This window comes from Podarcis erhardii (assembly GCF_964252035.2).
Source record: "Podarcis erhardii genome assembly, chromosome: 9".
In the NCBI taxonomy this organism is placed as follows: Eukaryota; Metazoa; Chordata; class Lepidosauria; order Squamata; family Lacertidae; genus Podarcis; species Podarcis erhardii.
In genome coordinates this window covers 35,321,127-35,393,215 of record NC_138512.1, presented here as the reverse complement: position 1 = coordinate 35,393,215, position 72,089 = coordinate 35,321,127, and the positions used below count along the sequence as shown (strand labels likewise).

General features: G+C 41.6%; 1 protein-coding gene across 1 annotated transcript; it reads left to right on the top strand.

The window, feature by feature from the left end:
- Window positions 1–44,394: 44,394 nt before the first annotated feature.
- Window positions 44,395–71,593, top strand: ANXA10 (annexin A10). The gene is made up of 12 exons (XM_081875469.1): window positions 44,395–44,551; window positions 49,815–49,896; window positions 51,804–51,898; window positions 57,116–57,229; window positions 59,560–59,650; window positions 61,577–61,656; window positions 62,565–62,618; window positions 62,702–62,795; window positions 64,260–64,355; window positions 65,155–65,213; window positions 69,384–69,506; window positions 71,252–71,593. Exons 1-12 carry the CDS (start codon window positions 44,534–44,536, stop codon window positions 71,318–71,320), a joined length of 975 nt encoding a protein of 324 aa, XP_081731595.1. The 5' UTR covers window positions 44,395–44,533; the 3' UTR covers window positions 71,321–71,593.
- The last annotated feature ends 496 nt before the right edge of the window (window positions 71,594–72,089 follow it).

Below are 72,089 nucleotides of genomic sequence, written 5' to 3'. Positions count from 1 at the left end.
TCGCATTTCGGGATGGTGACTGTATCCTTGAACTGAATAGAGAGCAAATACAGAAACACCTTTACATGCATATGTGCATTTGTGTACTGCATATTGTAAGCAAGTACAACACAGAATAATTCTGCTGAGGAGTCCAGCCTGGAAACTGCACATATGCAATTCTTTCTCTGTAAAAGACTGAAAACAGAGCTATTCACATGACAATATCCCAATATCCCGAGAGAAGATTCTCTCCATCGCAGAGATATGCTAGCATAAACACAATGTGATATGACAGCTGCCAGGACAAATTGTGGATATATATTAGTAAGCAATTCGAGTCTGTTTAAAAACAGTATCAAGTGCTATGGGTGCACCTTTCGTTTCACAAGGCATTTCATTAATTTCCATGTTCTTGTGCAATGGTTCACTTAAGACACACATCTCTTTTATGGTTCTCTGCCTTCTGTATAATAAAGAGAAACACAAAACATGGGCGCATGATGCATTTCAAACATAAATAAAGCTAATGTGACATAGAATCATGCAGATCAGCAAAACTTAAGGTGGATGGAAATGAATTCCCTCCCCAGCACTTCCTTTCTTATTCTTAAATAGTGGGCGAAGCTCCAGCAATTTATCGGCATTGGCCAGGGATGTAGCATCTGTATTTTATTCTCTGCTTTTTCAAAAGCAGAGAACAGAGTGGGTTGAGATTGACAAGTTGTAATTCTGAGATGAGAACAGGTTCACCTTTTCTACTGCGGTCCTAGGAGCCTCATGGCAAGCTCACCATCTTTTTGTTAGAAAGAATTCGTGGAGCATAGGGCATCAGTTGCAGCCAGTCATGATGGCTAGATGCAACCTGCAGGAGCAGAAGCAGTGTGCTTCTGAATACTAGTAGCAGGGAACACATGCAGGAAAGAGCTACTGCACTCAAATCCTGTTTATATGCTTCCCATAGGCATTTGATTAGTGAGGACAAGTTGCTCCAGCAGATGAGCCTTTAGCCTGAACTAGCTGTGTTCTTTAGATTCTTAGGTCAATCTCCAGTCAACAGGCAGCGCATGGCTAGAAGATCTTTGAAATCCCTGATAATGTTAACAAGAGGAAGGACAATGTGGCCTTAAAGATGAACAGCTGTAGTCACATAATGTTTCATGGACTATAGCTCATTTCATCAGGCACATGAAATGTGCCTTCTTATGGAAGAAACCAGAGCTCATTGATAGAGAACACACCTTGCATGCAGAACGTATCAGGTTCAAAGCACTGGCATCTTCCTTTTAAAGAAAGGATCAGGTAGTTGGTGAAAGGAAATACATTTACCAGAAAGCATCTAGCTAGGTTAGATGGAGCAATGATCTGATTCAGCAAAAGGCATTTATTCCTGTGCTTGCAGACTGTATATATTATAAATATGGTTATTATACTAACAGTAATACTTGATAATAGTATCGATTGTTGTTGTTGTTGTTGTTGGGGAGGGAGGACTTCTGGGTGCACATTTGCTTTGATTTTGACTGTTTTGAATATAGTGCTCCAACTGCTCTTTGTTACTTTGCTGGTTGGTCCTTTGGCAAGTCTTCCACCGTTGGAGGAATTGGGTTTCTTTGCTCCTGCTGCCCTGTTACTGTATGTTTTGAGATTATTACACATTTTACATACTATTGGCTGATTTTTAAAGCCTCCTTTCAATTACTCTTTTTGTCAAAATTTCTTGTGAGACATTTCACAGCAGCTTCCATTTTCAGTGCCATGTGTTTAGTTAGCTCGTAATTATAGGATGCTAACAGAAATGGGACCAACTGCATGTGAACCCAATGCAGAAGTCTAATGAATGAGATACAGAAATACCTCTATACATTTTGTGAGAGTGTTTGAAGCAAGTGTAAGATAATGTAGGGTATCATCCCATAGAACTTCATTAACCATCTTACCCCACTTTCTATTCTTTTATCCATATGAAGCATACTTGTCCTTATAGACAAATGAAGACCAGTACACTCATTTTCTGCCTTCCCTTGGTTTCTCCAGCCTTCTTTCATCTTTCAGGGATCTAGACCTCAAGTTCTTCCTGCCATACACCCAAAGCAACTCTGCCTATCTCCTCTCCCTTTCCTCTAACTTTCTCCTCCCTGCAACTTCTCTTTTTATCTTGCCTGGTTTGAGATTGACTTCACCCCCAAAGGTGCACTCCTCCATTGTCTCCCAAGACAGACGAATGCCAACAACACACATTCATCTGCCCCAGTAACTCCTTACACTGCCATTTACATGAATGGAGCCATTGTTTCTAAGCCTAATTTGCAGGGCAGCAGGAGTGCTTGGGGAGAGGAAGGTTAGCCCCCGCCCAATGCTTATGAATGGAATCTTTTTCTTCCAAAGCCTAATTGCTACACAGGGACAATATTCAGTGGGACGACAATATGCTGCTATCTCCTTGAAAATTGCCCCCCTGTTCACATGTGAATGAGATGTTTCTGCCTTAATCATCGAACTGAGGGGGACTGAGGAGGGGAGGCAGTTGGTCAGGTCCAAAGATACCATGGGCCAGTGGTTTCCCACTACACTCACCTAGAATTATGTCTCTGTGAAAACATGTATAACATTGTGCTCTGAAGCTTTTAAGAAAAGGTTTAAAAGGCTCACGTTTAATAGGAGGGAAGTGAATAAAAGGTGACAGGAAATCTGTGTGACCTGTGTGAAAATAATGACATATATTTCAACTCAGCCAAGCTTACCCACTGTCACTTAATAAGATTTGTCTGAACCCTGGAAAAATTGTTCCAAAGGGTTGCTTGTTTGAGGATGGGGTATTGTTTCTGTTTAGCACACCTGGTCTTTATCCTGGTCTTTTTGAGATGGAAAGAGAAAGGTTGATTGCTTCTCATTCTTATGTGGGGTAGAGAGGAGTGGGAAAGAAATTCTCTTTTAAGCTGGCCTTGTAAGTAAAGCTACAAGGGGGTGGCAGAAGATGAAATGAATGAACGAAAGTGTTTGTGTGACATTCTGTAGAACAAAGTGCCCCGTTCTGAAGAATTTGTCATAGCTGTGCAGTAAAGGCTTTAGTCTATTTCTGAAGAACATGTAGCATGACAAGGTCATGCAGTTTCCACAGCAAGAACTTGAAACACTTTTCAAGATGATTCATCTTTCTGCTGGTGATGGAAGGGACTCGAGTCATGAGTCCTTCATTCAAAAGGAGTGAAAGCAAATAGAAGGTGAGAAATCAGTATGGATTCAAGGAAAAAAATCAAACCACTATGTTGAGGAAACTATAAAACCTCAAAACACAAGCTATAAAAGTCTGAACTATTTTTCGTGTCGACTGAACTGGCAAGGAAGCATTCAGTGATTCATCTTCATTTGCTATACTGTTCAAGAACTTTCTGAAGGCTACATTTTTGCTCTCTCTGTTTATTTGACAAAGAGAGAAATAATGCTACACCAGAGCCTAGAAGATCCCTGGAAGTTATAACTTTATCTTTTTTAGACTGAAATCGTATGCAGGCTTACTTCTAAGTCCCATTGAACATAGTGGGGGGAGTTACTTCTGAGTACATATGCATGGTATTGCATTGTTACTTTCCAAAATGACTTAAGAAGGAAATTCCTTTTCAACAATTCCATGCCTCAAAATATACTTCCTTCACTCATTTTTCTTTAGCATGGTGAGCAAGGCTGAAATTGGTACTTGTCCATTTTCAAGGACAATAATGATCGTGTAGGAATCGTTCCCACTTTAGCTAATGCAAATTGCTACCATTCAGTGGAAAGCTATGCTTTCCCCACTTTAAACTATCACCATGCTTTGTTATGCTACTCCAGGAATGACACACCCACACTTGTCTAGCCTGGATGATGACTGATAGTGTCCTGAAATGAAATTCAAATGAAATTCATCATGACATGGATGATGACAATCTGTCTTCCCCATCCCATCTCTCGACTGTAGTAAAATTGACAACTACAGGGAAACAATGTCACTTTTTATCAATGGTGTATCTATCTAACTTCACACACACATGTGTGTGCTTTTGAAAAGAAGGGGAGACACCAGGGAAATTTATAAGGCTGTGCCCAACTTTGTTAGTTTTACGAAGATGGAGTTGTGGTTTGGTGAATCAAATGCCATACTATAGTTTCCCATGAACACTGAAAACAGGGAATGAATGATCTGCACATGTATAGGGCTAAGAAGTCAAAATGTGAAGAATGCTATTCCTAAATATTTATGAGGAACTCTATGAGGAGTTTTGGGTAGCACCTCCCTTTACCTCTGTGGAGTATTCCTGACTAACCACCCCCAAAATCACCTTTGTGGTGACTTCAACATATTTCTTTAAACTGACAGTGTGGATCAGATCCCATTGATATCATGTGAAATAATGCTGTCATTCTCTTCTTAACTGGCAACATATGACTTTTTATTGTTCTTATCATTGTCACATCTTGACAACTGGACAATGTAAATGCATTCTCTATGCCCTTACTATAGCCAAAAGACTGGTGCTGCATTGAAAAGATGAATGTGTGGCTCAATTTATTCAGTGAAGAACTGACTACACTTGCCACCGTTGAACAGAATGCTTATAGATGTAGACTTTGCATGGACAAGTATAGTGAAATTTGGAAGTCATTTATACAAAATACAGTAGGTTAAAAATTGTGATTGTTAACTGTTAACAATTGCTATAATGATATACTATACCCATTTTTCATTTATATTTTTAACCACATTTTATGTTTTGTATTTAAATTTAAAAAATAAATAAGAAAATATTGTTTCATCATGCATTATGTGACTTCTATAACCACAGAATTAGCAACTTAATTAACTGAATTTTATCTATTTTTAATACCACACTATAATTGTAACACTAGAACTGTTTACTTCTCAATAAGCTCATTCAAATTAACGGAACAGCTTGAAAGACTTCCAGCTAATTACATATACGTCAACTCAAAAAAGGACCTAGTTTCTGATTTAACACTAATTACCATAATAGTAATGCTAAGAACTGCAATAATAATATAAAACACTCTCACAGACTAAGAATTATAAACATCCCCAGGGAACATTTCCAATACAAGGCAGAGACACATTAGGTGTGATGATGGATTTGATGACCCAAAGATATACACAGGGTCATTCAGTGGAGAATAAAAGAATATTTATATAGGTGACTATTGTGAAATGAAATTTCTTTTACTCTTGATAAAAGCAAAAATTGTGATTTGAGGGAAATGAAACAATGAAAAAAAAATGTAGCTTGTTGATTGTTAATTTTATATGTTTGTAACATTTTTTTAAAGTGACATATTTGTTTGTTATATTGCCACCCCATTTTCCCACAAAATGGTGCACCAGAAAGATAGCTAACAGTATAAATACAAATAAAATTTAATAGATACCTCTGAAACATGTAGGGCTGTCTCTCATTATGAAATGTGCTATCTTTCAGATTGTGAGCCATGGTGGGCCTTGAACTCCTCAAAAGGGGAAATAGAGAAAGGAAATGCTATTTTCTGCATCAGGCCGAGAAGCCAAGGAGAACAACAGCCAGAGGCTGTATTAGCTGGATCAGATAACAAAGTGGCTGAGCCTGATGCCAAGTCACTCGCCATTCAAATAGCTTATCACTGTAACATTCCAAAATATATACATGCCTGTAGTAAACACCTCTCTTGTCTGATTAACCAGACCCTGTCTCTAAGATCTGTCCTGCCAGGTTGAGGAAAGTCATTACAGAAGAGCACAGTCGTTCTTCCATATTGACATAGCAATAGCTTTGTTTGATGTTGGCACCACAACTTCACAAGGTTGCAGGGACAATATTTAGGTTGTAATGCAGTATAGGGAACAATTTGTTGCAAGGTTCAGCAGCTGAGATTTAACCACAAGGATGCATTGTGTCTTAAGAGCAGCTACTGCTATCACTTTGTTTAAACAGTTCATAATAATGAGACAGACAGGAGCTCCTAAATAACTTCCATAGCTAAGCCTTCAAATGTAGGTTGACCTCAAATCAAATGAGCTTCCTTTGCTTGCTTTGACCTCACCCTCCCAGCAGCCCACTTAAAAGGAGGAAAGAGGAATCTACTGACAGACTGGTCAATATCTCATAGGAACATGGGTCCATTAGCTTAGTGTTGCATTCACTGACTGACAGTAGCTCTCTAAGCTTTCAGACAAGGGGCATTCTAAGCTCTACATGGGAATGCCAGGGACTGACCTTCGACCCTCTGGTCACAAACAGGTGCCTGTCCCCAATGGCTCCTGTTTCAAACTCCTTGACTGTGATCAAAACTGGTTGTCTGGTTGTTTGGCTTGCTGTGCCTTGATGTTCTCTGAATTCAGCTTCTACCCCATGCTTTGATTTGCCCCTGATTCTGCTCAGCAACAATGTCTGCTTGTCCCCCAAGAGTCTGAAAGAGGTTCCTGGAATAAGGTTCCTGCTTCACAGCAATGAGGGTTTTTACAAACTAAAGCTCTGGTGCAGATATGGGAATCCTCTGATCCATGGGACAAATCAGCATGGGTCCCAATTTCATCCATGAAGCCATTTCCCCCCACATCAGGGCCACTTACCCATCACTTGACGTGAGGCGAGATGCGGGGCAAATGGTAACATGGCTGCAAAGGAGCAAAAGGGAACCTTGAGAGCTCTCAGGTGTTCCTTGGCAAAGTAAGGCACGCTCTCAGTGCCAGTCAGCTGATCCGCAGTGAGAGCAAACCTGCTGGGCTCAGCCAGCAACATTCCTCTGCAGCTACAGCTCAAGGCCACACCCACCTGTCAAAATGTCCCACAGGGGTCAGGGAGGTCAGGATGGAGCCCACAGCCCCACACAGACATCTGCTTTGGATTATGGTTTACAGTAGTTGGCCTGTGCACATAGATTCTAAAACTTGTTGTGTGGTAAAATAAATAGGCATGAAGTTTCCTAAAAATAGTCATAGTAAATACAATCTGTTCAGTTATGTCATTAAAAGAATGAATGGAGATTCAGGAATCATGGGAACATCATAGACATTCACTACAAATCAAAAATCTAATACAGTACTACTATGGTGTGTTTTCCCTGAAAAAATGATGAGTTCAATGAGAAGGGCAATAATTTTATTTTCTCAGAAGAAATACATAGTAGTAGCAAATTCCATAGTGTGCTGTGTATGAATGACTTTTTTGTGTCCTGAATCTTCTAACTTTCCTTTCTTTGCATGGCAACTGTAAGCTTCACCTCAACAAGGCCTTGCAGTAGAAGTTGTAGCTCATGTTATCACTATCTTAATATCAAGATATTAATTATATCCTTCAGGACAGGAGCTCACTGCAAACAGTACAAGAATTCTCTTGTCCATATCAACATAAGAAAATATGATAAAGCTAAAAGCTTGAACCCAGCTTTCTTTGAATTCACACTGAAACTCATAATTAGTTTGATTTAACCTAGATAGTTACCTTAAATCATTTATTTTTTTCCCCTTGTGAGAATCTTCAACAGCTGAGGGGCACATAATTTGTTCAAAGCAATTAGGATGTCAAAATTCACTCTGTAGACCTGATTCATTAGCCTTCTTAATGCACCTTTTTTTTTACGGTAAGTATAGAAATGTGAGGGATCCAGGGAGCAGATTTATAATGTCAGATGCTTGGGATATATAAGCTATGAACATTCAGTAGCCCCTCTTAGCTATCTGTAGCATATAGAAATAATTGAATCCCTCACTTCTTAAGAAGACCTCAGTATTGGCTGGTGAAGATGTAGTGACTGGATGCATTGCGCACACTGCTTAAGCACATCTGTGCATTTTACTCATGCCTCTTTGACATGCCATCCTCCATGGGGTGAGTGATCACAGCTACCCACAATCCACTTCTGACATCATAGCTACCCAACAATGAGCTGCACAAACATTATCTCGGATTTTCTGGACAGGAAAATGCTTTAAGTGTAGGTATCTACAAATGGAACATATATACATGAACAGCAATGAAATATAAAAAATACAAAGTAAAATTAGACAGGATGAGTATTCACAATGTGATATGTGAAATTTTGAATTATATGAAACTAATTCAGTCTGCAGGTGGGATCTTTCTAAGAGAAGGCACCACAGTCAGCCCTCTGTGCAATTTGTTTTGGTCTTCATGTGACAGTAGAAAAATTATTGCAGACTAATTAAGCCATTTACATTTAGCTTGGCTTGCAACTGGATTTCTCCACTGAATTCTCGTGCATTTTCTTGTTGGTATTTTTCCTATATTGTGTTGCAGAAGTTCCTTGAGCCAATTGGACCACCCTTTCCCTTCCTCCATCTCTGCTACTTCTGAGGGCTAAATTTTCTTTTTTATTGTTTGTAACACGTTGCAAAGTGAATGATGATCTCTTCTGACTTATACCAAGGAACTGTTTAAACTACAGCATTGCAAGTACCGTAGTTAAAGAGAAATCAGTGTTAAGAAAGGATAGGTGGCAAGGAAGTGAAGGGAGGCTGGCTAGCATCACTGTACTCAGAAGGGTGGTTTAATTATATAATGCACATTTCCCTTTGTATAATTACTTTTTATGAAGAGAGCCAGTGTGATAAAATGCCTGGAGTCTTGGGGTGGTAAAGACCTTTTTTAATTTATGAGCAAAGATGCATGGAGGAGGGGAGCTCCATTCCACCTTCTCACTGCAGTCTAAAAGGTCTCAGGTTCAGTCTTTGACATCTTCAGGGAGGGCTGGGAAAGATTTGTTTCTATCTAAAACCCTAGAGGTACTGCCAGGCACCGTAGACTGGATCAATGATCTGACTCTGTATAAGGCAGGTTCTTTATGTTCCTGTGCAGTTGTCTCCCAGCCAAATTTACTTTCAATATTGGTGTTGGGATGGAAGAAACATGCTTGACAGCATAATCCTAAACATATCTACTCAGAAGTAAGCCATGGGACTTACTCCCAGACAAGTATTCATAGAATTGCAGCCTAGTAAGGGCAGTGGAGGCAGTAGATTCTTTGTTATGTGAACAGTTTGCCTTCCTGTTCTCCATTCTGCTTTATACATGACTGAAGCAGATGCATGGAAATCTACAATAACATGTCACTGGAATATGGGATGCTGCTTTATACCGAGTTAGACTATTGGGCCATCTAGCTCAGTATTGTCCACACTGATTGGCAGAAGCTCTCCAGTGTTTCAGGCAAAAGCTTTCCACAGCTCTACCTAGATACTGAATTTCTTACATTCTGCAAAGCAAATGCTCTAACACAGAGCTCCAGCTCTTCCCTGAAATGTCAGCTTATTTTATTTTAGGGCTTTGCATCCATCTTGCTCTTCAACAACTTATTGTGACTGGGCTGGGGAGGGAGAGGCACACTCAGTCTTTACCTACTTCGTGGTCGTGAGTTTCCCTCAAGGCACTCAACTGCATATAATCTTACCTTTTTGTAGTTGACTAATTTTACCATTATTATTATTATTATTAGATAAAAGCCATGGCATGTGCTGTGACAAACATTAAGGAATATTACTGCAGCTTTAAAGATGTAGCTCGGTGTTTATTATACAGACTGTTAGTCCAAGAACAAAAAAAGTGTCTACTTTCATGCAACATTGCACAGCATTTGGGAGTTGAGAGTTCATCAGTGCTCAGGGGCTGCTTATGTTCATTAAGCAGAGTCTGTTAGTCAACTAAACACATTTATATGAAATTAATTAATTTGAATAGTGAATCATAAAAAAACTCCCATAGCATTAGAAATAGTGAAGCACTACAGTGCCATTAAGGACCATATTCACTGTCCATATTCACTTTAGCCAATAAAGTTAATGGGGGAAACTGCCAAAGTGCAAAATCAGTATCTTACACAGATACAAGCAAACATGAGTATTAATTTACATATGCTATATTCATTTATGTAAGATTGTGACACACTTTGTTTTTCTAACAGTGCAGCTGATGTGGCGAGTGCTCTTTAATCAACTATGTAGTGGTAACAAGAATGAATTTAGGAAGCTATTTGTTGTTGATCTGGGAACAGAAAAGTTTTACTTTCCAAAGGAAGAGCACAAAAAAGATAATTAATCTGGCTCCAAGATCATTAAACTGGCTCCAAGATGAACTGAAGATGCTTCTCAGTTCTTGACTGTCATTTGATTCACCCACGACGAGACCTGCTGACACATCATCATCAAAAGATGACTGATTTAAATAAGCAAACATGGCAAAGATCTGTGGGAGGAAAACTTGGAGATGTGAAATAACAACCAGATAAAAGGGAGTTGAGTATTACAAAAATGTAATTGCATCTGTGAACCAGCTGCCAGTCTCTTTGTTGCGTTTGTCTGCGCCTTGAAAAGATTCACTGATTGAAAAGATTCCCCCCACTTTTCAACGTCTCACAGAAGCACACATAGAGAGCAGCCTTTAAAAAAAAGTGTTGTCATTTAACATTTATTTAGTGGCAACAATACGCCAGCAGAGCAGGTCCACAGTCTTGCCACTTCAAGCAGCTGTGCCGTAAGAGCCTAGAAATACACAACAGGACCCTTGCAATGTTGAACTGAATTGCAAGCACTGTGCCACGTTTCTAAGGAGGAGATGTGGTGTAGGAAGGCCAGCAAAGAAGCTGATGAAGTGGCTACTCCTTTCCTCTCTTCCTCAGCATGCCTTAATGTAATAAGAAATTGCAGTGCATATGGACTCAGAAGTAAGCCCTGTTGAGTTCTGTGCAGCACAGTCCCAGGTAAGTGTGCTTAGGACTGCAGTTAGTAGAAATGAATATTGTATCATTATTGTCTCATTGTGTTATTCACAGATATCTTATGTAAGTAGCTTTGAAGAGGTGCTTTGATAAAAAAGCTACTTACAAATGTTTTAAATAGCACAGTTCTTACAGTAAAATCCTATACATCCCCTCTGAATTAAGCCCTGTTACATTTGATGGGGCTTCCCACCAGGAAAGTGTACACAGGATTGCAGCTTTAATAATGCACCTGAGAGCTACTTAGACTGTGCTTAATCTTGAAAAAGAATTCCATCTTTGTGAAACACTCAGCGTGGCTTTTTAAGCGTCCACTTGATGCTCAGAGCACGTCATTCAGAGGATGTGCCCAATAAATTTCAACAAAAAATTAAATAAGTGGATGGATACTTGCTATTGGATAATCCATGCATCTGCCCTGCAGCCACAGAAGTGTGTGTGTGTGTGTGTGATCTGGATAAGGACTGCAGTGGAAAAGGAGTCAATTCTTTCCCCATTTTCCTGCTGAAAAACATTCCCCACCTCACAATGCTATTCACCATGTTAGGAAAAACCAAATTGTACACGGGATTTTACATGTAGTTTCCTCTAACAGCGCCAAGAGAAGCTCCAGGGGGGTCATTTTCCTGGAGAAAACAAGCTTTCCCATGTGCTAACTCCCCTTCCCCTGACCCCTGTGGCCGGCGTTTTGCTAAAGTGTAAAGAAATGAGACTTGATCACAGATCACTGTCTTCTCCTTTCATTTGTCACCTAGACAATATGGTACATGCAGGCTGCCCCCTTCCCTTATTCACCAGTCCCTTGTGTGTGTTGAATCCAAGCTATTATCAAATGTGCACTCCCACTGAGAGATGGTGCTGCCATGTATTTGGAGAAGAATCTCTTTAGGGGGCGTTTCATACATTTCTGTAGACTAGGGAACCATTGTCCTCACAGCTGCAGTTCTGTCCTCATAGACTGTACTCAGAAACCTTTTTTTGAAAGGATGCCTCACTGTTAGCTTGTTCCTTCTCCTTAAAAGTGCACATTTCCCATTTCTTGATGATTATTATTTGAACACTGCAGAAGTAGAAGCTTTAAATGACTGTTAGCACTCAGCATCCCCCTGGTACGTTACTTTCCTTCATACCCATGTTCTTGCTTCCCTCTCCAAAGCAATAGCCAATTGTCTGATGCATTTACCACATCTTAAGAGATTTGATGGATTTCATGAAAACATAGCATATCACATCAGTACCAAGGTTCAGCTCCTGTCAGTTCTTCACCATGGTGATGGAGATAATGAATGGCATCTCCTGTAAGAAATCAGAAAATGGGTAAATAAGAAAAGCTAAACTGTCCTTGACTTGGAACAGGGTGATCGCAAATACTTGTTTCCACTGAATACATCTTTCAAACTCCACAGTATTTCTGAAGTGTTCCTTAACGACACTCCAATTCTTATCACATTTAGGATGAAAGTGTGCATATCAAAATGGAGCCTCCATTATTTTTTATTACTGTGAGCAGTATGAAGATCAGGGGATTTACTTACCACTAGGGATAGGGGAATTTTTTGACTCAGTCCACATTTAATTCCCACTTTCCTAAACAATATGTGAACCAAAATATAGCCATCTTTCAAAATATACACTTCTTTGCTTTTTGCAATGCAGTTCTTGAGCAAAGTAATGTGTTTAAAATGCATATTTTAGGATAAAGGGTGCATAAAACTGTATATATTGCTGAAAATAACTTGAAAATGCATTGTGTTACACAAAATTTGTATATTAGGCAAAAATGTGTACAAACATGTATATGTTATTGAGCCCCCTAGGAAGAGTGTTCAATAATTGAGATACCAATACTGAGTAGGTCCTGCCACCTGTTGCATCTCAGAAAATAAATGAAGTAGTGCTATGTGACTGAAATGCTAGCAGTTACAAAACTGCATAGCTCTATACAAGTGTATGCTGAGGAGTGTAGAAATTACAAGCAGTGATTAACAGAGGCAAGGCAAAAGGAAGACATTTGGGTTTCCTTTCCTGACCCTCAGTCATACTGCCAGGCTTGGGAAACCAATTTTGGAAAAGGATGTTGTGCTTACAGAACTTCTGGACTAAACTCAGGGTGGCTTCAGCAAGTTTCCCCATACCCAGGAAGTGGAGTTTCCCCATACCCAGGAAGTGGTGGAACAGAGGGTAGGGAAATGTGTATTTTGATTTTGACATTGTGGTGAGTGTTGTCTCTTTCATATCCATGTTTTCACGTCATCACTGATCCTAGCATGACTCCCCTGGTTTTTCAAAGTGCCTCCCACAATATGAACATACCAGGATGCTTCAATCATTATCTGAGGCCTTTTTTTGGGTGCCACCTCCAAGGTTCAGAGGTTTGTGACAAGAGAGTTGTATTCCCTACTTGTGGAATGTTTTCCCTACATTATTCCCATGTCAGGTATCTCTTCTCACAGGCTTTTGGTGAATTATGACGATTTTGCTGTCTACTGATGGTGGGTTTTTTGCCGCTGCTTTGGGAGGGGGCTTTTTAAAATAGGTTACTGTATGCCTTTCATTGTAATATGCTGGGTTTTTACCCTTTTAAATTTTGTAAGCCACTTAGAAACTCCTTATGTGCCCAACGACTAATCAACTGAATATATAATTATAATGATGAAAATAATAATCAGACTCCACTCGAGAGGGAACTGTAGATTCCTTTTCTCCTTCAATTAATAGCATTTTCCAAATAGAAAATTCCTCATCCTCTGTTTTTAAAAAAGTACAAGTAGGATTTACTCTCCCTATGCCAGCACAGCATCACTCTTTGTGTGTTACTGTGTTATACTGGTTTTGTTGTACGACTAATGACTGACCTCCTGTAGAAGAAATATGAGTGCTATGGAAACCCTCCATAATCACTGCATTTATTTTATATGTTTTCAGCTCTGCTAGGGGCACTCCTAAAAAAACCAAAAACTCTTCCCTCCTATTATATTGTTAAATTGCAGAGTCAGATTAACAAATATTCTCTTCAATGAAGCATGATGGGATCATGCAGACAATTTGCATGTCTTGGCAAGCGTAAGGAGGAAAAAGAATAAGGTTTGCTATGATGGTTAAATTATATTAATATTGGCATATGCAGTGCTACTGTGGTGTAGCTTTTACCAACTGTGCATGTATTTCTTTCTAATGCAAGCTGTCACTTCGTAGAAACAAACTAAGTTCTTTCCAGCGACTTCCTCCCTGTGGCTCATTGCTGGGCAGTGTACAAACTGGATTCCCCAAAAACATTTTGTTGAAGCATTTGAAAAGTAAAAGGAGGCTTTGGGAAACTGTATGATGTAAGCCAAATAGGAAGTTCTGCTTTATTTCATCCATCATGGTCCAAAATCTCTTTGACTACTTCCTGCCTACAAGCGTGCACAAAAACGAACACAAACATCCCATTCATTTAAACTAAAGCAGCTTCATATATGTTGAATGATTGCACACAGATGTTGCTACCATTTTCAGGAGAGGTGGAATTGCGGGTCAAGTGGACAGAGTTATGAATGACTTGGAAGAAACCTTAAGTGCCCACTAAGCTCTTATCAACTGAAACTCAGTCATTTAACACAGAGATACAATTCCATCTTCCTGGCGGCTGTTAAAGGTGACAGGCAAAATGTCTTCTGGCAGCCTCACTTAGTTCCCCAGAGAACAAGAGTCAAATTCAAGATACATGCAATAGAAGAATGTTGTATGAACGCAATACTGAAATTGACAGGTTGAAACGCAGCCTCAGTAGGCTCAAGAAGACAGACTACAGCAAGTCAAGTCCTATTAAAGCACCTTGAAGCTTTTTTTTACTCCTGTGGAACAAGTGACAGAACATTAGCTCCTTTCCCCATCTTCTTATATCAATAAGTTCTGCTAATTTGATAGAAGCAATCACTGTGACCCTTTATTTGTTGCCTCAGTGATAATTACTGCTTGGGTCATGCTTAGAAAACCGTACTTCCAATTATAAGATGCAATGGTATAATGTAAAGGTGATTCCACATGTTTTAGGCAATTAAGCAGGATGGTGTGTCAAAGAAAGAGGAGGGAGAATAGTGGTTACTGGATTAATGATGAGCATGTATTCCGCTACCAAGAAGTTTTGTTGGCATATAGAGATTTATTATTCAGGACAAGGGGGGCATGAGAGGTGGTGTCATGTTGTGGCCAAGAGAACAAGCCTTATCAGTGGCAGCCCCATGTTGGTGGAATGCTTCCCACAGGAAGGGGGACTTTGCTTGGCATTGACTTTGGTCACATCCACATAATCCCCTCATAGAATCCTGGGAAATCTAGCTTACTAAAGGTGCTGAGAACTGGATCTCTGTGAAGGGTTCTGTTAGGGAACTGCCATCGGGGCCAGAGGGAGAGAGGGGGCTCCAGAGGGATTCCAGAGAGCGTCCCGGGATGGGGAGAAGCAGCCCATCTTCTGGGGAAGGAAATCAGCACAGCACCAGTGGAGAAGGGGGGCAGATGGGGAAATTGGCGAGGCGGTCCCATGACTCCTTGCCGGGGACCAGCGGGGAGAGCACGGGTCCTCCGCTGCCCACACCCTCCTTGCGCAGAAGGCTTCCGCGCAGGGAGAGTAGGCGGAGACTAGGCGTCAAAGAGCTTCTTTGCTGGAAGAAGTTCAAGAAATGCCCACTGACAGATTCTGCCAGCGATTGAGACAGCCACGGGCGAGTGGTTGTCCGGACAGAAAAGGTTCACTCAGGCAACCCAGCCAGGTGTGGCGCCGGTTTACGCACGAGCAACCCCTAGAACCATTACAGGTTCTTTGGGGGAAGCTGTGTGCTTTAAATGTGCTTTAAGTCAACAGTGTGAATGTCATCATATACATCTTTTTGGTGCTTTGTGAAGATGTTCCAATCCTGTCAGGCATTTTTTGGACATTGTTATGGTCTTTGTGGCTATTTTCACTTCTATTTTGGTGATAAAATTACATTGTTCTGGGAGAAGAGGGAGAGAGTATTCCTATTATTTGAATGATATTTGCTTTTAGTTCATTGTTATTGATTTTGTTATATTTACATATACTTTATGATTTCTTGGAGACTACTTTTGCTTTTAAAAATGCAAATAGATCAATAAAATATATTATTGAGGAAGACCCTGGTTCCAATCTCATCTCAGCCAAGATGGCAAACTTATGAGGGACAGATACATAATATTTTGTAAAATACTTAGGACTCAGCTAGATTGGGAAAGAAAAAGAGATTTATATGCCTTGTATATGTGATATAACATTGTGCCACCAGATGGCATTGTGACATCCTGTTTTTCTCTACCTGCTTTCCCTGTTTAATTTGCAACATGTTTAACTGAAATGCTTCTTTGATGTGTCTAGATCCAGCCTTAGTTCCATACATCATACAATATGTAACAAACTCACCCCGTAGTCTTACGTAAGCCACTGCCTCTCAACCATTGGCCATATGGAGAAAATACAAATCTATCTTGCAAGGTACTGAGATGGCATATGCAAAAAATATATAAAATATATATAAGCTATAATAATGGAAACGGGGAATTGCAAAACAAAACATGGAATGAATTTCTCCTACTATTACCACCACAATACACAAAGTTTGAGTGGAGCAATTTCCCCCCCCTCTGGAATCCTACAGAACACATCTTTCCATATGAACACAAGCATTTCCCCAAGGGAAACATTCAGCAGAAAGATGTCTTTCCCCAGGAGGATCCACATCTTTTGCCAAGGAGACAAAAGAGTCCAATAAAAACAACTGATGAAAAGAATTCACTCCTAGGAGGTAGCTGCAAAGGCTTTTTCAAACAGTTGACTCCTTCCACGACCAGCCCTCCCATCTCTATTTAAAAATAGATTTAAGAAAGAATTATAACACTGTGGTGCATCTATTTTTCAATGGATGTTTGCTGATCTGACTCCCTCCCCCTGCCCCCTTTCAAAACATCTATAAAGCCTTGCCAGTGAATGGATGATTTGCTTTCAGTTCCAGCAGGTACACTCCATGCTCACTGCAAGGCTTTTCATTTTAAAACTGCCTGTGACACACCACTGCAACGCTACCATCCGCCTGAGTGACAAATTCCCCTTAAACAGCTATATTGAACACATACAACCCACACCCTCCAAAACCTGAGTACTTTCGTTCCGGTTTTGAAAGCAATTCTAACATGAGCCAAACTTGAATGCTGTAATGCAGTACGAGAGATGGACCAGTGAGAGGCTGTCCTAAAATATGCAGTAAGAGTACCTCATATGACAAAAGGCAAATAGCAGAGGCGCCCTGTTTATTTTAAGAACAACAACCGTGCCAGGGATGTCTTGGTCTCATGATGTGAACCATAGAGGTGTTAGGGGAGAGTTAGAAAAGAGACGGAGGAAATTGCTGCTCAGGTCTAGATGGAAGATGACAACACAAATTTTTTTTAATCTATGCTGAAAGAGCAAAGGTCCTTTACTGCCCTCACCTGGAATAAATGAAACCAGCAATGAAAAGTTAGTTGGTTAGATTAAAAAATAGAGAGAGAGGTGACTTCAAGAAAACTCTATAGATCTTCTCATCCATGCAACAGAACCACAGTTCAACGCTGGAGCATGAGATTTTCCTACAAAAGATCCCAGATTCAATTCCTGACATCTTCGGGTGTTTTGGATTATCCATTTACCACTAGTAAGGGTCCGGTCCAAATAGCATGATGTTTTCTGGAGAGTCAGTCACATTTCCAGTTTGATCCCAGAGATGTCACAGTGAATCTTGCATCATGGCAACTAAAGCGTGACCCAGTGCTTGGAAATTCCCCAATACAGTCTTGGTAACTGCAGTCTGATGACAGCCTCTGTGAAAACAACATTTTCAGCAGAAGAATGGGGAGAGGACTCTGCTCCCTCTCCACCTTCACCAGAGCCATGTAATAATCCACACTGTAGAGCAGAAAGAAATAGGAGTAGGGGATTCTAAAGTCATTTCTCCTATTTAAATTAGCACCCCAGATTTCAGAAGAAGAAGAAGAAGAAAAGTTTGGATTTGATATCCCGCCTTTCACTTCCTTTAAGGAGTCTCAAAGCGGCTAACATTCTCCTTTCCCTTCCTCCCTCACAACAAACACTCTGTGAGGTGAGTGGGGCTGAGAGACTTCAAAAAAGTGTGAATAGCCCAAGGTCACCCAGCAGCTGCATGTGGAGGAGCGGAGGCGCGAACCCGGTTCCCCAGATTATGAGACTACCACTCTTAACCACTACACCACACTGGCTCTCCAGTGTATAGTCTCTATAGTTGAACATTTTCCCAGGGTGTTCATTTACAAATGCTGGTCTCTGTGGGCATCAACAATTTGATATGCAAAATTTACTGGAATTTTGTGACAAAGCAAAGCCCCATCTCTGGGGGGGGGGGAGAGAGATTGGAAGAGTTCCTAGTGCCAATGTCATATTTAAGAACTGTTTAAAAACTAGTTGTGGTTGTTTTTAAAGCTGCAATGTCATTGCTAGTGGGACAATATGTGATGAGTCATTCTTTCAGATAATAGAAAACAATCAATTTATCTCTATATTACTTATTTTTGTTACATTTGTATCCTCTTCACACTCCCCTCAGTGAAGAGGCAGGGCAACATAACTGTGTCTGGAGCAATTTAATGTCGGTCAAACCCTATCTAAAACAACTGAGAATTCAGCTATTGTCTATATGCAGTAGTGTATAATATAAACCTGCCACAAGGGTTCTGGGTATTGGGGGTTCCTGTGACAACAGAAAAGTGAACATTAGCAATTTCTGCTCTTGTTTGAATACAAATTTTGCCTGTTGGTGGAAGTTTGCTGGAGATGGAACCACATCAACCTGCCGAATCATGAATCTCATCCATTCACCCTCTTAAATTCTCCTTTCTCTTTAGCTCTAATAGAAAACAAAATCTATCCCTAACTGTTTTCTGCTCCCTTCTCCTCCTTCACCCATCATTTTGCATTTCAAAATGGAAAAAGACTTCAGAATTCTTTATTCCTGTCCACATGATATGGTACCATTGCCTCATGGAAAGATGAATAACACAATGAGGTAGCATGTATCTGAAGTGTGCCTCACATATGCTATTCAACCTTTTGTGGCTACCTTTCTTCCCAGATGTGGTGAATTTGGTTTGAAAATCTGATTTGTGGTTACTGTGGTAACATCTTGTAAAACTTGTGATTCAGACCTGTGGTGCCGTATTTTAAAGGGCCTTTTTTATAGACACTCCACGGGGCCAGTCATTGAAACGCACATTTATAATGCTGTACCTTTGCCCTCATCTGCCCGCTTTCCAATCGTAGAGCTTTTCACAATCATCTCCTGTTTTGTAGTTCAAACTCAAAATGAGATAGAACCTTTCAATTACGGTACTTCCTACCGCTTCATGCATGCAGTTTTCAGTTCAATGAATTAGCCTCAACTCCAAAGTATTCTTAAATGGAAAGTGAAACAGTTTTATCTTGTCTGCTACTGATGCTTATCACTAAGGTCTTTTGAAGGGTCCAGGTTCTCCGGCTAGATTATAAATCTTCTGAATAATAAAAAAACCTATATTATTGGGGAGGTTACTCCATTGTCTCCCAAAACAGATGGATGCCAACCAACCAGTAAACTTCTGAAAGATCAGTGTGCAATGTATTTCTTTTCTTATTGCATGGAAAGAAAATATCTTTACTAAAGATGCTGCTATAGCATTTCAAAGTCTTAAATCCTGGGATATGTAAGTTTAACCCAAACAAATCAGATGTAGCCACATGCCTTCAGCAGCTTTTTAGTCACATTCCTTCAGTCCTTCTGGGTAGGTTGAATTTGTAATTATTATTAATTTTTTTGTATTTTAAAAATGCATAAGAATGCAAAGGATTTATCATCATCAAATTCATCAGCTCATTGGAATTTCATGTGCAGCAGTTATCTGCACAAACTGATTCAAGCTTCCAAGCAGGATGAAAGTACCATGAAAATGAAACTTCTTATTCTACAACTCTCATTCCAGGCAGAATCAAACTAATAAGAAAAGAAGGTAGAATATTGATTCCATTAGCAAATTAAATCCACAAACCTTTTAATCCCAAATGCTTAGACTTTAGGCAATATACAGAGCAAGCCTACCTGGTCAAAAGAGGGAGAATTTAAGATTCACAAATTGACAGGCCCCTGCTAGGCAGAAGCTGGGAGGGAGGTGCCCTCCCCACCACCACCACTGCCTTCTGTTGGTTGTATTTGTTTATCTTTCTCCAAGATTATCCCTCTATTCTGCTCCTCCTCCCAAAAGAGTTTGCATGCCAGCCCCAGGTCTGACCATTCAGGAGACATGTAAGGCGAAGAGATCCAACGTCTGCCTTCTCCATCCACCAGACTCTCCAAAAAATCTTTCTCGCCACTGAAACACCAGCAGTGGAAGAGGAAACCCTGAGATTTCTGCAGCTGTAATGAGGAAATCTCTGTGGTCAGATCTCTGGAGAATGAGAACTGCAAAATTTATGGCCCCAGAGGTAATTTTCCAGGGACCACAGTATTTCACCATTTGTCTAAATCCTAATAAATGTTTCACTAAGGCAATTATGCCACTTCACTTTTTATTGACTTGAATTGCCCACCATTAATATTAGCTAAGCTAAGCAAAAGACCCATCATAATTCAAAGATTCCACTCACTTGACTGGTGGGCTTCTTTTGGCTTTCCCAAAGGCTGGCCGGGAGATGTTCTCCTCTCCCTCCACCCTTGGGAATTAAAATTTGGCCGCTCACAATATTGGACAATCCTTGGCGGGTATTAGGAGGCTGCTGGGGAGCGTGGAGCCAGCAGGCAAACTTCTCTAGGTTTCCACTTGGTTACACTCTCCCTGCATAAAAAGGGATCTGCCTCCCAGCCCAGCACAAAAATCACTTACATCTGTAATCAATAAGGTTGTGGCCTGTTTTGATCCAAGAACGTTGTCCTGTGCTCTTTTATCATACATGCAAGGCACCCATTGTTGGGTTCACTGCGCCTAAGCCCACAACAAATGTACTTGGTAGGAAAGTGCATCAGTTTCAATCATACCTATTTTCAATATGATTTAGGAAAACTGGTGCAAAAGTGTGGTTAGCCTTGCTTAGGAGTTTTGCATTATCATCCAAATATTTAAAAAACCAAATAAAAAAATTCCTTCCAGTAGCACCTTAAAGACCAACTGAGTTAGTTCTAGGTATGAGCTTTCGTGTGCATGCACACTTCTTCAGATACCAAAACAAAATAAAAAAATTCCTTCCAGTAGCACCTTAAAGACCAACTGAGTTAGTTCTAGAACTAACTCAGTTGGTCTTTAAGGTGCTACTGGAAGGAATTTTTTTATTTTGTTTTGACCATGGCAGACCAACACGGCTACCTATCTGTAACTTTAAAAAACCAGACGAGTATTTCAGGAAAAATATATATTATTAGGCCAGCAGTCCAGAAAAAATGCTTTGAGCTTGCTCATGAGGACATTGATGATAGTAGTTGTTCACTGTTGTAAGAGCTAAAAAGTGGAGGGCGGGGAGATATATAAATTGTGATTATCTGCCTTGATTCCTATGGATTGGCTAGATTGATATTACTGGCTAGTTTTTAAAAGGGCAAACTAAACTCCATGTTGGGAGTTGGAAAACTAGTTAAGCCTGATGGGTTATGTGTTATCCAGTTCAGTCATTTTTCCATGCTGTCTATCCATTAGGATACCTAAATACTCTAGAGCAGGGGTGGCTAATGTGATGTTGTTGGACTATAACTACCATCATCCCTGGCGATATCAACTGGGGCTCATAGGAAATAGAGATCAGCAACATTGGAAGGGCACAACACTGTCTACCCTTCTCAAGTATTTCTCAAAAAACTGCAGGCTAGATATGGATTGTGACTAGCATGCACTCAGTTTTAGACATCCATGGTAGGAGAATAATGAAACCAAAGTAAATGGTAATGTTTGCACATCCTTAGTTTCAGCAAGTTGGTGGCCTCATCACATGTTATCACAGAATATACTGTCATTTCATTAAATCTTTAAACTCAATGGAAGCGGGACTGTGGCTAGATTGTATTTCACATTTTGTGTACTTCACAGTGAGGACAATCCACAGTCCTGTTGAAAGAACTGGACTATACATGAGATCTGTGAATTATAAGTCTACTGCAGTCGGAAACTTGGCAAAATCACAAATGCCCAGTGACAGGAATTTCAACCCAAAAGATTTCCTGAGTAATTATCTCTGGCCTTAAGTCTTGCCTCAAGCCATCAACTGTCATTAATCTCCAGGAGTCACTCTCTAGTTTCTGAACAAGCAGAACAAATGAAGGTCGGTGTGAGAAACAGGCTTGTGGCAAGATAAAAACACAACATTTTGACCCTAAAAGAATCGGATTCTGAGAGTCTCCTGCAGGACAGGTTTTTTTTTTTTTTACTTGTTCACATATTTTATGATGTTAAAAAAGATCCTGCTCTTTTTCTTCAGTTGACTTTGAATCAATACTGTGGTCAACTTGACTCCAGCTCCCTGGCCCATCCTGATCCTAACAGGTGGGGCAACAGCTCAGTGGTGAATCACAAGCTTTGATGTAGAAGAGCCAACTCCTGGCATCATCCATTAAAAGACAGCAGGTGATGTGAAAGACATGAGAGCTGTTGCCAGTCAGTGCAGAAAATACCAGACTTGATTTGACAAATATATGACCTTGTCCAAGTGAGCATCCTAAGTTTCTAAAATTCCTTCAGGGCACAAAGAGCTCTGATTCACATGCTGAGTCCTCCATCAACTCCCCTTACCCACCGTAAATGGACTCTGACTCTAATGATGTGAACAGAAATAGAACCATTGTCTTAAAGACTGCCTCCTTCCACTAGACAGTAAAACCCAATCGAAACACAGTCCAATTCATAGAGAGATCAAGATCAGAGGGTATAATTATTTAAAGGTGATTGACACTGCCGTAAGATATAATGCAACTTAAAGTGGTTTAGTAGGCATTTGCCCTTCCCTTGGAACCCTGGAAATCACAGCTCTTACAGTAATAAGTGAACCTTCCCACATCATAATATAATCATAAATGAGTCACTGATTATAAGCGTCATCAGCAAGTACTTGGGGCGGGGGACTGCAGCCTTGGCTTGCATTGGTTTTGCACTAATGGGACTACACATAGCCATGGGAATTTTAATGGATGGTCCAGAGAAAACAGTGAGTTGCCTGGGCAACTGGGCAACACTCCTATTTCCTTCTATATCCATTGCTAAAGTCAGCACTTGGCATTTTTGAATTGGTCAAGTTGCTGCATATGTATATAGAACAATTCCGACTGGTTATGGCATTGTTTGGCATGCTCATCCGTTTTTAAATGGCTGGTGTTTTGCACATTTTTAAATTTGTTGATTGCTTTGTTGTTCATGAAACAGATTCCCCTACCCCTCCAAATAGTCAGGGATTTTTGTTTTCTCAGCAGCTGGACTAGTGATTTACTTTTGTAAAGGTCACATTTACATGATGCATGCCCTGCCCTTGGGGCATACTTGAGGAGCCATGATATTGCTCTGTAAATTACATGCCCATTTTTAAAAGTTCAAGTTAATTTCAGCAGTGAAATGAGCCAGCCAACTGCCGGCGCAGCAGCTGCCGTTTTGAGCACCTAGTCTAAGGAATGCGGACCACAGAGGCACAAAACAGGCACATAAAAACCATTGTATTATTGACCTAAATTGCAAGCAGAAGACCATTACCTGGAGCAAGAGCACTTTGAAACACAATTGCATATTGTGAAACAGATATAACTAAATCTCAGCAGCACCAGTAGTTCTTCGAAGTGGGGCTGGGACTTTCTGAGAATGATTAGCACCTCCCAAAACTGACGAAGGCATTCATGGCAGTCAGAGTCAACCCCTAGCTAACATTCAAAGTGAGAAGATTTTTACACCCAACAGGACAATGCAGACACAGTTTGGAAACTACCAAAATTGTTCCAGATCAGTCTAAGGAGAATTCGGAAGTATGGTTTGCCCACCACTAGACTTAATGCATGTTGAACCCACTTCCTCTTCCAATGTTGAGGTGGACTCAACAAATAAGGCCCAGTCCTGCTACAGGTCTGCACTCCCTGCCCCCTGCCATGAATAACTCAGGGGTAGTAGGAGAACCAGCAGAACGGCGCACAGGGAAGGAGAGGAGGGATGTGGCAAGCAGCAACGGTTGTACTGATGGTACAATTGCCATAACGCTACATTACATTCCTTCCACAGTGTGTGAAAGAGGCTAATGTATAAGACCTGAAGAGACTCTGATAGAAAAAGGTTTTCCATGATCCTCTTGATAGCTAATTAATACCCCAGATTTTTAGAATGTCTAGTTTTTAACGAATATAATCTGTGGTCTCCTCTAGGACTACAGATGATCGAAACAGAACTTCACTATATAAATAAATCAGACTTGTACAGAACTCCTTCTATTCCCTGTGTTGCATTCAAAGTACGTCATTTGATTTTTTAAAAAAATAATAAAAAAGAATAGTAGGAATATGTTTCTGTAAATATGTTCTATGCTAGATTTATGTACCAGCATCATAACTGGGAAACCTAAAGTGGAAAAGAAGAGGGGTTAGGAATTTTAACCATCGTCACAACTGTCTATTGAATATTTTAAAATTTAACCATGTTTTGATTGAAAAAGGAGATGCTGATAATCCTCAAAACATTCAGTCACTGAGGATATGAGCCTCTAGCATAAAATGATGTACAAACTCAACGTTCTACACTATATATAATTCATACTATATTGATTTGTGGTTGTGTTGGTTTGGAAACAGAAGGGAAAAAAAGTTGGATGTGATCTTGGTTTATGATCTATAAATGAAACCCTTGAATTAGTATTCATAATCAGAAATGCAAGCTTATTTAATTATACAGAATGTATGTGCGGCTGATAGGAACATCCATGATAGCTATATTTACACCCACATAAAAGAACATTGCTGTGTGTCTGTGTGTTTTCTAAATTCCTTACAACATCGCTGTGAGTTAGTAAAAGGTTTTGCAATATTTGCCCCAAATATTGCTTTCAACTACCCATCTGCCTTAACTGTATTTATGGAAGACTTTCGGCAGTGTGTTTCATTGTATCACAATCAATGGGTACAATAGATTTTGCTTGTTTCATAGTCTACAACTGAGTTTCATACAAAGGAGTGTAGATAAACTTGCAAAAATGTAGTTACTCTAGGCAGATTGTTCTACTTACATGCCCTTGGCACATAAAACAGTTGAACAAAATATAGCTTTTAAACTATTAAAAAAAACCAAAGAAATGAAGTTTCTACTCAACTTATTATGTTTAGCACTGGCTCCGTGGGTCTGTAGTGGAGTCCCTTTAGCATGACCCTAGTGAATAAGTTTTAGGTTGATATCTGGAAGTAGTTATTTTGCAAGCTTCTCATTAGGCCCCCGACTATTTGTCATTCCACAGAGCAATATTAACATAGAAGAAATTCACTATGCAATGGTAAGCAGCTACCATTAGGCATGGCAAAGGATTCCACAATAGGGGGTAGGTTATGGGTTAGCATTAAATGGCAGGAAACTGTTAGTTGTTTCATTATTATTCACTGAGTATTTATAATCTATAATTATTAGTATTTTATCTATCTATCTATCTATCTATCTATCTATCTATTGGGAAACATCATGGATTTTCTGCCTTGGACACCTTAATTTTGGGGGCATCTTTGGTGATTAACTACCTTTAATATTGCAGTGTATGTACTTCCAGTAATTTCAACATCAAAATTTCAGCTTAATAAAATAGAAGACTTATCAGTACCTGCATGCCACAGGAGAAACAAATTTAAGTATCAGAAACATATAATTCTGTGTTAAATGAAATTTCAGATTTCTGTTAATGTCACAGTGCAAGGTGAAATGTTTTCTGCAGAAGGGCCATCTCACTAAAGCATCAGGTGCTTTTTCAGTAAGTCTACTTCCTTGTACAAACTTCAGAAATTATGATGTCTGCCAAAGAGATTATTTGAAAATCCTGTGAGGTGTGAAGGGAAAGGGAAGCAAACGAACACCACACTCTGGTTCTCTCACTCTCTTTTTAAAAATTGGGTGGTAGCAACAATTCTTTGCCCTAGTAAATTAGAACTGAAAGATGCTGACAAGATGCACACATTTCAGGTGCCAGAGTCAAGAGAACAGATGTTACACAGAAATTGAACTCAGAAAACAACCATTAACAATCCTAAATCTGATTTAGAAGGGTAGACATTGAGCTATACTCCGTCCCTCCTCTTGTGTGGCATTTCCTGCTATTACGCCAATCAATAAATCAATCATGATGTGATATAGAGCTGGAGTATTAAATCAAAATCTATATTATTTATACCAATAATTTAAGGTTGCATTGGACTCTTTTCTAGTATCTGAAGCCAGTGTCATTTTTTGCAATGATTTACTGAAATGCACAAAGGTGGTTTGTTTGTTTTTTACAAGCCGCTTGAAGCAACTCTGGGAAGAGATGGGAATGCCTGAATGACAGCAGCTGCTGGAAACTGAAATATGTGCACTCTGGTGGACAAGGCTCCAGGCTATCCTCTTCTCTTCCCTTGGCTGGTTGTACTGTCAATTTCAGTGCAAAGAAGTCTAAAGCCCAGTCCCTTGACTTCACTTCCCATAAGGAACACATGCAGACACATAGGAAACTTCTACAATTGCAAGAAGAATCCATCATTCACTAAGCATCTTCAGATAGACTGTTTTGTTTGTCCTCCTCGCCCCCAAAACCCCCAAAACCACACATAGTGCAAGAGAACCATGAGGATGACTCTCTTGATGTGTTTGAAAACAAAACCTATAGTTTAAACAAGACATTGGGGAGCAGAGTGCCAAACATTAACTAGAGTCAGGCAGCCACCTCAGGCAGCTGATCTTGGGTATTATGAAAGGGCAGCAAATTTTCGATGTTGACGATAATGGTATCCAATGCACTCAATACTCTAGTGCAATGATTTGCTCTCCTGCAGTGGAACGTCCCTTCCTCTCCTCCCCAGTTCTGCTCCAGAAAGTTGAGGGGAAACCCAGAACACCTTTGCAGGGGTTGGGGAGGAGACGGAAGACAGTTCCATTCTGCAAGCATAAATCCTGACATCAAGGATCATGAAAACCCATGTGCAATTTTGCGACTAGCTTCATCCCCACCTGCTACCATTTTGTGACAGGTGGGCCTCAGTCATTCTCAGCAATCTCAAGTGGACACAGCAGGCAGAAAGTATGGGAATTTCTGGAAGTTAGAAATTTAAATAACAAAACAAAGGGACTTCCCAAAATACCAACAAAGCCTGGAGCAGTTGAGTTCACAGTAGAGGTAAGAGCAAATGCTACAGATGGGAACCAGCCAACAGGGAAATCATAAAGCCACCCAACCGTTGCTTCCTACCATACTATCCTGGAATGAAGAGCCAGGGTTGCATTCTCAACTGCTTCATTCTTCTTGCCAGGAAGTGACCTTGTGGATAATTAGCAGACGAGCTTATTCCCTTTCACTTACTCCTGCAAACATTCATAACAATGACTTTTCGGTTCAGAAAGCTATGCAGAGAAAGCAAAAGTCCTACAAATAATGCCATGATTATGCACCGGCACAGCTCTTCATGTTAGCCATACATTATTCAAACTCTCTCCCACTGTCTATAAAAGGTTGCAGACAGGCAAACATTAAGCAGAAATAATATCATATGACTGAGGCGGTGCAATTACTGAGGGTGAACAGAAAATTGAAAACAAAACATGAAGCAACCTTGAGAGGGGGGAAAAGTAGGGGGGAAGGAACAGGCAGAATTGAACAAATTGGAAACAACAAATGAAAGCCCCTCTCAATAAATTATTCATCACAAGTATTTCATACAGATTTATTGGACATCCTAGGAGTACAATCCTAGGCGTGCGGCGGCTGGCTACACAAGCCCATTGAACTGATTGCAGTTCCTGCAGGAGCAGTGCTTACACTCGAAGCTGGGCATTGAAGCCACAAGAATGTGTTGCAGGCATTTAGGCCCTGAATCTGGGGGTGATTTGTATTCCTTGGATGTAGGGATGGGAAAGAAATTCAGCTTGGTTTGCACTTTAATGCAAAACTCCCTAATTTGCACTTCCCAGGACAATATATGAACAGAAAAGCAGCCCTCCTTCAAAATTTACGCTTCTCCAAATTTTGCAGTAGTTATTTAGACAAGTGATGTGTACAAAAGTGTAGCTAGCAATGTATATATGTAAATGAAATAACACTCCAAACTGCATTATTTCGAAGAAAATTGCTTACTGTGTATAGTAGGTGAAAATTGCGCTAAAATGATGATGAATTTTGCAAGTCCTTTTTAAAAATTGCAAACTTATGTAGCTAAGGATTGGAAAGATGACCAAACGAGAGAAACCACAATGGACAGATTTGTCCATCTTTACTTACAAAGTACAGTGTTTTGATGAAACAGATACAAAATATGTTCCCTTGCACAGCACCTCTGAACATCTAAAGGTTACCCTGTGCTTTTTTGAGAAGAAGGGTGGGATATAAATTGAATGAATTAAAGAATGACTTGCAGCTTTTCGTCTTCACACATGAATGATTTTTCTGAGTAAACAACATTTCAATCCGGAGATGGAACACAGACATACAGCTGGTACAGGACAAAAATTTCTGAAACAATACATCAACTGAAACGCAATCAAAATCCACACAACTCTGAAATTCACAATGTAATTCTCTTTCCAAGTACCTGCTAAGGTAAAGTGTGCATATAAACACATATAATAGTGAAAATAACACAAAAAAGCACATTATTGTAGGGGAAGCTACATTGCAATAATGTGTATATTCGTAGATATTCACACTAAAATACTGGGAATTTTCATGAGGACTTTTTAAAACTGAAGTGAGAAACTGAGAAACTGAGAAACCCCAAAATTGACATATTCACACATCCCTAGTTATGGGGCCATGAAATTAAGCCCTGTGGTCCAGCACTAGCTGCATCACTGACCTTGTATATTATCTTCTGAAATCGATTATTGTAGTGTTCACTGTACAGGATTTCTCTTGCTTCTTGCTATTCTCTTTCTTATTTCCTTAATGTCTTTGGACTGGTTCACAGCTTCACACTGGTATGAAATAAAAAGGTCATGGTCTAATCTTCAATGACAGACAAACCAAGCAGAATGTATCACTACAGAGTAAATCAGAGTCAGCAACAAGCTATGGATCATAAGGTATGCCATTTTGGTTCCAGTACTTCCAATGCATAACATGGTAGCCCATGTCAATTTGTAAGCTAATAAGCTAATATAGTTCAGCATATTTTAACTCCCCAAGAGCACAGCATGTAGTCTCTTATCTTCCTTGTTCCAAATTTGATTGCCAATTAGAAAAGAGAAGAGATAATAACATTCATGCCATAGGGTTAAAAAAGAAAAAGAGGGAGGGGAGCCTTGGGCATTGTTAACACTGACAACCACAGCTGCAAAATAAGTAGTTAGCACCCATTCCAGAAAGCTCCTTTGTCTTTAGCAACTCCTAATTCAGGCAAAAAGTTAATATTTTATATCATGCAAAAAAGAATGAACACTGCAAGATGAGTAAAGCAAAACGAGAATGGTATTTAAACATAATAAATGACTGTGAGGCTTAATTGTATATGTTACAACTAATTTCATAGAATGAAAATGTCCTAAATAGTGGAGTCTCTTATGATCTTTGTTTTGGAGTCTGTCCAACTCTAGCTGCCTTTTCTACTTTTACATTTAATTGTAAACCGTATCTACTCTTAAGTTATTATTAAAAAGCAGGTGCTAATTAGAGTCAGAGAGAAATGCCAACAAACAGTACAAAAAAGAGAGATTTCAGAGTCGAAAAAAAGAAAATTATCACTTTTTCCTCAGTCATCCAAATCATTTCCATTCTGCTTTCTGTGGGTTTTTAGTAAGCACTGCTGGTAAAACTAGCATTCCTGGGAGGTCTTTTGTGTCTTTGAGTCTCATACTTCAAGTGAAGACCCCAAGTGTCTATGTTTTAAAGGAAGGCACTTGACGAATAGCCAAAGGCCCATCTAGTCTAGCATCCTGTTCCTCCAGTGGCCAACTAGAGGCCTTTGGGAAACCCACAAGAAGGACCTCAGCACAACAGCACCCTCCCCACTTGTGATTTCCAGCAAAGACATCTGCCTCTGACAGCAGAACATAGCCATCTGGGCTAGAGGCCATTGATTGACAAGCTTTACATAACAGTTATGTATTTTATTTAAAAGAAAACTACACCCAGATGTGCAATTTATTTATTTTTCAGATGATATAGAAGTGTCAAGGATGCTGATGTTCCTGATCTCCATGTGTTTGTAAAGGTACATAAAAGCTGCAGAGCCTTTCCACACAACTAGAGACCCACAGTTCCTGATCAAGTGGCTAGAGCCTACACATAAGCAACAAGTGGGATAACCAGCCTCTAAGACTTGAGTCTCAGAAATTGAATTGCCTCAAATTAAGTTCACCATTCACACTTGCCCCGGACATTATGCGCAGCCTGGAATGCCATGAATCTGAGGAGAATGGGGAAGGATTAATGAAAGGGAAACACTGCAGTGAGAAAACTAATGAAAGAAGAAGGGAACCTATGAAAGAAGGTGCAGAGATAGCTGGGGCTGAAGAGTCAGAAGCTTCGCTCACACCCAGTACTGAAGCTAGTTACATCCACATCATGTGTTGAAAGCACATGGCTTCCCCCAAAGTTTCCTGGGAACTGTAACACATTTCTCACAAAGCTACATCTCCCAGCACTCTTAATAAGCTACAGTACTCAGGATTCTTTGGGGAAAACCATGTGTTTCAAATGGATGATGTGGATGTAGCCTGTATTGCACAATGGAGTCACAGACATCCTTAGGAGGGGCAGGGGAATCCATGCCAAATTCTGTTCAGAAGAGTCCCACCCCCACCCACCTATGCATTTGTGTTGTTGGAGTGTGGAAATACGAAAGGGTCTCTGCTTCTTACAATACTCTGTAAATGTTGCAGGAATTGTTCCAGTCAGTTCCTCAACTTCTGACAAAATGAACATCATACAGCTAAATACATCAGAAACCTAATGTCTGAAAATTATTTTGTCCATAACTGGCTCCTGTGAGGATCTGACTATTCTCCTACCCTAACCATTTGTTTGGTTTTATTGCAGTTTTTAGAGGCAGGCATCTCAGAAATAAAATGCTGAAGTAAGATTGTAAAATGCATTGTCAACACTAAACTGAAATCTTTACAGATAAGAAGTTAGACAAAGTGGAATGTTTTTATCCAGTTCTCAATCTCTGAGAATGCTGAAGTGTTTTTATTTGTTTGACAATGTGTGCAGTACTTAAACTAATACAAATCATTAGTGTGATATTCCCAGCCCTCTGTGTTACATCTCTCTTATGTACTAGTGACAAATTAAACAAAAATTAATTGAATATGCTGTGAACAAAACATTTTCAGTACAGGGAAGAAGAGTTCCATTTACCAATGCGATCATTTTAATACCAATAATCAGTTGCCATAACAACAGCTAAACATAAAGAGATTACACATTGTTTGGTGGATATACACAACTAGTTATCAAATGGGGATATTTCAGGAAAACTTCCATCTTCAGTCAAAAATATCCTAAGCCCAGATTTACATGGAACAGCTGGGAAACTGCAGAGCCAAGCAGAGTCCTTTAGCCATATACTGTGGCCCATGAAGTCCTTGAAAGCACATGTGCACACATGTGTGAACACACAAACACATTTTTGCATCCCAGACTGAAAACCGGGAAGCTTAATGAGCTCCTGGTGGGTTGTCAGAACATAGCTAGTAGATTATTTGTTCTTGGTGGGCTAGGTTACATAGACCCAGACAAATCTGCACATCATGTCCACAAGGAATAACCTCAAGGAGCACTAAGGATAGTGAGTGCCTCACTAAAAATATTTCTTGTGAAAGCATAATCAATGGCAACTAGCGACAATAGCTACTGCATGTTCTGCCTCCACCACCAGAGGCAGCATGTCTTTGAATACCAGGTGGAAGGAATCACAAATGGGGAAAGTGCTCTTCTTGTGGACTTCCCAAAGGTATCTGGCCACTGTGAGAACCATGAAAAAAAGCAAGCCAATCATACTAGTACTATGAATCTACCAAATAAATAAATCTGAATCCTAAAGTCCTAACTTTATTTTTTTATTTCTTCCATTGAAATCAATGGGATGTACTATGACTTTGTCATCTTAAACAGATTTCTAACCATAGCCTCTATAATCATCCTGTAGTTAATATTTATAGTAATGTTTTGTCCCCCAGCCACATAAGAATGGTTCAGTCAGACATTTGAAGAACTGGATTTTGTGTGTGTTTAAACCCCATGTTTGTAGTTCATGGTTAGAAACTCCTATAAAACATGAACAAGTAAAGTTCCTTTCACTTACACATGTTTATAGTTGTAGTATCAATCATATTAACCATTCCCACTACTCTTTTTGATTTTCTACACCACTTTTGGCTTCACTCAGTCATCTTGGATGTGGTTTATCCCAATGCCTTCTAAGTGGCCATAAATGTCATAATAAGCTGGAGGAGACTCTTGAGAGTCCCATGGACTGCAAGAAGATCAAACGCATCCATTCTTAAGGAAATTAGCCCTGAGTGCTCACTGGAAGAACAGATCGTGAAGCTGAGGCTCCAATACTTTGGCCACCTCATGAGAAGAGAAGACTCCCTGGAAAAGACCCTGATGTTGAGAATGATTGAGGGCACAAAGAGAAGGGGACGACAGAGGACGAGATGGTTGGACAGTGTTCTCAAAGCTACAAACATGAGTCTGACCAAACTGCGGGAGGCAGTGGAAGACAGGAGTGCCTGGTGTGCTCTGGTCCATGGGGTCACGAAGAGTCGGACACGACTAAATGACTAAACAAAAGCCTAATATTCTTGTTATATGATAAGTTTATGTGGAGCTCACAACCCACTGTGAATTGGCCAACCATCACACTAGACCAAGGTAGTCAATGTGATGTTCTCCAAATGTACTGAACTACAACTCCCATCAGTTCCAGGCAATGTTGTCAGTGGTTAGCAATGATAGGAGTTGCAGTCCATAGCATCTGCACAATACCTTATTGCTTCCTCCTGCAATAGACTCTGCAAAATACTACTGGAAAAGAGCAGAAACACCTCTCAGCTCTCAAACATCTATGTTAACAAATCTCTGGTTAAAGGAAGCCTTCCCATTTCTGACAGCTTCAAGTTCTGCAATAGTATTTCTACTTCCAGTGCAGTTGAACCAGCCATATACTGTTTGCTCAGACATACAAAAGGGAAAAGTTGACTATCTATGGAACATATGTTAATGTTCGTCATTAGTACTTGCAGACCTAACAAAGCTATCAAGTGTATTTACTTGACCACACATTTCAATCCTCGGAGGAATTTCTACAGCAACACCTGAAACCTATTATACATCAACAAAGTGAACTTTGTTTTTAATTAATATGCAAGACTGATGTGCTAGAAACTCATTTCCAGGGAAATGAATATGATAATTTGATGCTAGCTCATTTTTATTCTTCATTTTAATTAAAGTATTCTTTTATAAGTATAGGGCCATCTAATTGGAAATTAATAACACTGGATTGTTTTTAGCCAGGATTTTCACCAACAAAGGCAAGGTCAACCAGAATCCTAATAAACATTGCCATCCTGGTCTTACATTTTCAACAAGCAAGAGGGGGATCACTGTGAAAGTGTCTTTAGCATAAATATTAAAACTTTGGTAGAGAGAACAAACAGAAAGGGGGGGAGCCAGTAAACGGGGCTGGGGGTGGGGAGAGAGGAAAGAAAACAAACAGGAAGGTAGATAAGAAAAAGAGGAAACTGAGAAAAATGATATCAGCCCTATGTGATCCTTGGATGAATGGCAGTTTAAAAATAATGATGATGATGATGATGATGATGGTGATGGTGATGATGATGATGGTGATGCCAAACTCTGTAAGTGTGATGGCCTGGGATTCCGATTCAGAGGATGAACCAGAGGAATCCCAGCCTGCACAGGAGTCCCCGCCTCCAGGGCCGGCTGAACTGGGGCAAGGCCTAGATGCTGAAGAGCCTGCACCTGTGGCAGAGCACCAGGAGCTGGCCCCAGGTGAAACCCTTCAGGCCCCAGAGGGGCTTGAGGACTCAGTGGCTACAGGTGAGCCTCCTCCAGGGCCCAGTAACCCTTCGGCCTCTCCTGATCTGCAGAGGCTTAGGGCAGAGAGGCGAAGGGAACTGGTTGCTCCCAGGAGGAGTGCTCGCCTTAAGGCCAGAGGAGGCGGGGCTCCTGGGGGCCGGGACCGCCCCTGGCCTTAGAAGAGGATAAAAGCCCAGTCAGCCCGGTCCCAGGTTGCGGGAGCAACGTCGTTGTTGGCTTTGGACCTTCCTGTGTTCTTGATCCCTGCTTGGCCTCCTGTTCCTGACCATCCGGTGCTCCTGTTCCCTGCTCGGCCTCCTGTTCCTGACCATCCGGTGTTCCTGTACCCTGCTCGGCCTCCTGTTCCAGCGTTCCTGTTCCCCGCCCGGCTCTCCGCCTCGGACCTCGCCCCTCTTCGTGTGGACTCAGACTACGCTCAAGGTACCTTTCCCCCGGGTCCAGCACAGTTTGCTCCCGCCACACCCGCACTCCCCCTTCGTTGGGGTGCGTTCGGGAAGAGCCAGAGGCCATGGCTGACCAGGTGGCTGCGCTGGTGGCTTTGGCCCAGAAGAACCAGGCCTTGACTCACACCGTGCAGCAGCTCAGTGACGCGGTTACGGCACTTCAGCAGCGCTTGGAAGCCCTACCGGCTCCTGGGGCCGACGCCCCGGCTCCTGGCAAGTACCCAGTGGCTTTGCCCGAGAAATTTGATGGAGCCCCGGCCAGCTTTCCCATGTTCCTCGCCCAAGCCAAGCTGTATATTCAGGGGCGAGCCCGGAACTTCCCTGACGACCGCACCAAGGTGCACTTTTTGATTAGTTTGTTAAAGGACCAGGCGGCCAAGTGGGCGTTGCCGCTACTCAGGCAAGACTCCCCCTTGCTGGCAGACTATACGGGGTTTTGCAATCTTTTGGAGGCCGCGTTCGGCAACCCCCAGAAAGGGAGTCAAGCCAACCGGGCGATTCGGCAGTTGAAACAGGGCGAGTCCACGGTGGCCGCATATACCACGGAGTTTCGGCTGTTGGCACAGGACTTGACCTGGAACGACTCGGCATTGCGGGACCAGTATCTCGAAGGGCTTTCGGACGAGATACTGGACCAGCTGGCCACAATGGAACGCCCCACCACGCTAGACACTCTCATTCAACGGAGTCTACAGATAGACGACCGGCTGGAGGATCGTCGCCAGGCCCGGGGCCGACGACACCTCCAGTTCTCGGCACCAGTTTCTTCCGGCAGCCCCACGGTCACAACTGAGTTATCGGAGGAGCCTATGCAGCTCGGGGCAGTGCGGCCACGCCTTTCCCCCGCAGAGAAGGTGCGGCGTCGGGAGGGGAATCTATGTCTCTACTGTGGCGGAAGTGGACACTACGCTCGGTCCTGCCCTGAGAAACGCCAGCCGCAGGGAAACCGCCAACCCCCAGTAGCTGATGGCCCTAGCTACCGGGGGTCCCAAACAGCGCAGAATGGGCCCGCACCAATGGACTTGCAACATCTTATGGTTCCGGTACGTTTATACCCTCCAGGTGGGCCCTGGATTCTTACCCATGCTTTGGTGGATTCAGGAGCAACCTGTTCTTATATGGACGCTGCTTTTGCTGCCCATCATCAGGTGCCACTTCGGAACAAGCCAGAACCGGTCCAGGTGGAAGCAATTGACGGACGGCTTCTACGTTCAGGAGCCGTTACTCAGGAGACCCAGCCCCTGGTCCTGTGTCTCCAGCAGCACCGGGAGTTGCGAACTTTGGACATTGCCTCTATGCCCCGGTTCCCCCTCGTGCTCGGGATGGACTGGCTGGAAGCTCACAACGTTCAGATTGACTGGGTCAAACGGACTGTGCACTTCCCAGACCCATGTTCCCATGCTCAATCCGAGACGCTGGCGGCCGCGCCCACGGAGGAGGCAGCACCCACGCTCCCAGCCGTGTACCAGGACTACCAGGACGTGTTCGAGGAACGGGGGGCAGACCAGCTGCCGCCGCATCGGCCTTTTGACTGCGGCATAGACCTCCAGCCTGGAGCGCCCTTACCAGTGAGTCGCTTATATTCTCTAACAGAGCCAGAGCGCGAGGCTTTGCAGGACTTCTTGCGCAAGAACCTGGAGCGTGGGTTCATTAGGCCTTCCACCTCGCCTACCGCGGCACCAGTGCTCTTTGTTAAGAAGAAATGTGGGGAACTTCGCCCTTGCCATGATTACCGAGCCCTGAACAAAATTACCATCCCAGACCGGTACCCCTTGCCCCTTATCTCGGAGTTGCTGGAGCGGGTGCAAGGGGCACAGGTGTTCACCAAGCTGGACCTCCGGGGGGCCTACAACTTGATTCGGATCCGAGCCGGGGATGAGTGGAAGACAGCATTTGGGACCCGGTACGGGCAGTTCGAATACTTGGTTATGCCTTTCGGTTTGTGCAACGCGCCTGCTGTGTTCCAACGCTACATCAACCACGTGTTCCAGGACTTGTTAGACAAGTACGTGGTGGTGTACTTGGATGACATACTGGTTTACTCCCGTGACCCGGCTCGCCATGAGGGACATGTCCGGACCGTGCTGCAGCGCTTGCGTGAGCACCGTTTGTACGCAAAGCTCAGCAAGTGCGAGTTCCATCAGCGGACTGTGGACTTCCTTGGACACCGGCTCTCTCCAGATGGGGTGCAGATGGACCCTGGGAAGGTGGCAGCGGTTCGAGAATGGGCGGCACCCCGGAACCGCAAGGACCTACAGCGTTTCCTGGGGTTCGCCAACTACTACCGGACCTTCATCGCAGATTATGCTCATCGCACCACCCCGTTGACCCGGCTACTGCGCCCAAAGACGCCGTTTTCCTGGGACAAGGAGGCAGAGGAGGCGTTTCAGGGGTTGAAGGCCTGTTTCCAGAGGGCGCCAATCTTACAACATCCTGACCCCTCTCGACCCTTTGTGGTGGAGACCGACGCCTCCAGTACGGCTCTCGGTGCCGTCTTGTCTCAACAGAATGGACCTGAAGCGCCACTCTTACCCTGTGCCTTCTATTCCCGCCAGCTCCTACCAGCGGAGCGTAACTATACTGTGTGGGAGCGGGAACTACTGGCCATCAAGGTGGCCTTTGAGGTCTGGCGCCACCATCTTGAGGGGGCACGACATCCGGTGGAGGTGAGAACCGACCACCGGAACCTGGAGTACCTCCAGACCACCCGCAAGCTGAACCAAAGACAGATCCGGTGGGCGTTGTTCTTTTCCCGGTTCCAGTTCCGGATCCGCTACATCCCTAGCTCTCAGAACCAGAAGGCGGATGCCCTGTCCCGGAAACCTGAAGACAACTCAGACACGGTACAGCAAGCAGAACCCACCACGATCCTACCTCCAGCTGCATTCCTGGCCACCCAGGAGGCGGAGCCACTGCAGGCTCGGGTGCGGAAACAGCAGCGGGTCGACGCTTGGGCCCAGGAACGACTCCAGGAGCTGGCTGAAGGGTCCAGCCCACAGTATCCGGGGCTGGTCCTGCATCAGGGCCTTCTGCTGCACCACGGTCGTCTGTACATCCCGCCAGGGCCACTGCGGCTGGAGGTTCTCCGGATGGCCCATGATGCCCCAGCAGCGGGGCACTTTGGACGGTATCGGACCACCCATCTGGTCAGTCGTGAGTTTTGGTGGCCCCGCCTGAAGGCTGACGTGGCTCGATACGTTGCTGGTTGTGATGTCTGCCGGCGCGCCAAGGGCCCTACCGGGCGACCCCCCGGCCTACTCCAGCCATTGCCAGTTCCACCGCGCCCTTGGCACACGGTTTCGTTGGACTTTGTAGTGGACTTACCCCCGTCTCGTGGTTGTACCTGCCTCCTAGTTTTCTCCGACCATTTCACCAAGATGGTGCACTGCGCCCCCTGCCCATCTGTACCCACAGCCAAGGAAACCGCTCAGCTGTACCTTCAGCATGTCTTCCGCCTGCATGGCCTACCTGAGCGCGTGGTGTCCGACCGGGGCGTTCAGTTCACATCCCGGTTCTGGCGAGCATTACACCAGACCCTCGGGACAGAGGTCTGCCTCTCGTCAGCCTACCACCCACAGACCGATGGCCAGACGGAACGGGCGAACGCGGTGCTGGAGCAGTACCTCCGGTGTTACTGCAGCTACCAGCAGGATGACTGGGTCGACCACCTGGCATTGGCGGAGTTCGCCTACAACAACGCGGTGAATGCGTCCACCCAGCAGACCCCGTTCCAGGCCAGTTACGGTTATCATCCACGGCTGTTTCCAGATGTGCTGCCGGCATCCGCGGTCCCGGCGGTGACGGAGTGGCTTCAAGAGCTCCAGTCCCAGCAACAGCTTTTGGTGGAGCAACTGCACCAGGCCAAGGAAGCATACAAAGCCCAGGCCGACCGCCACCGCCAGGTGGGGCCGGAACTTCGCGTCGGTGACCTGGTTTGGCTCTCCACTCGCCACCTCCACCCTTCTCGACCTTCGCGGAAGTTGGACGCCCGATTCACCGGCCCGTTCCCTATCGTGGACCAAGTCTCTCCTGTGGCATTCCGTCTCCGGTTACCCGCAACCCTGAAGGTTCACCCGGTCTTCCACAGGTCCCTTCTGAGTCCAGTGGCCCCACCCGACGAGTTCCACCCGAACCGTCCCCGACCGCAGCCAGTGTTGGTTCAGGGAGAGCCTGAGTACGAGGTGGAACGCATCCTGGACTCCCGATACCGCAGGGGAAAGCTGCAGTATCTCATTGACTGGAAGGGGTACGGACCGGAGGACCGTTCCTGGGAACCAGCGGCCAACGTCCACGCACCTGCCTGCCTCCGAGAGTTCCATGCGACGTACCCCGGCAAGCCGGGTCCGGACCCTCGGTTGAGGGGGGGGCCTGGGAGGGGGGATGGTGTGATGGCCTGGGATTCCGATTCAGAGGATGAACCAGAGGAATCCCAGCCTGCACAGGAGTCCCCGCCTCCAGGGCCGGCTGAACTGGGGCAAGGCCTAGATGCTGAAGAGCCTGCACCTGTGGCAGAGCACCAGGAGCTGGCCCCAGGTGAAACCCTTCAGGCCCCAGAGGGGCTTGAGGACTCAGTGGCTACAGGTGAGCCTCCTCCAGGGCCCAGTAACCCTTCGGCCTCTCCTGATCTGCAGAGGCTTAGGGCAGAGAGGCGAAGGGAACTGGTTGCTCCCAGGAGGAGTGCTCGCCTTAAGGCCAGAGGAGGCGGGGCTCCTGGGGGCCGGGACCGCCCCTGGCCTTAGAAGAGGATAAAAGCCCAGTCAGCCCGGTCCCAGGTTGCGGGAGCAACGTCGTTGTTGGCTTTGGACCTTCCTGTGTTCTTGATCCCTGCTTGGCCTCCTGTTCCTGACCATCCGGTGCTCCTGTTCCCTGCTCGGCCTCCTGTTCCTGACCATCCGGTGTTCCTGTACCCTGCTCGGCCTCCTGTTCCAGCGTTCCTGTTCCCCGCCCGGCTCTCCGCCTCGGACCTCGCCCCTCTTCGTGTGGACTCAGACTACGCTCAAGGTACCTTTCCCCCGGGTCCAGCACAGTAAGCTATATAAGCAATAAAAGAGTGACCATTGTAGCCCCTGTTATAACCCCTGTTCAGCCTACATGCAATTATTGTTCCCAAGTGTGTGAAATAGTCCTGCCTTATTTACACCATGATTGCAATTGCCTTTTAATAGCTATTCCATTAGCACAAGGACTTCTGGCTGCACCACAGAACTCCCTTCCCTCCTCTCCCCACACTGCCCATAAATCTGTTCCGGGTGTTTATCCAACCCTCTTGAGAAGTACAATTGTGCTAACAATGTCTGGGTGTGGGAGTGTTTAAGTGGATCTGAGAAGTTTACTCGAATGAATGCTAAAGTACGTATACCTGATACTATGACGAACTGTTAAAACAAGTTTCAGGAATTGCACATCATGAAGGAAGCTGGCTGATTGGTCTTGGAGATGTCTAGAAGTCATACAGTATTTCTATTAATTTAAAATAAAATTTTGTAAGCTTCAGATGGGGATATTATAGAAAATGTTTATGTTGCAATGCTTCTTTTGGTTACTTTAAAAAAAGGGGTCTTGAAATGAAGAAAATGCTTCAGTAGATTATGAAGTCACTGCCACAACAGTCTGCAGACATTTCTCGATTTTGAAAGCAATGTCTTTTGGCAATATTTGTTTCAGTGTTAGCAACCACAAAAGGAATACCAAGGTTCTGCTACAGGGCATGAATGAATATGTCCTGAATTCTTCTTTGTATTTTAGGTTGGGACCCAAAATTAATTCTCCTGGCTCTTCCAAAGTTACTCCAAAGAATCCTGCTTTCCTCAGTGCTGTTCCATCACAGTACTGAAAAATTAAACTGAACAATTGTGCAAAAGTAGACATGACTACTACTTATAAGAACATTTAGTACATCAGGTCTCAATCACTCATATTAGCTCTATATAACCAGTTTACTGATAGGTAATTGACTACACAGTTTCCCATTTAATAGACATGTGATTTTAGCATTAAATTCTTCACACAATATCTCATTATTATTTGACAAAGTTATTATTTTACAAAGTAATGTGGAAGTTATGTAGTGCATGCAGTCTGTTCCTCTTCCCATTACAGTGGTACCTCACAAGACGAAATTAATTCGTTCTGCGAGTTTTTTCGTCTTGCGATTTTTTCGTCTTGCGAAGCACGGACTGTGGAAAAGCTTCAAAAATCACCAAAGTCTTCAAAAACCTCAAAAAAGGCTACCACACCACGTGCTATGAGTTGCTCCTCGATGTGAATGCATGGTTTTAAGAAAAAGGAAACAAACTTGCAAGACAAAGGAAACAAACTTGCAAGACGTTTTCGTCTTGCAAAGCAAGCCCATAGGGAAATTTGTCTTGCGAAGCAACTCAAAAACCAAAAAACTCTTTCGTCTTGCGAGTTTTTCGTCTTACAAGACATTCGTCTTGCGAGATACCACTGTATAGGCAGATTTAATAAAATTGAGTTTATATACAAGTCACCCTATAATCCCTGATCACTAAAGGACTTGACACTTTTGTGTTTTTTCTTGAATTTTTGTAAATATAATCTATTTTGTATGACACTGGAGAAGGATGTCAGTGTATTGTAACTACTCTTCAGCAAAAAATAAATAACTGAAAATCATTAACAGAGAGAACCATGGAGAAGCTAACTGCTTTTTATTTTTAAGTTAATATTACTGAATCCCAAAGAAGAGAGGGAGAGAAAGTAGGCAAAAATAACGGTGCAAACTCAGTTTAAGCTATATGTTCATTGTTATCAAGTGCAGTACTTTACCTTTTCCCATGGGAGTGAATGGCAGCCAGTCAAGTCTGAGAGAATGTTAAGGGATGTGCTTGGGGACATCATTAGTTTGAAACAAAAACATATGCCTTGCATTTGTGATTCCAGCACTTTGAATGAGGGTCAGGTTTGTCCCTATCAACTGTCCCACATTGCAGCCATTAGAAACCAGGAAGAATCAAGCAATGGAATGATGGTGGTGCTCAGTCAAATGCCCTACCTGTTGTGTATTGAAGTTCTCACCCTGGCCACCAGGGGTATAGTGTATATAGTTTTCACTCAGGTCCACATCAGTTAATTTAGGCGGGGAACCCTGGGTTGTTGTTGTTATAATGTTGACAGCCGGCTGCCTATAAAAGCAGGCCGGCTGAGCTGTTTGCTGTTCAGTTCAGTTCCAGCTTACCTTTAAAGAACTACTTGGAGAAATCTCTGTGTTGTCTGCTATGTCCATCCACTACTTAATATTACCAATCCAGCATAGATAATCAACAGCAAATGGAAAACAGCTAGCCACTTATATTTGATCTGACATCTTTTAGCTAGAATGTTTCCTGAACTTATTTGTATTTGCAAACTGCTTTTCCGGAGGATGAGGGAAAGGTAACATGACTAAGGTTTTTGATCAAGTTCTTGATTTAAGTGCCAACCATTCACACCTTTTGATGAAAGCATGTGGTCGTGAGGGAAACGGGATCACAATGGCTGTCTCCATCCCAAATTTATTCGTGCTCATTTTGAATGTATGGCTGGAGTCCCATCCATACAACTCTATGCATGCTCTCTACATGAAACCTGGAAACCTTCCCCGGCGGGAAGGTAAACGGTGTTTCCGTGTGCTATTCTGGTTCGCCAGAAGCAGCTTAGTCATGCTGGCCACATGATCCAGAAAAACTGTCTATGGACAAACGCTGGCTCCCTTGGCCAGTAAAGCAAGATGAGCGCCGCAACCCCAGAGTCGTCCACGACTGTACCTAATGGTCAGGGGAACCTTTACTTTTATATACATTTAGACTGCAATTATGTGCCCACTTTTCATGACAGTAAGCCCCATTATAATTCAGCAGGTTTACTTTGCACACAAAATCCTCTTTATTCCTCTTTATTTAAATGCTCTGTAGATGAAGTATCCTTAAGTATCTTAGATCTTCTCAGGTCAGACTCCTTCTTAGATGTTTCCGTGTCCTTGCTGATTAAAGTGTCCAATTTGGATTGCAGTGAGCCCAGCTTTCTACAGATAAAATCAATGGTTCTGGCTACCAGCAGTATCAAGTCAGCCAGACTTTCATTTGCCGTTTCCCTGTTCTTCTTACACAAGTGAGGCTCTAAATTTAAGATTTTTCTCTGCCACCCCCAGCAGGACTAGACTACACAGCTCCATATGCTGCCAGGTGAGATGCTCTCAATCAGGCAGGCTAACCCCCAAAATTCTTGCCAACAAAGGGGTAAAACCAAGGTTGCGTCTTAACTCTGTATTTATTCAACCTTTTCTTAAACAACCTTGCACCCTGTTTACACAGGCTGTATGGCCATTGCCCAAAGCTTAGCTCCATGCACGTTCCCATCTTACTATATGCCAATGATGCAGTCATCTTGTCTCGCACAAGGGATGTCTTGAAGCAGACCCTGTGTCTCTGCCAGGAATATTGTATAGCCAACAGACTGGAACGGAACTTTGCAAATTCTAAAGTGCTTGTTTTCTCAAGATCTTGGAAGCCTCATAGGTGGGAGATCAGTGGAAACCCATTGGAACAGGTTAAAATCTTTAAATACCTAGGCATCCACTTCCAATATAACACTTCCTGGAAATACCACTGTAAGCTTGCACTTAACAGAGTGGATACTCTAGCTCTGGCTATTACCCATTTCTTAACATAGGGAATCAGTTTGTCCCAGCTGCTCTAAAGGTCTTTAACACCAAAGTAGCCCTAAAACTCCTGTATGGCATTCTATTATGGATTGGTGCAGTTTACCAATCATTGGAACGCATCCAATCCAAATTTCTGCGCAAAATCCTGGAGCTGCCAAATTGTGTGCCATATGCAGCCATGTGTCTGGAAACTGGACAAAGGCTGCTGGAAACCAAAGCATGGCTCACCACTATAAAATTCTGCCTCTGCTTTCATTTCATGTCCGATCCGTCTTCTTTAACTTTCCATGTGCTGGCAGAATCCCACCACTCCAAATGGCTAGCTTGCATTGAGAGCAAAATCAGAACCTGTGGCCTATCACTTGAGTCACTGCTTATGCTCCCACAATTGGAAGCATTCCAGACAATCAAGTGCAGAATCCTAGAAAGTGAATTCCAAACTCTTTGCCAACAAAACCTTTTCCCAATTGGGGTTGGAAATTCCACCCTCGTTTGACCAGGACACTCCATATTTACACCAGCTTTACGACCCCCACCTACCCCTCACAAGATTTAATGTCTTATCATCTGCAGTTTTGAAAGGCAGATTCTCAAAAATCCCATACTCTGAAATATATTGCCCTTTTGGCACAAAACAGGTCAAATCCATTACACATGTCTTATTTTATTGCCCATTTTATGCAAAAATATATAAGTATTTGGCCTTCTTACTGAAGGAGGGGATTTATCACACTGACTCTTCGAGGGCATCTTATCTGCTGAACAATTGTAGTAATGACGTTGTGGAGACTGTGACAAGATTTTTGAGTGACGCTATGAAATTACGTCACCATAGGTTCTAAGAGCCATCTTTGTACCTTGTGATGTCTCGACAGTTTTATCCTAAAGTATCTCCTACTAAGTTTCATTAACTGTGTTGTGTTCTGACCCATGTATTTGATGCACTTTTAGGCTAATAAAGGAGACTGATTGATTGATTGAAATGTTCTGTATTTCATTCATAATCAGGTATTGAGTCAGAAACAGAAAAGTATGAACAAGAGCCTGCTCAAGTAAATCATTAACACCAGTATTTCTGTAGGTTTAACGCTTAGTTCTGTGATTTGTTAAATTCTCTCTCTTGATTCAACACAGTAGGAGATAGGGTGTTATTTATTTTATGAAATAATGCTGTTTATTCATATCTGAGTAATGGCTAAGTACACTCAGTGACTCTGCAAAAGCAAGGTACATACATTATCAGGTTCTCCTCCCACCCGGTTACCTTGGAGCCTAAAGCGATTGGAGAAAATAATCAGCTTGATTGCCCTGGTCCTACCAGTTCATCAACTGAACAACTTTACAGCATTTGAGCTTCTTTTCTTCTCTTTTTTCAGTCTCTTTTCTGAACCCACCATCCAAGTAGTTTTTTACTTGGAGATTTGTGCCAAGATGTATAGCGGGAACTACGTGAGTACAATTATCCACAGTTTTCAAATTAACCTTTGCTTCTTTTTCCCCAAGAAACATCAGAAGTGTAGTTTGCTGGTGGGAAACTGGTCAGACAGACTGAAGTCCATCTGCCATCTAGGAGCAGAATAATTTGGTGACTTATTAAAGCCTGCTTTGTTTAATGATGAATATTTATAGCACAATCCTATAAATGCCTACTGAAAAGTAAATCTCACTGAGTTGAACAGGGATTTTTCTAGGGGTGGCAAAGTAAAACACTGAAAGGGGGGAGCAGGTGAATTTCTAATAAAAATGAGAAGAATGGGGTTTATACATTTTCTCTCCTATCTCAAGTTCTATAACTCCTAGAAACTTGCTCTTTAAAAAATAAAAATAAAGCTGACAATCTGCATATTATGGTTCATGGGGGTCAGCAGGGATTATGCCTAGGTAAGTGAGTATAGGATTGTGGTCTTAATTACCTTTAATTATACTGAAAAGACATCTATAAATAACAGTACTATGCAGAATAACATTAATAGTGTTCGACAATATATTGCTTAATCCATGTATGAGGACAATGATGTCTCTTATAGAGTTCATTATTAATATGGCCAGTAATATTCTTATCCATTCAAAATGCTTTTAGTGTATGCCTTACAAATTGCTCTGAAAAATCAATAGAAGACTTTCATAGGCACAAATGATCTTTCTCTAGCTATACAACTGAAGGAAAATATTTGCAGTAATTTAACTGACAATCCATTTCCTCGAGGAAATGTACCCTGATCCCACTTATTTTTCTAGCACCGTATTAGTCATTTTCATTTCTAGTCCATTTCTTTCATATTTGATTACCCAAGTTCAATAATATTTGAATAATTCACATGTTTTGCTTATGGGTCTAGATTAACTAGATTTAGTGCTGCCTTTTAAACACAGCAAATGATTTCATAGTTATGTCCAGAAGGACAGCTAGGGGCTGACTCACTTGTTAAATTGGCTGTTTATTTCCTCTCTCAAGACCCCTTCTGCATATGATCTAATTATGTGAGCTGTGTAACTTGTGAGCTGGGAAGTACCGTAAATAGAAGAGAAGCAACTATGTAGAACTTCACGTGTGATATTGCTTATGTGTAAAGTTGTATCAGCTGAAGCAAAGGTTTCATTATAACAAGTGAACCTACTTTCATAAGTACCGTATTTTTTGCTCTATAAGACTCACTTTTCCCTCCTAAAAAGTAAGGGGCAATGTGTATGTGTCTTATGGAGCGAATGCAGGCTGCGCAGCTATCCCAGAAGCCAGAACAGCAAGAGGGATTGCTGCTTTCACTGCGCAGTGATCCCTCTTGCTGTTCTGGCTTCTGAGATTCAGAATATTTTTTTCTTGTTTTCCTCCTCCAAAAACTAGGTGCGTCTTGTGGTCTGGTGCATCTTATAGAGCGAAAAATACGGTAATTCATCTCACACCACAGCATAATAACCATTGCTTGGTTAGTCTTTGGAATGGGGATGGGGTGGAGTCCAAGATCAAATGTACAAAATACTAGGAAAGGAAGGTCAAAAAAGACTATCAATTACTGTCACACTGCTGCTGGGCATAAACATCCATGTACTAGCCTTCTCCACAATGCAAACACTGATATTTCACAAACAGGGCACTGGCATTAATAAGTATATCACACCCAATTTCCTGCAGAATAAAAGAAAACAAGTGAGAACTGTAGCAAATCATTGCAGTGTGGAATGCTCCTGTTCAGGGTTCCAGGCAATCAGTTACGGAATGTTCCAGAATATTCCATTCCACTCTCTCTTCCGTTTCTCCACATGCTCGGTCCCCAATCATCCTGTTCAAAAAGGAACTAATTCCAGTTCAAGTTTGTCCTTTTACAAAACAGATTACTTCCTTTCAGGTTCATCCTCAGCAAAAATAAAAAATCAGTGCTCAGAATGTTACAAACTGCTGTATAGGATCTAAAGGTAAATCAGGTAACTCAGTAATAAGACAGGCAGAATGCCAACAGGTGAGGCTTTTCTCATAATCGTGACCCTTCCACCCTGCAGGGAGGTGGGACCGATTCGGATGGTCCGCCCCAACACTTAATGGATCCAAATGGTTTCCAGAAAGTGGTAGGGGATGTTTTATCCCACGTTGATGGCCTTTTATTGGATGCAACCATATATAATTTAAGAAGCAGGAACTATTTATTGTCTTCTGTATGTATTGTACAGAGGGTGGAAATTTCTCTTGACTTGTTGTTGTTGGTAATTTGCAATAAAGATGGATCAGAAAGGACCTGTTTGCAAAAGTAGATCTAAATCATAAGTATGAAACAGTTTGTTTTAAAATGAATTCCCAGCCATAAAACATTCCCTCTATGAAAGCATAACTTCCATTGTTCTTTATCAGAACAGTGACTTACTAAACAAATATTATCAGAAGGCTGTTCATGCTTCAGATTGCAGTTTTTAATCATCAGAATATTATGTACCATAGAATCATCAGAAGGAAAAAGAACCCACCAGCACAGGTTGGCTGGTTCAACTTGAGAGTCCAGCAGTGCATATCTCGGTAGTGGTGCCCACCCTGAGGAATGCCCTCCCATCAGATGTCAAAGAGAACAACAACTACCAGACTTTTAGAAGACATCTGAAGGCAGCCCTGTTTAGGGAAGCTTTTAATGTTTGATGTATTACAGTATTTTAATATTCTTTTGGAAGCCACCCAGAGTGGCTGGGAAGGCCCAGCCAGATGGGCGAGGTATAAATAATTAATAATAATAATAATAATAATAATAATAATAATAATAATAATAAATTATTATTATTATTATTATTATTATTATTATTAGTAACCAGATAATCTAATATGTGCATAGGATGTTTCTTTACCAACATCATGTTTGTGACTGAACTAGACCAGAATGAAAATCTGATTGATTTATTGCTTTCTGCTAGTATTACATGCATTCAATTTCTTATCCATGGTTAGGAGATTGGTACCAGTTCTTACGTCCTACCCTTTCTCTGGTTAGTAGTAGCTAAGACGTGGCATTTCATCTGCACTGCTGCTTACCAAGGTAAATTCTAGTACCGTTCAGCTTTAATTTGGTTTAACTAGTTTTGCAAACCAACTTTCTAACCCTTGGTGCCAGTGCAGACACAGTTCTCTACCATAGTTCACGGTAGCCAGGGAAGTGAGGAGGGATATTGCAGGGACAAGAAGTGGAGGGATTGTGCAAGCCCACACCTGACTTGGGTAGAGATGGGCAAGATACTGTTAGTGTTTTATTTAAGGTGGAAAGGTTGCCTACTTTACGTAAGACAAGCCTCTATTGCTCATCAACTGCAACTGTACAACAGACTGAGTGATCACAGTCTTTCCCACTGTGGTGAAATATATTGCATTTTTATTTAAATTTTAGTAAGTCTACAGCTATACATATTTTTAAAATGGCACACGCAACTTTTATACAAATCTGTCTTCATTTGTGTAAAGTTTTGGTAATGCATTTCCTTGGTTTTGGTGGTGCATAGGTGGCGACCCATGTTTTATCTGCATCAGGACATTGTGGGACAGCCTTCATTTCTATCCCCAAAATAATTGGAAATATAGAACTGGCCCTTTTCTGTTCTATCTGAAATCAACAGCTCCCTGGCAACCTTTTTGTTCCCCCAATCCTTTTTTATTCCTGTTTTGCAGAAGCTGGTGGCAACAGTGGAGGGAAAAAGCTCAATTGTACAATATTGATTTAAGCACAGGCTCTTACAGTAACTATTTTAGAGTTCAGCATGTATGTGTGAAGGAGGGTGATTATTGGTAGTTTTTCTATTTCTTCTTCTTTTGTAGACCGCATTTAGGGTATCTCGGTAGTCGATTATCCACAGTATTTTGTGATCTGTCTCACAGCAGTTGCAAACACATGTTTTCTATTTTGGGGGAGGAAGAACCTTAGCGACTCTGCAGGTTCTTCCTCACTTTGATTTATGATGTGCTCTCCCATCCTGAAAAATATTTTAGACTAATCTGCAGAAGGAGTTATTGTGATGAGATTGCTGTGTCAAAGCTGCTGGAATCCAGCGATGGCACAAGTATAATGCCCTTTCTAATAATTCACTCTGATCTATGGGGAGGTGTTAGCTGAATACATCGGAGCCTGGTGAGGTATCTTATTCACCAGAGGGTATTTAAGGTCTTATTTCTCTCAAACTTTTACACATTTTTTCTTCTTGCCAAGGATTCTTTATTTCTGCTATCAATATTTTCAAAGCTGTGCTTTGGAAGAATAATTTCAATTCTAAGTTGATAATGAATTAGGAAAGTGCCAAAGAGGAAAGAATGTGCATTCTTTTCTAAATCTGATGCTGAAATGCAGGTGGGCCGAGTGGTTTTGTTTCTTTCTTTCAAATGGCTGCACAGGCAACTTATGTACAGAGAAAAACTAAATTATCTTAAATTCAAAGCTTTAAAGCTAGCTGAACTCCAAGGTTTACACATTATTATTAGTTTTTATTCTTATTTATTATATTTCTACATCACCCTTCATCTGAATATCACAGGTTGGTTTACAAGATAAATACAGCCATACCTTGGTTCTCAAATGCATTGTGGCTCAAATGTTTTGGCTCCCAAACACTGCAAACCCGGAAGTGAGTGTTCCAGTTTGCGAACATTTTTTTGGAAGCCAAATGTCTGATGTGGCTTCTGCAGCTTCCGATTGAGTGCAGGAAGCTCCTGCGGTCAATCGGAAGCCACGCCTTGGTTTATGAACGTTTTCGGAAGTCGAACAGAGTTCTGGAATGGATTACGTTTGAGAGCCAAGGTACGACTATACATAAAAACACATAGCACAATGGAGTGGGGTTTTTCTCAGAAGGGTAGTAGGAGATGGGAGAGTAGGAGAGTAGCCATCTCCTACTACCCTTCTGAGAAAAACCCCACTCTACCCTCCCACTATATATGACTTCTGTTTCAGTGTATCTGAAGAAGTGTGCATGCACACGAAAGCTTATACTCAGAACAAACTTAGTTGGTCTCTAAGGTGCTCCTAAAAATATTCATGTGATCAAAGTAGTAACTTTTTTCCTTTTCAAACTGCAGGTTCAAGAGGCCTGATCTGGACCCTTCCATACATTTAAAATGCAAAGATATGTAGTTCTAGCTTAGCCCTACATTGACCACCAGGGCATTGTTTTTTTAAAAAAAAATAGGTCAATTTAAATAAAAAATAAAAAATAAAATAAAATAAAATAAAGGCTCACATTTCTTTTCTCTCAACAGATTCAAGGGACAATCTTCCCAGCTCCTACTTTTGACCCTGTTATGGATGCCCAGGTTCTTGGGGGAGCTCTACAAGGAATGGGTATGCAAATATGTTAACTAACATTCAGAAGCAATCCTTTATTCTGAAATGTCTTTAGATTTAATGGATGTACAGATACTAGCACCAAAAGCCAGTGTAAGGGGAGGGCAGAGAAGAAATGTTATATATCAGATTATCTAGATCCATTTGAATCTGGTTTCAGGCTCAGGTCTGGCACCAAAACAGCCTTGGTTGACCTGATTGATATCTCTGCTAGGAGAGAGAGATGGGGAGTGTGACCCTACTGGTTCTCTTTGACATCTCAGTAGCTTTTGACACCATTGGCCATGGTGTTCTTCTGGAGTTTTGCAGGGAGGTAGGATTTGGAGACACTGTGGGTTGCTACCAGAAAATACTAGGATATTGTCACTCAACTCAATGACTTTTGAGTTGTAGGGTTCCACAAGGGTTCAATCTGTCTCCTGTGCTATCTAATATCTATATGAAACCATTGGGAGCTGCCATCTAGATAGTTGGAGCATGGCATCCTCAGTCTGCTGATAACATGCAGCTCTATCTTTCCATTTCATCGGAATCAGGAGATGATGTGACAATGTTGGACAGGTGACTTGGAAGCAGTGATGGACTAGAGAAGGGCCAGTTGACTAAGACCAAATCCTGATAAGATGGGTGTCCTGTTCTGTGTGTGTGTGTGTGAAGGTTTTCCTGATCTGGAAATAGTATTTTTAACTTTTTGGGGATGTTATAACTCTGGTTTTTAGATGTTTAGGTTTTAGCTATTTTGATGTTGATGTGGTTGTAGCCCTGGGCTCCTTTGGGAAGAAAGGTAGGAGATGATACAGATACAGATACAGATACAGATACAGATACAGATACAGATACAGATACAGATACAGATACAGATACAGATACAGATACAGATACAGATACAGATACAGATACAGTCCAGCATTATCATTGAGGGGAATTAGAGTATATTCAGCAGACAAAAAATACTGTGGAAACTTTTCAAGAAAATAAAGGACAATGCTTTTTTTCACTCACTGCTTTATAGAAAAAATAAAAGTCTTAATTATATTCAGAAGTTTTTTTTTTTAAAAAAAAGAAAAAAACAACAGCTTTAACAAGGAGAAAACAAAGCCTTTCTAGGCTCCTGTCTCGCTATTCTCAACTCTCCAGATCATTAGTGGTAGGCAAGCTGTCTTCTAGGAAAATGTGCCTGTCCATAATGATCTTGTCTTATCGATAAGCTACTGAAACTCCTGAAAAAGTTCTGACATCCTCCAGGATTGCCCAGAACAGTTTTTAAATCACTGCTTTTAAGGTATCATTTTAGTACTAAACCCCAATCATAAGCCAGAAACCATACACATTCTTCTTCTCTTGTTAGAATTGGGTTCCCAAAGCACAGAGCATTACTCAGAGGCTACTGTGAAGGAAACAGAAAATAAAAGAGCTCCTGTATTTATTATACAATCCCTTTGCACACATATATATGTAGTTTCAATCAGTAATCCAATTGTAAGTAGCCATAAAAACTGGAGCTCAGTAACATTAAAATAAAGATTTAAACAGTATCTGAAGGATGTAAACACAAGGGTCAGATATAAATCTTTACGCAATGACGAGCTCTTGTTCCATGAAAGCCATTATCCATTCTCTTGATGTGCTCATGTCCATTGCCCTTGAGAGATATGGCAATGCATCTGATAATGCTAACTATTTGTCAGTGGCACACCAGCAAGTCACAGGCACATAAGTACTTTAAATACTACTGGGGATTGTAAATGCCAATGGGATATTCATTTGTTGATATTTTTTCTGCAGGAAATGCAATTAACACAGTGGAATAAAGCACAGCAACCACTGCCCAGTGCCAATAACACTGGCATGATAAACAAGTAACTGCTCCCTAATCTAATAATTATATTTTCTTTCTCTTAAAGATTGTGATAAAGATGTTCTAATTAATATTCTAACGCAGCGCTGCAATGCTCAGAGACTCATGATTGCCGAGGCTTACAGGAACATGTATGGCAGGGTAGGTTTTGATCATTTTGTTCACAACTATAGTTTTCAGTCTCCTGTTCCTATCACTGTTACTGGTTTTATATATATTTTTCTGGTGTATCCAGAAGTACTGCCATCTCATTTGTTGGCTACATGTGAATGAAGAACTATTTGCTTCACTGTCATCATAGGAACTTCAGGTCTGTGGGCTAATAAAGTTCTTATTCCATTTCTCCATCACTTTGACCGTGTCCTGTTTTTGATCCAGCAGAAGACTTACCTTCATGGGTCATGTCTACTGGGATGAAGTCTATATGCCAGAATATAAAAAGCACCAGTTTAGGTGAACCAGAGTTCTTGTAGTGGTTAGATTGTCAGACTAAGACCTGGGAGAGACAAGTGTTCAAGTTCCCTTTCAGCAATGAAGCTCAGTGGATGACTTTCGGCCAGTCACTGCCTCTCAGCCTAACCTACCTCACAGGGTTATTGTGGGTATTAAATGAGGAGGGGAACCATGCATTGCACCTTGAACTTTTTGAGCATCTTGGATTTTTAAAAATGGAGATATAAATGCAATAATAAGAATAAGAATAATGGAATCTCTTCTCTCTCTCCCCTTTGAACAAAATGTGCATACAAACATACACCTGATGCTATTTCAACCTTTTTTTTTACAACTTTCCAAAAATCTTCTCATGCAATATAGGATGCTACTGCTCAAGAAACACTACTGCAAAGCACCTTTGAGTTACAGATCTCCTTGGCCCCAAGAATGAGCATGTGGAGGTCATTAGGACATGTGAAGAGCTCTGCTGGATCAGGCCAGTGGACCATCTAGTCCAGATCCTGTTTTCACAATGGCCAACCAGATACTGATGGGAAGCACACAAGCAGAACCTGAGCATAACAATACCCTCCCCAGCTACAATTCTCAGCAACTGGTATTCAGAATCTTACTGCCTCCAACAGTAGAGGCAGAGTACAGCAGTTCTGGATAGTAGCTATTCATAGCCTTAGCCTCCATAAATGTGTCCAATTTGCTTAAAAAACCATCCAAGTTGGTGGCCACCAGTATCTGTTGCTAATGTGAATTCCATAGTTCAACTACATGCTGTGTGAAGAAGTACTTGTTTTTGTCTGTCCTGAAATCCAACATCCAAGACTTAGTGGATGGCAGCATGGTGGGAGGCCCTTGCAAACTCTTTCTGAAGGAGCTAATTGGGTGTGTTGAGACATGATGCTAAACTATGGCCTGGCATTACGTGAATGAGTTTTGGACATGTCCAAACCCTTCTGGTTAGCATTAACCTTGGTTTAAGGAAACATGTCATGAAACCCTGGTTTGTTCCCTAAACCAGTAAGAACAGTTCCATGTCTGAATTAGATCATGTGATTTATCTAGGGCTGGGTTGGACAGTGTGCAGCCATGGTGTTTTAGCACGGGAAATGTTCTTTTTAAATGAAATCCTCCAAAAAAGGGTTTGCTCTCACCTAAAACAGATTGTCTGGGCCTCTTCATCCTTAATGTAACAATCACATTTGCTGGTAAATATCCTTAAATGGGATGTGTGGAAACTTGAAGGAAAAGCCTTTCCTCCATAATGCTTCTGATGGTTCTATAGTACCTAATATTCTGTTCAGATATTACCTCAGAGGACAGCCAAAGATCACCAAAGTGGAGAACAGGAAATGCCACATGAATTAGCCTGCCATCATAGGGCCATTTCTGTGGCTGATATGATTAGCATGATAATTTTTGTGAGCCATTTCCAGCAGGGCTATAAAGCAGGCTATAAGTATCCTAAATAAATGTGTGTGTGCATGGCAAATGAGATTGTTGGATAAAATTTGGTGCAACCCAGAACCTTTATCCAAGTATCAGCTGTTGTATCAGGTATCAGGACTGGGAAAATCCTGATGCCACACTACACCCACCTATGAGATGATCTCATAGTCTTTATGTGCGGGCAAAAATGAGTGCACTGTATGAATGCATCAAGGAACCAGGATCACTGTCCTGTCTGCTGACTGATATCCACTGTTCATGTAAGACACCCTTGAGCCAACAAAGGCTGACACAGCTCAGAACAGTTGCAGAGAAGCTAAAAGAACTATAAGGCTGTTGCTTTCAGTTCTAAGATCATTAATGAGGAAGTTGAAAACGCTGGCATTAAAATTAATTGCAAATTGCAAAATGAATTTTTAAAAAGCAAAAACAGATGCAAGTTGAAGCACATAGTTCCACTGAGACACATATTTCCATTAAAACATCCAAACTGGTTCTCTCATTTAGACCTAAGCACAAACTTCTCTGAGATGCCTTCTTACAATTACCCTATGCTTATTTCTCATAACCGAGATAATTAGAAAATGTTAATAATGACAATTCAGAGTTAGTTGTCTTGTCTTATTTTTCACTGCTCTTCTCCATTTACCCTAGTTCTAATTGCAGGGGGTAATTTTTAATTAGTCTCCATTTGTATTATTAATCAATTCCTACAGGCATGCTGTCAGCAGCAAATATCTTAATGAATTAATTTCTATTCCACATGTGATTTAGTGGCTGTCAAATGTATCTAATGTGCATTCAGCAAAGATTACATATTGTTTCTTCATCATAAATTCATTTTTAATTTGTATGTCTCTTTCCTCATTGCTGCTCTGCCTGCTATGTTAATTATATTCACTGGGCCTGTGGTTACCTTTAATTATTCGCCTTCTGAGAGCAGCTTTTGCATTAGCCGTGCTATATTTCATTTATAGTTTATATTACCCCTTTATTTCTAAATCCCTTGGTAATGAAAGTAATCATACACAATTCACAAAGAAACACTTAAAGCCAAGTTGCACTGGAGGACACATCCCCTTGTGTTTTGATTCAGTCAATCAAAATCTAGACCTTGAATTGGTGATCAAAGCAAAATAAAGGCTGGTAAAATGGAGAAAAGACAATATGCTCCTACCGAGTAAATATGATTCATCTATGGATGGAGGCTGAGTGAGGATTCAGCTGCTGAAAGAAGTAGCATACATGCAAAGAATGGTAAACAGGGTGAAATTTTGTTGTTGTTTAATCGTTTAGTCGTGTCCGACTCCTCGTGACCCCATGGACCAAATTACAAAATTAGAAATCCCATATCTGGTATCAGAGGATTGTGTACATAGTTAGCCCTTCTAGAGTTGTACTACACCAGGGGTGTGGGTGTCTGCCTCCTTTAACAGATGGTCATCGTGCCAGCTAAGGTAGCACCAAGCAGGGTGTGAGGAACAAACCTTCCAATAGGTGATAGCCACTGATATAGTTGATCATGCCATTTTTTTGTACAATATCCACAGCTACACATGAAGTAATTTTAATGGTGGCTTGGGCATTCTGGGAATAGTGCTAACACACACACACACACACACAAATTCCATACCCTCCAAGCATCCTGATTTTCCAAGGCCAGCCCTGTAATTACAGAAGCCATCCAGGTTTCTGATTTGATCCTGAAATATTCCATTTTTCATTTTTCCTCCACATCTCAGAGAACAATTAAAAGTGGTGCATGTAGGTACAAAAATGGAGTCCTGTTTACACTGAAAAGAAAAACCTTGCACTAGATGAAGGAAACGGTGAAGGCCTTCCTATAATTTTGAAGGAAAAGGTCACCAATCCACTTTAAATTCTGTAATTGCAATGCTTCAGCAGACAAACATTTCTTAAGAAACATGGGGAGTGTTGAATCCTTTATTTACAAGTGGAGTTGATTTGCAAATGGAGCCTGACACTGTCGACTCAGAAGGAAGCCTTACTGTATTCAGTGGAGCTTACCCCCAGGTAACTGGGTCAAGACTGGGCAGCTTTTGGGGGGGCCACTAGGTGGCGCATGGGAAGATGGCTGACAATAACATCTCTCCGACCCACACGAGGTAATTTGGAGGCTATGATGGGGGTAATTAGCCTCCTTAACCCCCCCCCAGGATTATGGGGGGGACGGCCCTTGCCTGCTGTGCCCTATACCACCCCCGAATTTGTGGGGGTGGGGGCACCTCCTGTGGGATTTTCGGCACTCCTTGACGCCGTCCCCGATTCGCGCCGCTGGTTGCAATGATCTTTAAAAGAAACAATTTGGACGTGATTAATTGCACATACATCAAGGAAAAAGGGGAGTAAATACTGCTGACAGAAGAGATCTCTGATAACAAGACAACAATAAAATACGAGAAGAACGTCAAGATACGGTATGACAAATGACTGAGGGGGGAGGGGGGGAAAACCTGCCCTTACCTTTCATGTGATTTAACAAGAATCCCCCTCCCCTAATGAGTCAGAAATTAAGGACTTAAGCTGTGGATTTAAGGCTGTGTGGAGATAAACTTTCGATCCAAAGCAATGTTTCAAGATGAAGCTGGAAAGCTAAGAGTTTTGGAGCGTCACACTCAGAAAAAAAAATGCCGTCGCCATTTTGTGAGGCATTGTGGGAGCTCTTGGGTCTGGGAGGAGAAAGAGAGAAATAGAGTTGTTTACATATCGTGAATCAACTTCTCGGTGGGACTTAAGAGCGACAAATGCCAAAATTTACGATGGAAAAAGTGATGTTATCTACGAAGGAGATATATGGAAACCATCTGGACTTAGTGGAGGAACGGGAAATCCACACAGGAGTATTACACTTGCTATCGGCTTAAGGAGACTAACAGAAGAGATCGTAAAGGAAAAAGAGAAATTATACGAACAAGATATGATGTGGCAACACCAAGATAAGACTGGATAGAATTATGAACTTTGTTTGGACTGATTGGGACTGATTTGGACATTAACGCAGTAATAAGAAGATGATCTGAATCCCCCTTTGGATCTTGAAGTATGGGTTCCCCCCAAAAAATTTAAAAATTTGGCTTTGTAATTCGGAATTTATATGATGTGATTTAATTTGATGTGATTGGCCAGTTAATAAAAATTATTAAAAAAAAAAAAAAAAAGACTGGGCAGCTTTCACTGCAATCCAAAGCATTTTTACTCGGAACTAAGTTCAAAAGGATTTACTCTCTGGTATGTTCCTGATCATTCTCACAGTTTCCGTTGTTGTTGAGGGTAAGTGGTTTTCTACTTGGTATGTTCAGTGTGACAAAGCTGCAGAACGCCTCCTCACTATTACTAAGATTGTACATGGTTATTCCATCACTCATATACAGTAAAGCAATGAATTTGCACTGAGAAATGCAGGATGTGCAGGATAACTAAAGATCGCTTTCTTTTCCCAAGGATTTACTACTGGACCTGAAAGAAACTCTCTCGGGTCATTTCAAGGAAGTTATGGTTGGCCTGATGTATCCACCTGCGTCATATGATGCCCATGAACTCTGGCATGCTATGAAGGTACTTGTTGAACCCTTGTAGACATTTATATATAGTTTATTTATTGAGATTTGGCTACAGACCATAAGGTCAGGGTTTTATTATTGAATCTGGAGTTAATATATCAATTTAAGTCCAGGCTACCTAGCAGCAGGGGTGGACCTTGGTCTTTCAAATTTTAGCAGCACCCTGTGCGAGGTTGAAATTCGGTGGCCTCCATCTCTTGCCTTCTGTTCTGCTCCATTCACTATGTCACAGTTGTGACACCCTGAGACATCCCCTAGGCTTGGCACTCAGTGCAGTGGAACCGGTTGAGCTGCCTCGGATAGCAAACCACCTCCCCCTTGGACAGACCAAGCTCTGATCACTAAGATCTTCCAAGGAGACCCTGCTTGTCATTCCACAACCCACAGATTATCTCTTAATGGTGATGTGGAAGATCTTCTTGATGAAATCTCCCAATCTCTAGAATGCCCTCACTAGCGTAATTTGTGAGACACAGATAGTAATTACTAGGGCTGGGCAATATATCATTATATCACCCATATGAACTTTGAAGTTCACATCGTGATAATTGTTTCATAATATTTGAGCTGGCAATGTATTGTGAATCACAATGTGTGTAAGGGCTAGGCAATATCTGGTTTTCAACCTCGCAAGAACTCAACAGCTAAATATTGCAATGTTATCAGCAGCTAAACCTCACAATATCACCAGCTAAACATTGCAGTCTACCACAATGTCTGAAATAAAGATGGAACTATACAGAGGTGAACAGGACAATATCCTGGCAACTGCTACAACTTAGAGGTCTATCCTGGCAACTGATACTACTTAGGGGTCTTTTTACCTAGCTCTTAGATACTTTTATTGAATAGTATTGTTTGTACTTTTTATGTAAACTGCTTAGAGATTATTAATATATCAAGTAGTATAAGCATTTTATAAATAAATAAAATGGGAGAAAATATGAACATGATAATTGGTAATTCCACAGATTTTAGGTATATATTTAATCATTTAATTTGACTAAAAAGCATGGAACAAACTTGTGTATCACTATATATAAACAAGGACCATGAACCAGAACAAAAGCAGCTGATTGTTCATCACAAATTAATTTTTATGGCCAACATGTGGAACTAATAGCTACTATTGTCCTGCTATTATCTCCAGTTCTGCACACAAACATACCCATTGCAACTGTCAATGATGAAGCTATTTCTACATGGACTCAAACCTTGTTCCCATAATGGTTTGCCTAAGCATGAAATAGCCACATTGCCTGGTCCCCTGCATATTTATTCAGAATTTCAGTGAGATGACTCATTCTCAGATTAGTGCACCTGGGGTTCCAGTCTTAGCATAGCAGCATGCTACCAAGCTTCATGTGTGCAACTGGGACAATACACAGTAACAAAGCAGAGCGCACTACCACTGCTTCACAAGCCTGATCTTCTTCCATACTTGCTGCAGAGAGACTTCTTCAGCCCAAATTTAATCCATCTGAACTGGCAAAGCAGGGAGAAAGCACTCTACTTCATCAACCCAATCTAGATTGCTTTCTTCCTCAGTGGTCACCTCAAGGCAATTATGGAGGAAGCAGAACAGGACAGATTAAGGAGATGGCAAGTCAGTGAGGTGAAAAAGGATGTCCAAGGGAGAGTGCCATGGACCAGATTCAGAGACCTGGAAGTCTGGATTGGACCTATGGGCTGCAGGTTCCAGATACCTTTTTTTTACTGTTTCATAAGGACACCGTAATACTGGCACACTTCATGTGGAGCTAAAATATTGCTAATATTGGTGCAGCTTATATCATTTTCCACCTTGTTTTATCAAAGGAATAAAAGGTAAAGGTAAAGGTACCCCTGCCCATACGGGCCAGTCATGACCGACTCTGGGGTTGCGTGCTCATCTCGCTTAAGAGACCGGGAGCCAGCGCTGTCCGAAGACACTTCCGGGTCACGTGGCCAGCGTGACAAAGCTGCTCTGGCGAGCCAGTACCAGCTGGCTTACCTTCCCGCTATAAAGCGGTACCTATTTATCTACTTGCACTTAGGGGTGCTTTCGAACTGCTAGGTGGGCAGGAGCTGGGACTGGACAACGGGAGCTCACCCCGCTGCGGGGATTCGAAGGATCAGCAATGCTTAAATTCAAAATGTCACAGACTTAGGCAGTCCAATGCTCAGTGACCAATGCACTGCTAAAAAAGCAATGAGATTTTTCAAATCACTGCTTCTCAGGAAAACAAGAACTTGAGGTAAAACATGGCATGCTGTATTTATTCTAAATAAATGGATTTGTAACCACTGTTTATACTAGCAATGTTTTTTTCTGCTTTGACCTAGGGGGCTGGCACAGAGGAGAATTGCCTCATTGACATATTAGCCTCGAGATCAAATGGAGAGATCTTCCAGATGAAGGAGGCCTACCTAATGCGTAATAATCCCCATTGTTTCCTGCAAAAATGTACAGCTGCAGCTGCAATCTAGAAGAGGCTAAATGCCTAATTATATTACAAGCCTACATGCTTTGTGCTACTTTTGTCATTGGTTTCCCCACAGAATCCTGGGAATTGTACTTTGACGAGGTGCTGACAGGATTCCACACATACACACACACACACACCAGAAAAACTACAGTCATTATTATTCTTAAACTACTTTGAGGCTGCAATCCAATAGATACTTACTTGGGAGTAAGCCTCAGTGAATACAGTTGGTCTTACATCCAAGCAAACACCATAGGATTAAGCAGTCATCCTGTAGCACATGTAAGCTTTAAATATGCCTCTATTATCCAAACCAACCAGTTCTTCCTTGCTTTAAAAAAATAGGTGTTTGGAGAGGGGGTGGCTTGCATAGGCAACAAAGTGCAATAGCAACACCTTTCTTACTCCATCCCTTAATTAAGTTGTGTTTTAGAAATAAAATGCACAGCTCTACTTTATTTATATGGAGTAAAATGAGGGTTCTGATAACCATTGGGCATGATTGTTCATGTTTAATACTAAGCATAGCTAAAACAACATGATTGTTCTGTGGCCACAAGGAGCTTTTTGTTATCCTACTAATTTCCCTCACTGAAGATGTGGGAAAGGACCAGACCACGAATCATTTGTTAAGTTAAAAAGTGGCATTATTAAGTCATTAGAGCAGGATCTTAATACTATTCCACATTGGAACAAAAAACAATTTTAAAAATTCCATAACATTTGGTTATAATTAATTCATATACAGTGGTGCCTCGCAAGACGGAAAACCCGCTAGACGAAAGGGTTTTCCGTTTTGGAGGCGCTTCGCAAAACGAATTTCCCTATGGGCTTGCTTCGCAAGACGAAAACGTCTTGCGAGTTCCTGCGGGTTTTTTACCCCTTCCCCCCCCCCCTTTTCCTAAGCCGCTTATCAGCTGTTCCGCTGATAAGCCGCTTAACAGCTGATCGCTAAAAGCTGCTAAACCGCTAATAGCACTAATCCGCTAAGCTGTCAATGGGCTTGCTTCGCAAGACGAAAAAACCGCTATACGAAGAGCCTAACGGAACGGATTAATTTCATCTTGCGAGGCACCACTGTACATTATATGAATATATTTTTGTATCTTTGAGTTCCTATGATTACTTTGTAGAATGCCTCCTAATCAGGATGTAGCATGTAGAGAGCCAGTATTTCCCATTAATAAAATGAAGATATTATGCTTCACACAGTTTCATTTTAGGGACTCTTTTTGCAGTTGCTGTTTGAGAATGTACTTTGCTTACTATGCTAAGTTTCTTCTGCAGCATAGTTATCATGATAATTATTATTTACCTGCTTGGTGTAGAATATTCACACCCTTCCAGTCCATCTCCTGTTCCCAATATCCTTATATTAGAGACAAATTAATTTCCTCCAAGTTGTGCAGCTCAGTGGGTTTCCACATTGACTTGCTTGCCAAGAAACCTTTTATCCCTCCAACAGAACCTCTGTGTCCCAAAGGATTCAATGAAATGGTCCACAGTGCACAGCCAGCTCACAAGAGCTTAGTCATCATTTCACACAAATTAATTGTGCATGCATACAAAAGCACACGCACGCACACACATACACCCTGCAGATGCACCTTGCAAGGGGTAATTGTGCAAGTTGTTTCTCAGCAAAGTGAAGCTGCCATTACTGCTCTTCTCGCAGCAGGATTGCTTTTATTCTTGAATTCTTTGTCCTAGTGAAATTATTTACCTTTTCAGTGTTAAGCACCTTATGTCACAGCTACAGTCTAGCCAGTAGAGAATTCTTTAGCCTTTTGAAAGGCATTGATTGGACATCTTTTGACATGTGAAATATCAGCTTTTACTCATACGTAGTTGAAATGCATTTGTGTTCTTCCTAGAATATGACAGTGACCTTCTTCAAGATATTGATTCTGAGACCTCTGGACACTTTAGGGATACACTTATGAACCTTGCTCAGGTATAGTTTGCATAATTATTTGAAGAATTGCATGGTTAAAAAGGCAAAAATATTTGTGTTGTCCTGTGTTGATTGGAAGTTTTAAAATGAACTTTTGTAGAATGAATAGGGGAGAATTCTTTCTGAATTTTCATCTACAACTTATTTTTTATTTATTTAGAAGATTTCTATCCTGCCTGTCAGTCCTAAGGATCCTCAAGGTGGCTTACACTGTCTCTGTAATACACACTTCTTTGGCCACGTGAAATCTCTTGTTTCTAATTGCGGAAGCAGAACTCACCACTCATCTTATTTCAAATGGTATATTCACAAGGTATCTGTGGTCTAGTTCACACTGATGCCATCCCACTCCCTCTGTAATTTCCTGATTCACAGTAAGCCAAAGTCTGCCATTGCATCTGAATCAGTAAACTATGGTTTGCACTTGACCTCCAGACACAAAATGGAAGTTATGCTTTCAATATATATTCCAGTTCTGGTTTGAAAGGCAAGCACTAGCCAGATATTGTGAAATTGGATGAGAAACTATGGCTTGTACTAAGTAGGGGGCAGAAATTAGAGTGCATGAGGGGTGCAGGGGGGGATGTAACACTAAAGCTTCATGTAACACTAAAACATGGTTTGCATGTCATAGGTGGGTGTTTAATCAGATGTGCTGTTGTCTGTAAAATGAAAATGAAAGATAGGGTGGACAGTGTTTAATATAACCAGGTTTAGGGGATGGTAAGAGTGCATATATGAATGCATGTATCCATGGTTCAATACTGAAAGCTGTGTGCAGTGCCCTCATCTGAGTAGCTACAACTAGCTCCATGTCAAATTAAAGCGATAAATGGGCTTCCAGGGCAAGGGGTGTAGCACACTACTGTGATCATCACAAATTCTCACTTCAAGTTATTTATTTCCAGGGAACGAGACAAGAAGGGTATGCAGATCCTGCTATGGCTGCTCAGGATGCTATGGTATCCAACAATTTTCAAAATTAGTTTGAAAAGTTATTTGATGTAATCGCCTCCCGCTCACTGTCGTTCTTCTAATGATCTAGGTCATATGGGAAGCCTGCCAGCAAAAAACTGGAGAACACAAGAACCTGCTGCAGATGATTCTGTGCAACAAGAGTTACCAGCAGTTGTGGATGGGTAATTCGTTTTCGTCACGGCTTCACCATGTCAATATGTAACAGAAAGAGTCATACAGCACTTGACATGCCCAAACGCTAATATTCCCAGAAATCAGCTTAGTTTAATTCAAACGGATTGCACTTGAAGGCCAATTAACTAATAACAATAACAATAACAATAACAATAACAATAACAATAACAATAATTTATTATTTAAACCCCGCCCATCTGGGTGGGCTTCCCCAGCCACTCTGGGCGGCTTCCAACAAAATATTAAAATACAGTAATGCATCAAACATTAAAGGCTTCCCTAAACAGGGCTGCCTTCAGATGTCTTCTAAAAGTCTGGTAGTTGTTGTTCTCTTTGACATCTGGTGGGAGGGTGTTCCACAGGGCGGGTGCCACTACTGAGAAGGCCCTCTGCCTGGTTCCCTGTAACTTGGCTTCTTGCAGTGAGGGAACCGCCAGAAGGCCCTCGGTGCTGGACCTCAGTGTCTGGGCTGAACGATGGGGGTGGAGACGCTCCTTCAGATATACCGGACCGAGGCCATTTAGGGCTTTAAAGGTCAGCACCAACACTTTGAATTGTGATTGGAAACATACTGAATGCATGCATATGAATGCATATTTCATTGAGGACAAGGCTATCGAAGGCTGCCAACCATGATGGCTATGTTCTAGCTCCATCGTTGGAATAGGCATTGCCTCTGAACGCCAGTCATGCACAAGTCCTGTTTGCAGGCTTTGGAAGGAATCCGGTTGGCCATTGTGAGAACAAGCTGGTGGTCTAGATGGGCCTTTGGCCTGATCCAGCAAAGCTTTCCTTATTTTCTTATGAAGCAGCTTCTCCCTTCCCCCCATGCCCAAACACATCTTCCGATATGTGGGCGGACCTAGATGGACCACAATGCAAAATGGGTCCATTGCACAAGTTGCACACAATTTTTTTGCTGTGCCAAACTGATATCCATGTACAGAAGGAACCTATTTGAAACAGCACTATTGTGTAAAATAGCCAGAGAATAGCACTAGAATCTATCATACTGATGTTCTCACCTTGGCCAAATAAGTCATAAGTGACAATGGCTACTATAGTTGTTACATACGGCATATATGTGTAGTTGTTGGCATTCATCTGTCTCGGGAGACAGTAGAGGTGTGTGCCTTTCAGGGTTAAGTCAAATTGTTGGAAGGCTGCAGTGCCGCTGTGGCTGTACAGACTGATACAGAAGAGACATGTTTTGTTGCAACGGGGGCAGATGAAGGCCATTATAATTCTTTTCTCAGTTTAAGCAGTGGTGATTGTCAAAGCACATTCCTTGGCAAAGTGGCCAATATTTTTTTCAAATTATTGAATACTGTATTAGATCTTTATTTTAAAATCTTCAAACTATCAGTGAACTGGAGCACTAATATTCCAATTCATTTATTAAAATTAACTGAGAAAAAACTAACTCCTCACCAGCCATATATTTTCTTAAGTTTTCCAGGAATTTCAGAATATCTCTGGACAAGATATAGTAGATGCCATTAATCAATGTTATGATGGATACTTTCAGGAACTACTGGTTGCAATAGGTAACAAAATATTTATAAATTTTACTACACTATGATATTACTTTTATGTTTTAATATCCTTTATATCATCCCTTTCTTAAAGTGACACATTTTGTATATATGCTATACATTACCACATATACAAAAATGAAAAAAATGAAATGCAAGCTGGGAAAAGCACTATGTTCATTTAACACTGCAATAAGCTCTCCAACCTACCAGCTACTATTCACCTGGAGAAAATTGCTGCGCACTCTGAATGAGCAGCTAATTGTACTTGTGTTTTATTGCTGTTGCTACAGATTTCCTGCACCACGTTCAGGAAGTCTAGATCTTTACTCAGTGAAACTATTGACAATGGTTAAAGCTTTTTAGACTCCAGTTTAAATACAGCTTTTCTATGGAATTGGTCTTCTTGACATCTGAAGAGACCATTTCGAACTGTAAAATATTTAATGAAATAGATGGCACAAAGACAATTAAATGCCTGCAGCCTTTGAAACTTCTAGTGAGTAATTATGTTGCTAGCCCCACTAGAAGATTGGAAAACAGAGCATTTTAAGGCCAACACTGCTCATGATGTTGGAGTGTCATAGAGCTAACTATAAACTATGGAATTTTAAGTCACTTCAGATATCAGTGTTCATTCTGTTTGTTTCTTCCATTCGAACCCATACACCACCAACTGTCAGAAAAACATATTCCACAAAAGGGAAGAAATGGACGGGCTCATACCATCCAAGACACAACTAATGATTATTAATGTCAAATTTGTTTCAATTTTTAAGTCTGTAACATTGTTGTCTGATTTCCCCCTCAGTTCTGTGTGTCAGAGACAAAGCTTCCTATTTTGCATATAGACTTTACAATGCAATTCACGTGAGTATTTGCGTAATTTGAGAAGCACAATTTTGCTACTATTTTGTTTGTATGTGGCCCCATTCTCCTCTAAAGGAGTTGTAATCCTCAGTTTTAAAGTGCTGCTTCCTAGCTTTAGGGCTTTCTCATAATCATAATCATGTCAATCACAAATCCCAAACAATCCACTTGATGTAGTAACAAATGCAAATGCAACCCAACAACACTTTTCCAAAAATGGTTCGGGATACAAATCACTCCCAGGTTTACAACCTAATGCTAAATGTTTCTACTCAGAAATAAGTTTGGTGGGACATAGGTGGCATCCACACCATATATTTATGAACATTTATGGCACTTCAACAGTAATGACTTTCCCCAAAGAATACTTAGGATTGTAATCTTAAACCCTGTTTAGTTACATCTGGGAGCAGGTGGCACTGTGGTCTAAACCACTGAGCCTCTTGGGCTTGCTGATCGGAAGGTCAGCAGTTCAAATCCGCAAGACAGGGTGAGCTCCTGTTACTCTGTCCTAGCTTCTGCCAACCTACTGTAGCAGTTCAAAAGCACACCAGTGCAAGTAGATAAATAGGTGCCACTGCGACGGGAAGGTTAACAGCATTTCCATGTGCTCTTCCAAGCACTCATCACGGTGTCCTGTTGTCCCAGAAGCGGTTTAGTCATGCTGGCCACATGACCCAGAAAGCTGCCTGTGGACAAACGCCAGCTGCCTCAGCCTGAAAGTGAGATGAGTGCCGCAACCCCATAGTCGCCTTTGACTGGATGTAACCATCCAGAGGTCCTTTACCTTTTTACTTTTTACATCTGGGAATATGGGACCGTACATTTAACCAACCCTCATTGAAGCGCAGTTCTTTCCAGCATGCCATATGCTCAGGGTAAACATGTGACGTGGGGAACCTTCTCTAGTCATACATCTTAGAAGCCTGGAAGAACCTGCTGCAGATAATTTCTCTGAATAGGTGAGAAGGTAGGAGGAGCCAGGTGACAACAGGGGTAGTGCTAAAGGCAGAGTTTTAGCCCCTCACATGAGTAATGACTAAAGGAGCCTTAAGGGCCATGCTATTTAAACAAGGCAACATTGATAGGGATGGAAGAGCTGGTGTCAAAAAGTGACTGCATCAGAAATTCTCCATAGCCAATTGCTTGGAAGAATGAGATTCTACTCTAAACTGCCCTCCCAGTGGACAAATGCCAGTGTGAGAAATTGGTGGACTCTCCATCAGAGATTTTTAAGCAGAGGTTGAATAGCCACCTGTCAAGAGATTCTTTAGTTGTGATTCCTGCATTGCAGGGGTTGGACTCAATGACCCTTGGGGTCCCTTCCAACGCTACAATTCTGTGATTCTGTATGCATCTTCAACTGAAAACAAATCTTTACCATCAGTTGAAACGGCACAATTCAGTGTGGACTGACACTCCCTCTGGTGTACAAACCTGAAATTACAATTGAGGAGGTGCCATCATGCAATAAATCGTCTGCTCTGTGGTTTGAAAAATAACCTGGACACTGTCAGATGCACTATTTTCTATAGAAGCTTCATTTGCATTCAGAACAGCTAAAGTGCCAGCATGTGGCAACAGGATAAGCCCCTATACACACCAAAGAACCCTAAATATTGCATATTTCATTGGCCAGTTAGCACTTAACTCCTGACTGGGCCTTGTTGCAGGAAAGTGAGCCCATCATTTCAAAAAGCCTTTACTTCCAAATAGTGTCCATTTTAATTTCTGAATAGACATCGCAAGGAACTTTCCCTTTCTTCTGAGAGTTGATCAGTGAGGCTCGGAAGAGTTGCTTCTTGAGATTTCAAGGACCAGCAGATCAACTCAATTTACCTGTTTTATTTTTAAACATCTGTTCAGTTTAATTTCCTGAGAATAAGCATCGCTTCCTCAAGTAATTATTGAGGAATTTGCCCAAGAACCTTTTGGGAGAAGGACTGATCATGAAGTATAATTTGTCCCTCTTTCTCCCAGAGGACAGCTGGATAGTAAAGAGACACACGTGGGGACAAAGTCGGTCCATGGGGCAGCTGCATATACTTTGTGCTCACTTATAAAGCAAGATTTGTTTGGGTGTTTTTACCATGAAAAGAAGTGTGTGGGTGAAGGAAGGTAAACCTTGTTCCTACCCTCACTTGAACTCACTGTCATCATGAGCAATCTTCTCCCTGACTCACTCACTTCCAGTATGGGATGAAAGAAAATTGCTTGAAAAAATAGAACATACAGGTGGAGAAAATGAACTGTTTCATCCCCTCACACAGTATCATGGCAGGAGGACATTTACACCACTTTATATGTTAACAGTGAGGCCTCTATATTTTTTCAATTATTATTTTATTTATTTATTTATTTATACATACATACATACATATATACATACATACCCCACATACTCTGGGTGGCTCCCAACTGAATATTTAAAACATGATACAGCATTAAACATTAAAAACTTCCCTAAACAAATTCCCTAAATAAATGCTCAAGGTGGATTACAATATACCACACACACACACACACACACACACACGTGTATCCTCACAAATACCCTTTGTAATAGGTTATAATAAGAGACAGTGACTTGCTCAGAAAAAAACTAGGTATGCTTCATGGCCAGATTCCTCGTGCCTTCCTGAGATCTATGGGCCACAGATGCCGAAAGGCATTTTAAAATGCCGACAAGGCAGCAATTTGCATATATTTCCGAATTCAAAGTTGCTGTTCTCCTCTCCTCCAGTTTACTGCTCAAGTTAGATCTTCAAGTGAGCTGTTAAAATTAACATCTGCACACCCCTGCAAAGGATGGGCAGTAAAAGTACAATGGTGAGAAGTTACAGCTGTATCCCAATTAAAGCAAATTGCAGAGTAAGTCTGACTCGTACACTCCCATGCTTGAGAGACTTCTCAGATCTCTACTATAGCATCGTTTAAAGTGCTTAGCCCATGCATTAGAATGTGGAGTAATGAGGAGTCAACTGGAGCCTATAAAGTATTTTTCAGGCATAGTCCTTGATGGGCAGGAGAGGACCAGTGACACAGATTTTGAATGATTTTCTCAGTTCATAAATGTACCTGCAATTCATGTACCGGTATCCAATAGTCACATTAGCAAAGATATTCTGTGTTCATATGCTCAATGGTGCAGCAAATAAATGTCATTTTGGACCATATTAAAAAGAACTTGCAAATGCATATACACTAGCCAACTGCAATTTCAGAGGTATCTGACACAATATAACTGTGCATACATTAGTATATTACAAAGGTTTCCCTGTAAAAAATTAACAATGTGCAAGATTTTTCTAAGCTTTTCATCATAAAAATCAAACCTACAAATAGTTCTTTTGTTCCCTTATCACTGCTTCCTCTTGGGGGAAAAAGCCCGTTCATAGATAATGGGCAAATTTATCTTGCCATATGGGAAAGACATACTGGCCAGCTAAGTGCAGTTCAGAATACTGTGTCCTCTAGATGTCACCATTGTTCCATAAACCTCATGTTTTTCAGGTCAAGTATCTGGGTACTCCTTATATGGGCTGCTTTAAGTTGTTGGTTGTACTAACTAAACAAATAGGCAATTACTGAAGTATCAACAAAAATCATTCAGCAGTTACTCAGATTACTACTATTATAAACCCACATTTTCTTGAAAGTCTCATTGTCCCAAAGCAAAATAAATAAATAAATGCAGCTTAGCCTGTAATTCTGTACATACTTACTTGGAAATAAAATCCATTGAACTCTGTGGGATTTACTGAGTAGACATACATAAGTTTGTACTGTTAAGAGAGAGGGGGGGGGGAGAGGGAGAGATTCTTAATTCTCCTTTTCTTTAACCCCTTAGTATGTTTCTGTGTGCTGCTCTGGTTCACCATAAGTAGCTTAGTCATGCTGGTCACATGACCAGGAAGCTGTATGCTCTGTATGTACCCCAGAGTTGGCCACGACTGGACCTAATGGTCAGGGGTCCCTTTACCTTTAACTTTTATGCAGAGTGCAGCACAGTCTGTACAGTAAAAATTTATTACTCTCAATATTTCTCACAACTGTATTCCATGACCATTCATCCTAATTTATCATCTGAGACAAAAAGTTAACCTGTTTCAATGCTATATGTAAAAAACAGACATCTAAAACAGTCAAATGTCTCCTGTCCCCTTTCAGGAGTTAGGATTCCATAACAAAACAGTTATACGGATACTGGTTGCCAGAAGTGAAATAGACCTGCTGAACATAAGACAACGTTATAAAGAGAGATATGGAAAATCACTGTTCCATGATATCAAAGTAAGTATGTTTGGGTTGACTGTAATAATTTAGACATTAAAATAAAAGACAGCAATCGTTTTAGACATCCATGCGTATCCTCAGATATCAAGAATGCAGAAAGTAATTGCTTCTGAATGAACCAACCAACTTCTTGTTTCTTAACAGATTAAATCCTGTTTGCACCATGCTTACAATTTCTACTAGTAAGATGCACTGCATCTCCGAAAGATGTCCAGTGGTACTGCCCTTGTTCTTACTGTATGTCATACTTGCCCTGATTTTCTTGGAAGCCAAAAGAGGCTCACTGTCTGCTTAACTTAATGCAGCTGGTGTCATTTCCATGAATAAAACAAAACACCAAAAACATTGAAAGCAATGCTGTTACTCCAAAGCACAACACAGTGTACCCCTTATTTGTGATATTAAACTATATTTCATCAAAATATATAGTTTCTTCAAAATATAGTTTAATATATTTTATTTTACTCAGTGCAACCAATTTTACACCAGGAGAAATCCAAGAACACACTGCTGGGCTCCCCAAGTGATATTATAGATTCCACCTTTAGAATGCAACAACTAGTAACTCTTTGACCTTATCCAGTATGTTCAATTAGTTATCTTATACAAGATCTTAAGTTAGTTGAGGAGCATACAGAAGATTCCCTCAAAGTATATCAGAGACTATGGCCCCAAACTTTGCAATCAGTCCCCCAAAAACCCACTGAATTGCAAATATGAACCATATGCATAGCAAAGCTTTTTGGCACAGAAACTATGACAGAGACAAGAAGTAGTTAAATGATAATGATCCCTGGCAAAAACGATGAAGTTCCAATTATGCATAGTGTTTATTCATATACCCATGCCACTTTTCAGACAAACAGAGCAAATACAACGTACCAGGATGGGCTAAGAATGTTGTGACACACCGTAGACTGTGGGGGTTTTTTGTGGGTCTGCCTTCAGATGGTGGCGTTTGTTGTATTAGGTGGAGGAGGCGAATTCACAAGCTGGCCTTCATTCTAAGGCCCAAATATAAACCAACCGCAAATAACAACAATGGTTAGTCTATCCTTCTGGATGGCCAAGCCAAAACAATGGAGACAGGAGGCAGGGATGAAATACCGTAAGACTGGTTGCAAGATGGAATCATGCCCACTCAAGGCGCTTCCAGGTGACCTGTTTATTACGTTTGTTTGCAGAAATTAGACGTTGGCTATTTGATGAGCTCTTAGTCTGACTTGTTTGTTGGGAGGTTATGTCTAAGAAAGTGTTGTCCCCCAATTTCTGGAGTATTTTCCCATCAATTTCCGTATCACAAAAGTCCAGTCTTTTGAGGAAGCAGATTTGTTGCATAAGACCTGCCAATGAACTACAATTGCACAGCATGAATTTGCTGGTATGAGATTGAATCCAAACCCAAAATAACCAGTCTGGAAACACCCTCTCATGTTGCCACTGCACTTCCTCAACCTGCATGAGACACTGCTAGGCCAAACAGGAGTATCACTGAGAAAGAAGAGGCACAGCAGCAACTGAAGATCACCTCTGTCTTTTGCTTCTCTGTCCTGCAAGTGTATGAAGACTATCCTCAAACTCCTCTTGGTTATATCTGCCTTACATATGCCAAGTTCAGAAACTCCTATCAGCAGCTCTGCCCTTTAAAAAGTGATTAAGTTCTTGCAGAAGCAACAGAGTTGCTGTTGCTGATTTTTTAAAAAAAATGTGTAATATTTAATGAATATTTATTTATCTTGCAGCATTTTTCCTCCGGACATTATGAGAGTGCTTTACTTGCCATCTGTGCAGGTGATGCTGAAGATTATTAGAAGGAAGAAAACTATGTTAAAAATGAAAAAGTTTAGGGATGGAAATGCTTTCAATAATAAGAGATTCAAGCTGTCCTCATTATTTCTCTGTGTACTAATACACTTCCCAGTGTGATCAGTTCAATGCCTATTCTTTTCTAAATTTGTTTTGAACCAATATAGATTTTCACTTACCAGATTTTTTTAAAGAATGAATGCTTTGCTATTAATATATTGCATTTTACAAACTTACTTCAAAGTAGACTCTAATAAAATCCATGTGATTCCTTTCCATCCAAATGTGTTTCATACTATTAAGTACCGTAAATTTCGCTCTATAACACGCAGATTTTTTCTCCTAAAAAGTAAGGGGAAATGTCTGTGCGTGTTATTGAGCGAATGTGTGGTCCCTGGAGCTGACTCGCCGGAGCACAGGGGCAAAAATAGGCAAAAATCAGGCAAAAATCAGATCGGGCGGTCGGGCGGAGGGAAGGCAGAAGCTGCTGCTTTCCTGCATTCTGCTTCAGGGTCTTACTGCCCACCCGCTTCTGTTGCTGCGTTTGCTCAAACTCAACAAAGAGCAGGGAATCCCCTGCCCTCCTGGCAAGCAGAGGGTTAAGGAAAGGATCGAGTCCTTCCTTCTAATTCTTTCCTAGTCACACTGCGTGCCGGCTCCAGCCCACCACCTCCTCCTCTCCGTGCTCTAGGGACTCGCAGGCAGCCGAAACACATGCAGGTGGGAGAGAGGGGGGGCTGGCTGGGGGGGGGACTTTTGCCTTCCTTTCCTCCC

Excerpts from the sequence above, each read along its gene's own strand:
- ANXA10 (XM_081875469.1), top strand. Across the intron at positions 59,651-61,576 it reads GAAGGAGGCCTACCTAATGC|AATATGACAGTGACCTTCTT; the intron begins GTAATAATCCCC and ends TGTTCTTCCTAG. Across the intron at positions 62,619-62,701 it reads TGGCTGCTCAGGATGCTATG|GTCATATGGGAAGCCTGCCA; the intron begins GTATCCAACAAT and ends CTAATGATCTAG.